The sequence below is a fragment of the Patella vulgata genome, chromosome 3 (genome assembly GCF_932274485.2).
Source record: "Patella vulgata chromosome 3, xgPatVulg1.2, whole genome shotgun sequence".
NCBI classification, from domain to species: domain Eukaryota; kingdom Metazoa; phylum Mollusca; class Gastropoda; family Patellidae; genus Patella; species Patella vulgata.
In genome coordinates this window covers 89,450,160-89,522,248 of record NC_065881.2, presented here as the reverse complement: position 1 = coordinate 89,522,248, position 72,089 = coordinate 89,450,160, and the positions used below count along the sequence as shown (strand labels likewise).

At 37.3% G+C, this 72,089-nt stretch overlaps 1 protein-coding gene and 2 long non-coding RNA genes across 4 annotated transcripts; 2 read left to right on the top strand and 1 right to left on the bottom strand.

The window, feature by feature from the left end:
• Positions 1-987: 987 nt before the first annotated feature.
• LOC126815455 (uncharacterized) lies at positions 988-11,219 on the bottom strand. The gene is made up of 5 exons (XR_007677921.2): positions 10,837-11,219; positions 6,780-6,977; positions 4,774-4,989; positions 3,014-3,067; positions 988-1,320 (listed from the first exon to the last, which is right to left on the bottom strand). It is a non-coding gene; the product is annotated as an uncharacterized LOC126815455 (long non-coding RNA).
• A 16,400-nt stretch (positions 11,220-27,619) lies between these two features.
• On the top strand, positions 27,620-57,696 carry LOC130012288 (uncharacterized). 2 transcript variants are annotated; one of them, XR_008787697.1, is made up of 4 exons: positions 27,620-27,713; positions 27,861-27,987; positions 55,395-55,655; positions 57,367-57,696. It is a non-coding gene; the product is annotated as an uncharacterized LOC130012288 (long non-coding RNA). The 2 variants fall into 2 exon arrangements; XR_008787698.1 differs by lacking the exons at positions 55,395-55,655; positions 57,367-57,696 and adding exons at positions 44,628-44,847; positions 46,864-47,572.
• Positions 57,697-58,248: 552 nt separating this feature from the next.
• Positions 58,249-65,843, top strand: LOC126815678 (uncharacterized). Its single transcript, XM_050541541.2, has 6 exons — positions 58,249-58,391; positions 59,029-59,183; positions 59,780-60,067; positions 60,957-61,277; positions 64,847-65,179; positions 65,629-65,843. The coding sequence occupies exons 3-6, from the start codon at positions 59,833-59,835 to the stop codon at positions 65,754-65,756; spliced, it is 1,017 nt and encodes a 338-aa protein (XP_050397498.2). The 5' UTR covers positions 58,249-58,391; positions 59,029-59,183; positions 59,780-59,832; the 3' UTR covers positions 65,757-65,843.
• The last annotated feature ends 6,246 nt before the right edge of the window (positions 65,844-72,089 follow it).

Sequence of the window (72,089 nt, the reverse complement as noted above, 5' to 3'; positions counted from 1 at the left end):
GATTAGGGTGGCCTGTCCAACCTCGTGGGTTTTCTCCGGGTCCCCCGGTTTCCTCCCACAGCAAAAGACCTCTACGTGCAAGTGTATTATTGAAATAAAATTGAACGATATGACCTAGTTTGTGTCGAGTGCACCTTACCCCATCTCTCTCTCTCTCTCTCTCTCTCTCTCTCTCTCTCTCGCTGATGTTTACATCACCTGAAAGCCGTGGTGGCTGGTCGAGTAAGTCGTTGGCTGGCTTTCCAAGAGGTCCCGTGTTTGATCTTTGTGTTGAAAAAGAAAATTCATCGGGTTTCTGGTGTAGTTCTCACATGTCAGTGGTGCAGATAGTCGTTCAAATTTGGACGAAAAGGGGAGGTCCAGTGTGCACATGGGCGTGTACATAAGAGAACCACTGGCAGTTGCAATTCGATATGACGTAACGCCGCTGTCCGGGCAAGATTTCCCTTATAGATCATTGTATGGTGTTTGTCAATCTTCATTTGGCAAGTTGGAGCAGAATAGTAGGACGTTAAACCCGATATTATTCCATGCCATTTATTTAGTTTATTAAACATTATGCAAGAGCTAAATCTGCCAATTGCAGGTCTTTCTTTATTAATTAGATATTAATTAACTTATCCAGACCATAATCAACTCTCGATGTCATCGCTAGCCCGCGATATTTTCTGGATTAGAATCCTATCTGCTGCGCAACGTTCATTGGTGATTAAATCACAAACTGGATAATCGAGACTTTGGTTTTTTCTTTTATCGTACCGACTTTAGTAACGATGATCGAGGCTATGCCTAAAATTCAAAAGCTAATAATTCGGTTCAGAGTGAATCAATTTGACTGAAATTTTTAGCAAATTCCGTCTACGTTATCTAGTTGTTAACTAATATAGTGAGAACTGCCAGCTCTTGATCTAATCTTTCATAATGTATCTCTAATCGAAAGTAGACAAGATATCATTTCAAAGAACAACTGACTGTAAAGACGCTGAAACCCTATATTTTAATTCTCATTAAAGTGAATATGTATGATCTATATACGATTGATATAGCATTTCAACAGCAACTCTTTAGCGTTCACTTAACTCTGTTTTTAAGAGATTTACTGTTTTATACCCGTCACCTCGACTTCACACATATTAAGAAATTCTGTTGGTTTGGTTATCCTGATGAACCTGCCGATTGTTTTCTCATCACACTCAAATGTTCTCACTGTACATCCAAACACTCCTGGTAGAAATGTTCACTTTGTTGATGGAGGATTACCGACAGATGGATCCGCTTCATACACCATTACACTCACATCGGCGAACCGTTCACCAACCACTGGAATAAATACAAACACGCCAACAGTGAGGCTGATGCCCCCCGCCGATATCCCCAAATAAATAGATGACACATATTAATTAATCACATATCTATTTTTTTCAAAAGCATCAAGCAATGAAACTGATTATCAAACTACACACTAAGTTTCATCACTCTCTATCAGATAGAATCAAAGTTATCTTGTCCCAAAGCATCGACCAAGGAAATTGCTTATCTCTGCTTAGCTTTAGCTCGATATTTTAATCAATGAACTCAGTCAAGACGAACATCTACATGAGGTTTAAACATTCTACCTCAGATAGAAGCAGAGTTGTTATGTTCCAAAGTCTTGACCAATCAAAATGCTTATTGCTCCTTAGCCGAAGCAGTAAATCCTCATCATCGAACTTAGTCAAGGTATTGATGTAATGAAACTATGCACCAAGTTTCACAACTCTCACTTAATTAGAACTAAAGTTATCGTGTCCCAAAGCATCAACCGATCAAACTGCTTATCTCTGCTTACCCTAAGCAGAAAATCCTCATCTTCAGATTCCATCAAGGCATTGATCTCATAAACATCTACACCAAGTTTGAACATTCTAGCTCAATTAGAAGGAGAGTTATTGTGTTCCAAAGTCTCGACCAATCAAATTGCTTATCGATCTGCTTACCCTCAGCAGAAAATGCTCAATATCGAACTTAGTCAAGGTATTGATGTAATGAAACTATACACCAAGTTTAATCACTCTCACTTAATTAGAACTAAAGTTATCGTGTCCCAAAGCATCAACCAATCAAATTGCTTATCTCGGCTTACCCTAAGCAGGAAATGCTCATCTTCGAACTCCATCAAGGCATTGACCTAATGAACACCTACACCAAGTTTGAACAGTCTAGGTTAATTACAAGGAGAGTTATTGTGTCCCAAAAGGTGTGACGGACAGACAGACGGACAGAAAGACAGACAGACGGACGAACCCATTTTAATAGTCCCCTGCTTTCTTCGAAAGGCGGGGGACAAAAATACATCGATAGAGAGAGAGAGTGTGTGTGTGTGTGAGAGAGAGAGAGAGAGAGAGAGAGAGAGGGGGGGGGGTAACGTCGACTACACAAACTAGGTCATTTCGGGACTAACATATGGTTCAATTGTATTTAAAAAATTCGCTTGAATTTATTGAAATAAAATTAAACCATATGTTAGTCCGGATATGTTAGTCCGGAAATGATCTAGTTTGTGTCGAGTGAACGTTAAACCCCTTTCTCTCCCCTTATTTACAGCTGAACATAGTGCTAGTCATTTAATGAGGGATTTGCTAACCGCAATTACATGTTCAAGTTCCGGTGAAGAGCAGACGCAGAATAACTTTGAAAAAAGAAAATTGACTAAAAAAGCGTAACAACTGGGCAGATAACAATGCCATGTTAAATTGACACGGCGTCTCGTATTTACCGGATGACCAATCCCAATAATTTTGACGCACATGTTTGGCGACAGGGGCAATCACTCTGCAAGAGACTGATTCGTCTTTAGAATTTCAACAGGATTCCTCCTTGGGACTAACCCAGCAATCCTAGCAATTTTTTAAAACAAAGTCTCAAAAACTATGCCCTATTCACTGCTTACAGGAATTGTACAGGACAGACAAGATGGGTGAACAGATTACATTCCCATTTCAAGTAAAATGTGTATTTAATATGGCTGTCTTACCTGGTAATTTCTTACATTCAGATCTTTGATTACAGGTGTCCCTCGTCTCATTCACTAATAGAAAGATTAAGTATGACGAATAAAAACATTGTTCATTAAGTAATTTCACTGGAGCAAAACTTGAGTATGAAGAAGGATATACATTGTTGATTAAAGCTTGAGTATACATTGTTGATTAAGTAATGGATTACAAAACATGACCAATAAAATTACAGATCGGAGAGTGTAATCATAGACATATATAATTGATACTGATGGTGGGATGTAACCATCGACATATATAATTGATACTGATGGTATATTGTAATCATTGGCAGAAATAAAGAAAATATACTGATATTGAAATGCAAATACCTATGCAGGTTGTGATATGATAAATAGTCATGGACACTTGACATGCTTTGAGAGTATGTTCACAGATGAAGAACTTTTCGCCCCAACAGAACCACTGAGCTGCACGTGCGACACGCAATAGCGACATACATGTGGCAGGGGTTCATTGTCAAATTTGACACTTCAAGGAAGGGTTGATGAAACTGCCGCGTGCTGGTTTATCTATCCATGTTTGCTTTCGTATCGGTTCTTGCATAAGATTTAGTGTTTAGCTTATCTTTGCTTTAGTGTGTTACGTTTAATTTGATCGGGAGACGTGTTCGTCGACGCCAACGTCAACCGACAACACCGCAAGAATTGGCTGCGGCACTGCAAGAGGAGTGGGTCAGATTTCCCCAAATCGCGATTAGACGTTTGATTAGGAGCATGCCACGACAAATTGCTGAATGTCTGAGGATTGGTGGAGCAACTACTCATTATTAAGACAAAAATCAAAAACGTCCATTTCGCACTTTGCGAGTGAAATGGGGCCGTCAGATAAGCCGTCCATGAAGAACTTTTTATGTTCGCGCGTAGGCAATTGGCCTGTTATTAACATACACTAGTTACCTCTAATAAAAACAGCAGTGCATCTCCGCAGTTTTATATTGTTTCTGAATATCCCCTACTTTTTTTGAAGAGTATATATCGCGAAGGGTAATCAAAGAAATACATACAGTATACGATTGATTGGAGAGGCTAATAATGGCAAAATCTATGTGCACAACAAAGCGATCCGGGCCTTCACCATTGAGATGGTTCTTCTTGGAACCTAGTTGGGAGTTCATATCCCTAAACGTACCACAGGCATATCAATTTAACACAATTGATCAGAAATAAAAAAAAAAATGGATTGGATATAAGTCACCCTATATACATTACTATCACATTAATGTTTTCGTTTAGAAGTATTTTCGTCCAGTTTATTAAGGTTCCAAAGAATTCACCCTTTAACAATACAAATATGATGAATTTCCTGTGTTTAACCAACTCCGCTCAAACACACCTCGAGAACCTAAACCCTTTATATATTCCATAGTAACACTCTTCTATGATAAAACAGGGTGGGGAGGATATTCGAATGGTTAGCGCTTGTGAGCTGTATCATAAGGCCTGTCATTGAGTCAATTGGCGTGGTTTCGATACCCAGGTTGTGACAAGGAGTAGGGTTGCCTGTCCAGCCTCGTGGGTTTTCCTGGGGTCCTCCGTTTTCCCCCAATGCTAAAGACCCCTACGCGCAAGCGAATTATTAAAATAAAATTGAACCATATGTTAGTCCCGAAATAACCTAGTTTGTGTCGAGTGGACGTTAAACCCCATGTCTCTCTCTATGCTAAAACAAAAATGTACACCTTATCAATACACAATCCCAAATACAGCGTACTTACAAGGGGTGCCATATATTTCCACTTCACAAAGAGTTAAGAAATTTGATTTTTCAATAGAAATCTTCACAAATCTTCCTTTGACTCCATCATTACACCTGATGATGTTTTTACCTGTATTGTAATCAGCCACTGAAGCACAACAATTACCTTCTGAAGAGTTGTTTATAGTTGGATCAGAATCATAGACTTCATAATTAACGTCATGGAGGCATTCAGCTGGAAATATAAGAAAATGCGATTTGTAAAATAAAATATATTCACCTTGCAAATAATACATTCTTTTGAATAAAACATTTAATGAGAGAGAGAGAGAGAGAGAGAGAGAAAGAGAGAGAGCTGTTCTGTGCCAACGACGTCATGTCGTTAAACGAACATACATCACTGGAAAATATAAACTATATATGTAACTAACGTCATATAGGCTTTCAGAGGGATATATTACACCCAGAGGGAAATATTACACCCAGAGGGAAATATTACACCCAGAGGGATATATTACACCCAGAGGGAAATATTACACCCAGAGGGATATATTACACCCAGAGGGAAATATAACACTCAGAGGGAAATATAACACTCGTGGATAAAAGTTTAAGACCAACCTGTAAACTTTATGCTTTTTACCATTTACCTATCAAGCTACGGAGCTTGCATCCGAAATATTAATGAATGCGACAGCCATTTGTTAGACAATTACATAAACTTTACAGTTGACCACCGATCCATAAAATCTCAACATTTTTATTATAGAACAGACAGGTTACAATTTTACCATTATTATTATAGAACAGACAGGTTATAATTCCAGCATTGTTATTACAGAGCAAACTATAGGTGGCTGGTTATAATAATCCCCACCTTTCGGATAAAGCAGGGGATTATTAAAATGGATCTGTCCGTCTGTCTGTCGGTCGGTCTGTCTGTCTGTCCGTCACATTTTTTGGGACACGATAACTCTCCTTCTATTTGGGCTAGAATGTTCAAACTTGGTGTAGGTGTTTATTGGGTCAATTCCTTGATGGAGTTCGAAGATGAGCATTTTCTGCTTAGGTAAGCGGAGATAAGTACTTTAATTGGTTGATGCTATGGTACACGATAACTTTAGTTCTAATTAAGTGAGAGTGATGAAACTTACTGTATAGTTTCATTACATCAATACCTTGACTAAGTGCGATAATGAGCATTTCCTGCTCAGGGAAAGCAGAACGATAAGCAATTTGATTAGTCGCGAATTTGGAACACAATAACTCTTTCTAATTGAGGTAGAATGTTCAAACTTGGTGTAGGCGTTCAGCCTTGTCCGAGTTCAGTGGTTAACATTTCCCACTACAACTTAGCAGAGCTAAGCAATTTCATTGGTTGATGATTTGGGACACGATAACTTTGATTCTAACTGATGGAGAGTGATGAAACGTAGTGTATAGTTTCACTACCAGGAACTACAAATTTGGGGATTTCGGCGGGGGGTATTAGCCTCCCTGTTGGCTTGTTCCATCATTGTTATTATTATAGAGCAGACTATAGATGGTAGGTTATAATTCCATCCCTCACAACACCTCTTACTGTTTTTATACAATAGACTCTATGTAACCTGTTCTAATTCCGCCCTCTCTATTCGCGTTAAATCGTCTTATGGACATCATTCACGTGCAACCACGCGCAACAAATTTTCGGTATGGATAATTGTAGAAATATTACGGAAAAGCTTACCACATAAGTCCACACGAACAGTTTAAAAAACTTTTAAACCTCGGCGATTTAGATATAAGTGAAAGAGGAAATTATATAGAGTTGGTGACTTAGGACTTGGGTCCTTTCACATGATTTGATATAGTATTAGTTTGTTGTATATTGTGTGGGTGTGTGTGTGTGTGTGTGTGTCTTGTCCATGGGTTTGTCTTATGGATTTTGTTTCTATGTGAGGTGTCTCTCGTGTAAGTACTATGAGAATATGATACACGTAAACTTTCGATAAACACTTATATTTAATAATATGCAGTACTTACGATACCCAGCCTCGTTGTCAACCACTATAAAACGAATTAGAAACGTGTCCACCACATCAATAAGAAACCAGGGTTGATAATCGTCTTTATCTGTTTGAAAACAGGTAGATGGGTCGCCATCTAAAGCTGCTGTAGTGGGTTGCAATGCACCAACGGAGCTTGTTGATTGTGTTTTTAAATTTGCCAAGTTACTTCCCTCTATAAGATAAGCAATATAAAGAAAGAAATAAAAGGGGGTTTAACGTCCTACTGTTCCGCTCCGAACTGGGCTTATGAAGACGGGTATACGCCTTACAGTGTGCTATGGGGGAAATTTTGCCCGGGCAGCGTCACAACAGCCTACTCTTATATCGAATTCAAATTGTCAAGGGGTCTTTTACGTGCACGCGAATGTGTACAAAGGACCTCGGGTTTTCGTCCCATCCGAACGACTAGACTGCTGTCTTTGTCAGGCCCTCCGTCCTGCATTACCGACAAGGGGGAATCACGCCCGAAAATCTGAATAAAGCCATATAACAAATATGCATTACTGCTCGGATAATAATTCAAGAGCTTTGGAATTGTTCGTTCTCTAGGCCAGCCTATTAAAGTTTTCATATTTAAATTAGAATTTATTGGAGTTATATCGTGATATTAAACTTGAAGAAGAGCCGGTCTCTTTGACTTCATTCCACAGTTGCTCCCTAAACAACAGTCTGTCATGGCAGTTTACCAGCTATATGAGGTCAGAATGTTTAAAGATACATTATGTTAGATTTAGATAAAGAGCTGGCCATTCTTACTATAATAAGCACAAAACTAGATAATGTAAAATGAAAATATTGAAAATTTCATTCAAATTACTTCATTCTGAGCCAAGCTATCACTGTTTGTAGTTTTGACAAGATGTGTGCACAGTGGTAACCAGGGCACTTGTACATTCGGGACTTAGCCTCGCTTTCCCATTTTTAAATTAAATTTTTAAATGGCGAACCATTTTAACCTAGTTCAATTGTTGAGTATCCGATGCCATCGAACGTTTGATTAATAAATGTCTAATTAATATACTCAGCCAAATTAAAAACTTGACACTCGGGATTTTTGGGACTAGATTTTTAATATTTGGTTTAAGGCAACTATTTTAGTGTTATGTTGTGCACAGACGACCTTGACATCAACAGAAAGCAAGAATACATCTCGCCGAAAGTCCTTGACATTGATAGCGTTCGTGATGTCACAGTACCCCCCAAAATGAAATTCACAGACTTGGAGAACAATCGGAATAAAGTGTTAAGTAACGGTTGTGGCCTCCTCTAGCGTCTCGTACTGCCACACAACGTCTTCTCAAGGATCTCAGAACATTAGTAAACACTACCCGAGGAAGACGTCGCCACTGCTCAGCAAGAGCATGTTGAACGTCCTGCAACGTCATTGGTGGATTCACTTGCTGACGAACACGTCGACCAAGTTCGTCCCAGATGTGTTCAATAGGATTAAGGTCGGAGCTAAGTGACGGCCAATCCAGGACTTGGACACCGGCATTTCTTAAAAAATTCTGTGTAGCAATTGCTGTATGGGGTCGAGCATTGTCTTGTTGAAACGTTAGTCCAGGTCCATGTCTCTGCATAAACGGAAGAAGAACAGGTTGCAAAATCTGATCCCTGTACTGGACAGCATTTAAGTACCCTTGGACAACAACAAGAAGAGAACGTCCATGTGCACAAAAAGAACCCCAAACCATGACGCTGCCGCCACCAAATCGGTCAACTTCTCTGACGCATACTTGAGCGTAACGTTCACCTCGTCTGCGGTACACTCGGACCCTGCCATCGGCAAATCTCAAAGTGAATCGAGATTCGTCACTAAAAACAACCGAATTCCACTGTCTTTGAGTTAATCTTGTGTGTCTTGTGGCCCACACAAGTCGGTTACGGCGATGAAGAGGTGTCAATATTGGTCCATTATAGCAGCCTGCAAGCGATTTCGAACAGTTTATGCAGTTACCCTTCCACCAAACATCTCTCTACTTGTGGAGGTTGCAGTGACAAATCTGTTTCTAAGATGACGTAATCATATTGCTTGATCTTCCTGGAGTGACGTCACACGTGGCGCTCCCGCCCTTGGACGGTCGGCAATAGTTCCAGTTTGAAGCAGTCTTATTCTAAGATTAATTATTGTCTGGCGTGAACAATTAAAGGCTCTTGCAACAGTGACCACAGACTGACCAGCATAGGGCCTACCTATAGCACGTAGACGTTCTACATTTGAAAGGCGCGGCATTTTCTAACAAAGATGAAAATAACAATTTTAATTTGTTTTTCCAGTTCAAGTTACGTGTGCGTGTTCAGTTTAAGCAAACTTGCATCGATTGACCTCACGAGTTTGTGTTTGCACGTGTTTTTCCGGTTTTTCATCTTTATATGCTCAAAAGTCACGTGATCCACGTGACTTTACAATTTTATGAAATTAAAGGCTTCTTACTACTTACTATCGTTAGAAACACTTTAAAATTTATTTGACTTACCAGAAAACAATTTTTGTTGAAATTCATCAGTGTCAAGTTTTTAATTTGGCTGAGTATAGTTAATATAACATTTCAGGTCTAAAGAAAGCCCTACAATGGACAGAGTTAATGTATGTTCAAAAATGTTTTTGCAATGACTTATAAACCTTTAAACCATAAACACCCATTGATATTACCAAGAAGGTTGAAACTTATCAAAAATACCACAAAATTTTTAGAATTTATTAATAAATAAGTACAAACACTTGGATATGTGTGACGGAAGTAAATCGGACAGAATCTGAATCTTGTTCGGGATTTGTTTCTGATTTACCATCTGTTTATATTAATTTCTACTCAAATTGAAAATCAATAGTGTAAAACACATCAGTAAGCAACCAGAACAGCATTCAATCTCATCAGTAATCAACCAGAACAGCATAAAATCTCACCAGTAATCAACCGGAACAGCATAAAATCTCACGGGTAATCAACCAGAACAGTATAAAAACTTACCAGTAATCAACCAGAACAGTATAAAATCTCACGAGTCATCAACCAGAACAGTATAAAATCTCACCGGTAATCAACCAGAACAGTATAAACACTTACCAGTAATCAACCAGAACAGTATAAAATCTCACCAGTCATCAACCAGAACAGTATAAAATATCACCGGTAATCAACCAGAACAGTATAAAAATTCACCACTAATCATCTAGAACAGTATAAAAACTTACCAGTCATCAACCAGAACAGTATAAAATATCACCAGTAATCAACTAGAACAGTATAAAATATCACCGGTAATCATCTAGAACAGTATAAAAACTTACCAGTCATCAACAATCTCACCAGTAATCATCTAGAACAGTATAAAATCTCACCAGTCATCAACCAGAACAGTATAAAATATCACCGGTAATCAACCAGAACAGTATAAAAATTCACCAGTAATCATCTAGAACAGTATAAAAACTTACCAGTCATCAACAATCTCACCAGTAATCATCTAGAACAGTATAAAAACTTACCAGTCATCAACAATCTCACCAGTAATCATCTAGAACAGTATAAAACTTACCAGTCATCAACAATCTCACCAGTAATCAACTAGAACAGTATAAAAACGTACCAGTCATCAACAATTTCACCAGTAATCAACTAGAACAGTATAAAAACTTACCAGTAATCAACAATTTCACCAGTAATCAACTAGAACAGTATAAAAACTTACCAGTAATCAACCAGAACAGTATAAAATCTCACCAGTCATCAACCAGAACAGTATAAAATATCACCGGTAATCAACCAGAACAGTATAAAAACTCACCAGTAATCAACTAGAACAGTATAAAAACTTACCAGTAATCAACCAGAACAGTATAAAATCTCACCAGTCATCAACCAGAACAGTATAAAATCTCACCGGTAATCAACCAGAACAGTATAAAAACTCACCAGTAATCATCTAGAACAGTATAAAAACTTACCAGTAATCATCTAGAACAGTATAAAACTTACCAGTCATCAACAATCTCACCAGTCATCAACAAGAACAGTATAAAAACTTACCAGTCATCAACAAGAAAACCGTCATGCCAGGATCTGGATCTCTTCCCAGTTCTTCCACATTCCTTGTATAAAGATGACATTCTCTTCTTTGTTGATGAAAGGCAAACGCCACACAATGGGCCTCATCTTTACAAGCAATTGCACATGCCATTTTCAAATGTTTTGACACCATTGTTATGGGTGAATTGGGTATCACGTCAATAGAAACATGAGTAAATTCCATCCAATAATCTTGACAACTAAAACTGAATTTGAACATCGGGTATAGAATGAGCAAAACTGTTAGGAGACCGGGGAAGAGTGTAAACATGTTGAGTCTCTTCAAGGCTTAAGCAACTACCTCAACAAAGTATGTGAACAGGCTACTCTTGAAAATTCCAATATCGCTCTGAAATATATAAAGTATTTTCGAGAATGTCAGACATTGGTTTCAACTTTTATTATTGAAAGTGTAGAACATATCCGCTCGGTCACCTGGGGATTTAACTGAGAGAGAGAGAGAGAGAGAGAGGGGGGGGTAACGCCCACTCGAAAAAAAAACTAGGTCATTTAGGAAGGAAACGGAGAAAACCCACGTTTAACAAAAACGCAACTAACTGAAATTTTACAAGGCAGATAGCCATACTTGTTTAAATTGATCTTGGATGTATCATAAAGTCTGTCATTGAGTCAACTGGCGTGGTTTCGAATCCCCGGTTGTACGTGTCAAGGAGTAGGGTCGCCTGTCCAAACTCGTGGGTTTGAAATAAAATTAAACCATATGTTAGTCTCGAAATGACCTAGTTTGTGTCGAGTGGACGTTAAACCCCACCCCCCCCTCCCCTCCCTTCCCTTTCCTTCTTTAAATAAATTCGAAAATATTTTAACGAACATCAACCGTAAATGTACTGAAATGAAATGGATGAAATGGGGTGTTATGGCACGTAAGCTCCAACCGGGCTATATTGCGCTAAACATATGGTGAATTTAACGAGACAAATTAAAACATTATCACATACATTTTTATATGTAAATAAAAACAAATATCACAGAAAAAATAACTTAAAACAAATATTAAATCCATTACATATATAAATATTTAAAAACATAATACGTGATAAAATATATACAATTAAAACGTATTATAAAACTTTGTCTCCTTTAAAAATGTTAGCAACTTAGTATATAGCTGGGGGGGGGGATGGCTGAATGGTTAGCGTGCGCGCGCTGTATCATAAAGTCTGTCATTGAGTCGACTGGCGTGGTTTCGAATCCCCGGTTGTACGTGGCAAGGAGTAGGGTCGCCCGTCCAACCTCGTGGGTTTTCTCCGGGTCCTCCGGTGTCCTCCCACTGCTAAAGACCCCTACGCGCAAGCGAATTATGTAAATAAAATTAAACCATATGTTAGTCCCGAAATGACCTAGTTTGTGTCGAGTGGACGTTAAACCCCATTTCTCTCTCTCTCTAGTATATAGCTCCGGTTGAGCAAATAGCTGATGTCCTGACTGGCAACGGTATTATCGTGATCTTGTATGCTTGCACTCAATTAAAATGTGCTTCACTACCAAAGGAACATGACAGCGTTCACATTCTGGTTGGGGCTCTCGCTTTAAGGGCAATTTAAAGTGACAAAAATTGTCACAACACTTAAAATGGGAGGTCATCAAAAATCATTCACAACACCTTTAGTGCCTTTATTTTGGTGTCTAAACGTGCCTGAGATGATAGTGAAAAAAAAATGGATGAAAATAAAACAAATGACTTTGGAATTTGTAATTTTGGAAAATATGAAACAAATATACCATTCAGCACTGCGCAGCCACATGGTAAATAACTCAACATGGGAAATCACAAAGTCTCAAAGAGATACCTGAATATATACACTACAACCATCAAGGCTTCAAATTTTGAAAAATATCTTTGTTTCAGCACACCACGTCAATATAATTAAACTTTTATTTTTCAAATATCCTCCATTTTTTTTCAAGGGACTACTTTCAGACTTTTTGTATGGAGTACCATCATAAACATCATTTGGATTAAATGTTTCGGGTCTGTATGGAATATTGTAAATACTGCATCACAATTTCCTTGAAACTGCTTTTGGTTTTCAGCAATTTTTTTTATAATGAATACACATTGTTATCATTTGTATTACTTCTTAATTCACCCCTTGAAACTTTGTGCCAGGAAGCATAAAGATGCACTGACAATTAAAGATTGAACATTTTTACCAAGTGTTACAGTAAAATAATTTGTTATAAATTTTATTCAATATTAAATTCACACTCAACACATTGTTTAATCTTAGATTGTACACTAATAGTTCACTATTCAATGTGGAAAATTCCAGCTGAATGGTTGATTGGAAAATATGATGTGTTTCAAATAGTACTCCATAGAAATGAATTTGCTCCACAAAAATGATGTCTAGGTAATATATTCTATATCAGACCCTCAAAATGATAATTATTCTAACATAAATGAATAATAATCTATCCAAAATTTAGAAACAAGCATTTTTGCTAACATTTACCAACACTTGACAACGGCAGTCACGATAGCTTAGATTTTGAAAGTTCTGTTTTCATCAATTTATAGAACGCTCTATTTGAATAATGTTGATATTAAAAGATGTGACAGTTCTTGTAAATGAAGCGCAATAGTCTATAATATTACGATTTACCTCCTGATGTAAGGACAATTGTGATAGTATAAGTCAAAAAGTATTTACTGCATTTTTATTTATCTTTCTGTGTCGAATTACCACTCAACGGAAATGTTGCTCGCATCAATGAGTTCATGCATGACTATTTTTATTAATATTATCATATCCCGTAAATAACACCTCATTTGCACTTTGATATAAATTAATCGTATTCCGCAGTTGTTTAAATTAAAAAAATCAAAAATTTGTATATAAAATTAACACTTTGCTTATTGATATTAGCATAAGGTCAAGGACATACCAGATATTCGGACACGAAAACTACCTACGAAACATTGTTTACATTTATACAACGGCGAAATGTGTTATTACTAAGGGGAATACGACATAATTTTCTGTATGGTGATGTAAATGAAACCTTTGCATATCGATACAATGTTCCGCTAAGCGTTGACAGTTTAACGATTATTCGCATCACTCGTCTAGAAAATGGCCGATCCCAACCTCGTAGTAGCAAGACGTGGAAATCTCACACTACAAGGAAATAGGAAAGCAACTCGAAAATCTAAGACTCGACTACTGTACTACATAGATCAGAGTATAAATAGAGAGATAATAGCTGCCCCCAAGTTTTGTCGTTTTGTCTGTAGGTGTAACCGCGATTGGGCAAAAAGTGATGAAACTGAAATTTTCGTTTACGTGATAACACGCGGATGTACGAATTAAAGGGGTATTGACTGTTGAATAGTGTATTGTTAGTAATAGAGTTTATTTTGGACGTTTGTATCCAAGGGCCACTATTCTGTTTTGGGAAATAATATCTTCAGCCTTGTTGGTGTTGAGACTACTATGCAACAATAGGTGCCACTTTACCTTGCCCTTAAGATGAAAATTAAAAAGTATGGCCTATACGAGAGCGACACAAGACAACTTTATCTCTCCTGCTCGTACAATAGGAGCTTGGCCAGTCTCTTAAGAGAGGCTTAATTTGATGAAGTTTGTTTGTGCCTGCTAGATCCCAAGACCGTTGCCAGCGGTCATAAAAAAAAAGATTTATACATGCTTTAAAATCTTTATATGGTATTAAAATATTTGATAGGAGAAGATCTAAAGCAGTAACCGTACATGTATAATGAATTTAGGAAAATATCTATACCATAGTATTACATTACGTAATCAAATATTAAACACCCAAAAATAAAACTAAACCACTTATTTGTATATACATCTTTGTATTACATATTGAAACGGCTTTATATACATGTATGTAATATATATCTATCATTCTAAAAATAACCACCCAGGTGCATCCACCCGTGCAACCTCAGGTCCCGTGTCGCTATATACCATCCAGATTACCCAGACCCTTAAATCTTATATAGTCAAGATACATGTAGTCTTGATTATCTGGACACTATATTACATCTTTATTTTTTTACAAAAGACGAAATACACGTAAACTCAATACATCACATTTCATAAATTGATATACAATATATTAATATTTAGTGTCTGTATATCGGTAGGGGTTTGACAACTAATCTACCACTAGAAGTTCGTACACCTTGTTCTCCACTTGTAGTTTGTGTATCTGCTACCGGTAATGGGTTTTTTTAATATCAGTTTAGTTTTAGCTTCATTTGAACCAGTATTAATAGACGGAACTGAACCCTTAGTTTTGAGAATATGTTGTCGAGTTCAACGATATATCTGACCATCATCATTTCTAACTATAAACGAACGCGGTGCTGGCGATTCTTTAATTACAGTTGCCGGTTCCCAACCGAATTTAGCTCTTAACCCGACATTTTCACCCGGTTTAATTTCTGGCAATATCCTCGATTGTCTATCATAATAATCTTTTTGTTTATTTTTTAAATCGCCAAGTCTATCGCGGACTCTATTAGGTTGGATTAAATTTGGCATTAACGTTTTTAATTCGTTTTAACCCATCAAAGAGTGCCGCGGTCGACTTTCCAAATTCTGGTGAGTCGGCGATATGGGAAGACCCTATGTTGGCTATATCAAGTGATTTGCTTTGCCTTGTAATAAAGTATAAAATATAATGTATTAACATCCAAAAAAAGAGTAAATCCGGATGATCCACACATAATGTTATATACAAAACACTGAATGCCTAACTCGTTTATTTTGTATTTAATGTCATATTGAAAAATAAGCAATGAATAATTTAACTGACAATCAAGTTACCGCTAGGTTATTTATATTATGATACATGTTACTATAAATTAAATTATTTATTAATTATCAAGTTATTTACAATCTACAACATAATATATCTCACATCTGAGCAACAAAATTAAACATTGATATCCTAAAATATTTACTGACGAATTAGCCGTCTTCATTAGCCCAGTCGGAGGTGAACCCCCATTTCATTTCATTTCGGGACAATTGGGATACATGATACTTTTGAATAGAACAAATTAACTGTTATAATTTAAAATTAACATTTATGATTTAATTTAACCTATCTCATGTTTCACCATATGTTTGGGTCAATATTGTCCGGTTGGAGCTGACGTGTCATAAAATTCGATTTCCTTTCATTTCATGTAGTCCCATCCGAACGATTTTCGGCCAAATTATGGCTTGGAGAAAGACAAATTTGATCAAACAACAACTATGTCTACTATGATATCACAATTGTTACTATGGAAGTAAAGGAATGCAAATGTGGACAAAACAATTTAGCACATATAGCCGAAAGTCACATGTTTTGAAATCTCCAACCCAGTGAAAATGAGGGAATCGGGGCTAATTACGATGCATATTATATGAGCATACGCCACAGAGCAAGAGAGAGAGAAATGGGGTTTAACGTCGACTCGACACAAACTAGGTCATTTCGGGAATAACATATGGTTTTAATTTTTTATTGCAATAATTTTCTTGCGCGTAGGGGCCTTTGGTAGTGGAAGGAAACCGGAGGACCCGGAGAAAACCCACGAGGTTGGACAGGCGACCCTACTCCTTGTCACGTACAACCGGGGATTCGAAACCACGCCAGTTGACTAAATGACAGGCCTCATGATACAGCACGCGCGTGCTAACCATTCGGCCATCCACCCCCACCCCCATCATACGCCCCAGACATACACTTTAACATTAAATTATTCATAGTATTAAAAGAATCTACGTTTAGTTATTTAGAAACCTACCTGTCCCCTGCTTACATAGAATCAACTACAGTTAAATACAATTCTCTTCTATACCGTTACAGTTAATCTGATCATTAACTGAGGGTTATATCATACTGGACTCATCATTCCTCAATCTTCACACATATAACTATTTACTTTAAGAGTAGGCGGAGCCTAAGTTTAGTGTGATCAATCTAATGACTGGTTGAACGAAATGAAGACATACAGCGTACGATTAGTAAGATCAATCTAATAGGTGGCTGAACGCCTATTTCGATAGAGCAATACGTATCGATTTGTGTGATATATTATAGCGACAATTCAATGCACTGTGATTCGTCGAGTTTGATCCAATAAATATGAAGCGTGTAGAATAAGGTGTTGGGGGTGGGTGGAAATTTCGAGGTTCCATGAGACAAAATGACCAGGTATAAATCTCACTGTAGGAGGTTTAAAGGGGAAATGAAATGAAATTAAATGGGGTTTAACAATCAACTGTTCTTCTCTAACTGGGCTAATGAAGACGGGCATATGCCAGACAGTGTGCTATGAGGGAAATTGTTCCCGGACAGCGGCACCACGGCCTACTCTTATATCGAATTCCAACTGTCAGGGGATCTTTTAGTGCGAGCCCGCCAATTTGTATACGGGACCCCAGTTTTTCGTCCCATACGAACGACTAGACAGCTGTCCTTGTCAGGCCCTCCGTCCAGCATCACTGACAAGGAGAAACCACGCAGGAAAATCTGGATTAACTTTCTCGGCCAATGCAGAGATCGAACATCCGACATTCAGACTAACGAGCCAACGTCTTAGCCACCGTGACCCCCTAACGGGAAAAGGCACCACTAGCAAAGTTAGCAATAATAATTAGAAGCAACGCGTCTTGTAAATAGCACTTACATACGGTCGCAAAAAAAATACCGAAACTTCAGGTGTTCCAAATTAAATATAAAAACAAAATATTCTAACAACTCTTCGCCAATTTGCGATTCCACAAAAGAAAAAGTTCGATAATTTTCAGGATAATGTCCTGTTACTGTCACAATAGTTCATAAGCAATTTAATTTTGGTTTCAGAATTAACTTATACCCTAGCTAATATTTTGGCAATGGAGAATAATTAATCAAAACCATAATATTATTTTATATAGATGTTCCTTAGCACAAATCCCTGTCCTCCATATTATACTACATCAGCCAATGAAACGGTCTGTTACGGCAAGTGACGTCATAGGTAAAAAACCACTCGTATGACCCCTGACGCGACCTAGTATACAACTGGTAAGATCTTCATGAAGTAGAAGCCATCGAAAGTATAAAAAACGAAACGAAATATAGATCTGGACCCTGTTTCACAAAATCTTAAATCGCCTTAAAATCGTCTTAAACTAAAATTCCATCCAAACTACGTTGGGAGATTTTTTGCGACATACAGATATATTTGGAATAATGATAATATTGCCAATGACCCGGGTTATATAATTTAAACATACTATCATTCACAAAAATAATTTTCATTCAATTTCCTTTCATTGCTTAGGAAATATAGCTCCGGCCCACCCGTTTATTTTATTGTAAGGCAATATAAGCAATTAGAAGACGCCCCAAATCAAAACCCCAAGAACAAAAAATCCCTCAAAACCCCAGTAAACAAAACACTTTGTTACTATTTTATATATTACCATAGGATTCAAGTATCAATTACACTATTTTCAAATAAAATAATTAATAGACCAAAAAAACCCTAAAAATAATCTAAACACACAACATATCTAATGTCTATATTGGGAAAAAATCATTTTAATTTAGTAAGATGGGTAGGCATTATCCAATAAGGCGTGTGGCCCTTTGGCATTTTCAAAGTATTATTGAAAGAGTCCATGGGACTGACATTTCAAATCTAGGCATCGGAACATTGGTTATTTCGTGTATTAGTTTAAATGTTGTTAAATACTTTTAAAATTCGACAATACTTTAGTCTAGATTAATCGTTTGAGTTAGAAATATCAGATGTTTATGGCAATTCTCAATAGTCTCCGTTATCCAAAACACCATAAAACTACGAAATTCGAGCGATTTAGTTTTTCGATACGCATTATTTCCATTGAAGCCTGCGAATAAATCAAATGCCAAGGTCACGAAAGCGACATGCCAGTTCTAGGCCAACCAACAGATACATTTCGAAACGAATAATACGCAATAAACTTATTTATTTTCATCTCTCTACGACTGCCTGACCATGTGCAGACATTGTGACAACGTATGAAACTCTCCTCATTGGTATTGTAACGGTTAATTCAACCTGGCAACAGTTTTCAGTTCCGAAGCGTTTATGCTTACACCCTAAGTGCCCTCGCCGGAATTGTGCACTGCGCGAGTGCAAGCAATTTTAAGTAAAGTCTATTAAAATTCCATTTTAAGTTACAATCGATCTTCGTGAAACGCATAAAATTTCATTTTGATTTTTGTTAAAATCTAGTTTAAAGTTTTTGTGAAACAGCAGATTGAGAAAACAAGTGAAAAATGTTTGACTAAATTCAACATGAGCTGAAGTGTCAACACGAGCTTACGTGTTAAAACTTATTTCAATGGTTTACATTATATTATATATAATTAACGTTTGCTATGAAAATCTTTATCTTTTAAAAAGTGTAGCGTTTAGCTTTCAATTATGTTTTGAAAACAATGAAAATCTGTTGTATAAAATCAATACGTCAATTGTGAAAATTAATCGCCTTAAAGTATTTCCAGGCCTGTTTTTTATTAGACAAGTAAAAATGTTTTATACTCTAAGCAAAGAATTGGTTTTGACAAAAACTATATGTATAGAAAAGACCTTTTTATTTATGAATAAAGCAATATTTGATACGTAGAATCATGGGTAGCTTAGAGTCTAATACCATCTATGGTCGTTGTATCTTCTGTTCTGCTAATTCTTTTTGTTAGATTATTATAAGAGAAAGATGATTTGTATTTTCGACGAAGCGTGATGTGCGAACATACCCCCACCCCACCCCCCACGCACATACCACACACACACGCAGAGACATCTTTGATTTTATTTATATAGATATGTACTGTAAATATTAATAAATGATTGGGTAGGTCATTGTTCTTTCCGTTATATTAGTTCATTGCGCAGGTTGAACTGTCCTACTGTCCTACAACAACAGTTATTTCCCGTGTAACTAGTTATGTAGTACCTATCCTTAATTGCTTCATTACTGCCCAACTTAATTACTTCATTCACGATGCAGCACGCTTTGAGCAGATTTCAAGCGTAGAATCCTATTTGCAATCCACATTTATCTGTGAGGCCCTTACTAGTCCATATCTGGTAATTTTATATTATTCTGTAGAGATTGTGGTGGATCTGGATAGGATCTCTACAATATCTGCACAGAAGGGAGTTTATCGTGTCGGGGGCGTGATTAGATCGAGTAGGTTTTATCAAGATATAGATCAACGCGACATTAACACGCTTCTCTTCATGCGCCGAACAAATCTGGCTTTCCAAGGCTCTAACGTTTCCCCAAATTTTCATTGGGTAAAACGCTGTCTACCACAGATGGAGCAACATGTGGCAATCTCTTGTCCAAAAGCATGCATGAGATTCATCATGAAAAACTTGAGATACACAAGCTGGAAGTAGAAACAAGTAAATATGAAAAAGTCAACAAAGATCGCCACGCAAAAGGAGGAAAAGAGAGAGAGAGAGAAATGGGGTTTAACGTCCACTCGACACAAACTAGGTCATTTCGGGACTAACATATGGTTTAATTTTATTTCAATAATTCGCTTGCGCGTAGGGGTCTTTAGCAGTGGGAGGAAACCGGAGGACCCGGAGAAAACCCACGAGGTTGGACAGGCGACCCTACTCCTTGTCACGTACAACCGGGGATTCGAAACCACGCCAGTCGACTCAATGACAGACTGTATGATACAGCGCGCGCACGCTAACCATTCAGCCATCCAACCCCCCAAAAAGGAGGAAAAGAGAAAGGGAGAGAAGGACTAATAATAGCTTTGGCCAGTGTTTCGTGGGTGACGGCACAGGAGTATTTGGTGAGCTGTGTCCAGTTGGTATACATTCACAAGTCAACGGTTATTGTGCCGTCTAATTCCTAGCTCATATATAGAGATGGTTTGATGAAATTTGAGTAAAATTTAGCCAATTGTTTTCACAATATTTACTTACAATATAAAAATTGTGTTTTTCAACACATTTTTGAACAGTTTAAAAATTATCAACCTCTATATTATTATCTAGAGACCTCATTCTACGTTTATAGATAGAATAAAAATATTAATAATAAAAATGTACATTTGTAATCGCGCTCACTCCATCCATAATGCATGCTCTAAGCACATGGAAGATAATAGCTAATCCTGATAATAAGTAACAAACAAATGAGATTTGAGTTTGGATTTAAACACGGCTAATGTTTGAGAACTCTGTATCTCCAATGGTAAGTTATTCTACAAACGCGGTCCACAGACACTGAAGGCTTTATCCCCATGGGACTTCAGTTTAGCTTACGGCACAACCAAGAAGGGCATATTTTTTGAGCGAAGTGGTCGATTTGGTCTATATGATGAAATGAGATGAGATCCACAATGGATTTATGCAGATATCACATTAAAAAGTTTCAATATATCCAAAACAAATCACACACTAGGCACAAAAAGTAGCTAAATCCAACCTCTATAATGTTATGCAGGTATCAGCCAAGTATTAATCCAAATTTTCATCCGGTTTATGAAATATTATCAAAAAACTTAGACAGCCATTTCATGTGCAGCCTGGTTGGGCGCCATCATAGTAATCTATGTCTAGCACCACTAAATATCAGATTACACAGGTCATTCGGATATCAATCGTTGTTAGACTGAAGTCCCAGTAAAAAGCAGGTGTTAAAATCAGGATCATATATATAACTTATATGGTACTAAATTATTAATAAATTCTTTAATTCTTGACTTAAAATAACGCAAGTCTAAACAATCAATAAATAAATGCTGTAAATCTTCAGTCTCAACCTTACATACTGGACACAATTCATCATCAGTTTTGCCAATTTTATTTTGAATGTCATATTGCGATCCTACAAGCTTTGCCTGTTCTTTAAATTCAATTCGGATAGTGTTTAATTCGAGTTTCATAGAGGGGTCCATTGTGTAAAAGTAGGCCATATCGCCGTTGTTCGTACAAAATATCTCTCACAGCACACTGTATGGCGTATGTCCGTCTTCGTTAGCAGGGCAGTGGGACGTTAAACCCAAATATCATTTCGTTTCCTACAGAAGAGCATATCTTGTGTTTTATTGTCGGATATTCGAAATCTCCAGTCATTAGAACATTTCAACAATTCAGTCAATCAATTTGTTAATGTAGTTATTGCATGATATTTAAAAGCGTCGGGTATAGAAAAGAGCCCAGTTGTTTTCCATCTACGGGTCCTTTTATCTGCCTATCTTTTAGAAAGTCCGCGACCCAGTGAAACATTCGTCCTGTTACGCCTAGTCCATGTACTTCTTTTAAGTAGGCCATCCACACAAACTAAATCAAATGACTTGGTCAAGTCGACGAATACTGAACATAGATAATTAGTCTTTTCGGAGAGTGAAGCAACTTTGATTTGTACTAATTATTCCATTACTTTCACAATAATATCTTGATATTATTTACCGTAGTCTCAGGTGTTTTGCACAAGGTAGGGGTCAAACTTATCGGCCTGTAAGAAACTGTAAAGGGTTCTTTTACGCGCACGTCAATGTGTACACGGGACTACTATAGGTGGAGACGCAAGGGTAAGATCAAGGCGGGTTGCAGCCAGTTTTTTGCCAGAAAAGACATAATTATTATGCTGGGTTACCGTCATTTAATACAACTAATGGTATTCTGAATAAAAATAAAATTATTCAGTTTATCTCCAGCATTAATATTAAAAGAGAAGCCCCAAGTGGAGTGGTGACAATTAAAATGTCCACATATAACAAAATATTATTTTTTTTATTTGATCAAATATAGTTTTGATACACTTGCTCAATGATATTACACGGATTATTACTTAGACGAAAATATCAGCCAAATAGCTCTTGGAATGGCTACAGCTGCAAGGAAATAACGGATAAAAAAACCCCTCTCAGCGGCGTGCCCCGTCTCCGCGGTCAGTGCCCCCCCTTTTCAAAATTCCTAGATCCGACCCTGTGCTCAATGATATTACACGGATTATAAATGTTAATTACAGTCATATTTTGTTTTTCTGTTGTAGCTAATTCTAATCTGATTACCAAACGTCACTAGTGTCTGTGCTTATAAACTTGTATGCGAGTTGTTCACTCACCTCTGAAACCCCCCTTTGTCAGATTAAGACGATCTTACCGCAAAAATGCGTACCCGGTCAGTTTTGGGTCATTCGGCTTAGAACCTCAATTTATTTCCCGTATGCATATTATGTTACTTTGGATTCTTAAACAAGGTGGTACAAATATGTCATGCGTGGTTTGATTTGCATGATATTTAATTGACTCGTTCAATAAATATACCGATGTAAGTTATTAGATTATTTTGAGTCGAGACATATAATTCGTATTAATGAATCCGTAAAATAATTTTTCGTATTAAATATTTTGTCATTAGCCTTAGAATTCTTCTTTATTTAAGGAAGCGAACTTTGCCCGATGCAACGACGGCATGAACAAGGGCGATCTTTGTCCGTTTCGGTAGTTTCCTTTTCTGACACAAGACAATGACAGACCTTATGATACAATCATTCGATCATTCACCCCCCCCCCCCCAACACACACACGGAGTAGGTGGAGCCTCAGATTAGTGTCATCATTCTAATGGTTGACTGAACGAAATGAAGACATACAGTGTAAGTTTATTTTGATCAATCTGATTAGAGAGAGAGAGAGAGAGATGGGGTTTAACGTCCACTCGACACAAACTAGGTCATTTCGGGACCAACATGGTTTAATTTTATTTCAATAATTCGCTTGCGCGTAGGGGTCTTTAGCAGTGGGAGGAAACCGGAGGACCAGGAGAAAACCCACGAGGTTGGACAGGCGACCCTACTCCTTGCCACGTACAACCGGGGATTCGAAACCACGACAGTCGACTCAATGGCAGACTTTATGATACAGCGCGCGCACGCTAACCATTCAGACATCCACCCCCCCCCCCCCCAATCTGATTAGCTGGCTGAACTAAACAAACCATTCCGTAGAGTAATGCATATCGATTTGTGATAGGAGAATTAAAACATTAATTCATTTTTGACGTTTATGTAACGAATTCATTTATATAATTTCTAATGTAGTTTTATGTTTAGCTCTCTCCTGCATAATCCGTATCCTAAATTTGTATATAACCATATGTTTAATTTAATTAGTGATGTATTTTAGTGTATAAATTATTGATGTATTTCATTGAGTACCAATATGCATGCCTTACTATTATTTTATTGTACTCAACTGTATATTAATTTTAATGTATATATATTTCAGGGTTTTTAATAAAGGTTTAAAAACTAACCACCTTAGTTTTTATTGAGAATTTACACCCCCGGTTACAATAGTTGTCAAGCATGGCGAAGCAAACTTTTCCCTGCCCTCCCACCCAGTAGCTATAGCTTTTACTGGTGTTGTTAGTTACTTTTATCCATTGAGGTGTTTTCCTTTTGTGTTTTCATTCAAACACCTCTACGGTGGTTATACTATTGCTAATTGTAACATCTATACTTTTCAAAAAAAGTAGGGGATATTTGATTTTTAAGTGTTATTAAAGTCACCTAATGAAACTGACGAAGAAACAAATGACAAAATGAAATGAAGTTCACATTCATCGATTTATTCCAAATGATCGTTAGACTAAGTAAGGCACAGACTGACCATTATAAGGGTAAAATGATATCCGGGGTCAAACAGCAAAGTTACCACAGCATCACAACCAAGTCAGTAACGGGTAAATCCTCCTCTGTTTGCCAAACAAGCATTGATTCGACGTGACATACTCCTAATGAGACGTCTAAGGTCATTTTGGTCCAGATTGTCCCATTCCTGTTGCAACGCAGCAGCAAGTTCTTGGACATTGGCAGGACGTTGTTGACGTTGACGTAACCTCTGTCCAAGCATGTCCCAGACATGCTCGATGGGGGAGAGGTCGGGACTCAGTGCTGGGCAAGGTAATGTGGTGATGTTCTGTTGTTGGAGGTAACCTGTAACGATCCTGGCCCTGTGACATCTTGCGTTGTCATCCTGGAAGATGAAACGGCGGCCATGACGTCGTGCGAACGGCACAACATGGACTGCCAAGATGTTGTCCCGGTAGTACTGGCCTGTAACACGCCCTGCAACAATATGTAAAGCCGTTCTTTCAGCAACAGTGATGCCTCCCCACACCATAACAGAACCACCCCCAAATCGATCATGTCTGATGACGTTAACGTCTTGGAAGCGCTCGTTTCGACGACGCCACACCCTCCTACGTCTGTCCAAAAAATCAACAGTGAACCTTGACTCATCTGAAAACATCACATTGCTCCAGCGTCGATTATCCCAGTGTTGACGACCCCTACACCAACGACGTCTTGCCTGAATGTGATGATCTCTCAAACAAGGGATCACGCGAGGACGTCGGGCGCAAAGGTGACCCCTATGCAGTCGATTCCGAATCGTCTGGCCACTCACGCTCACACCAGTGTCTGTTTGAAGACGAGCGCTGATCTGATTTGCTGTGATGACACGATTTCTCAAGGCCAAGGTACGGATAAATCGATCCTGGGCTTGAGTTGTCGCCCTTGGTCGACCTGAGCGTGGTCTGTCCTGTACAGATTGTGTATCACGGTATCTGGACCATAGCCTGCTTATGACAGACTGAGAAACATTCATCGTCCGCGCCACAACCGCCTGTGTTGTGCCGATCTGTAGCATGTCAAGGGCACGTAACCTTTCATTTTGGGTAAGCCGACGCATATCAAAATTTGTTTTCTGGTCACTAAAACAATTAAACTGATGTTTCCACCCTGGAATTCAATGCCACAATGACTGTAACATTCAAAGTCAGAGTCGTGCAAATCTTGGGTTGGACCCCCATGATGATCCCAAGCATCACCTGCATTCCATGCGGTAGCTATTGGTGCGTTTGGGCGTCACATGTAACTGGAAATGTTTCTTCTGTTAGGTTCTATAGTGACTTTTTTCGTAGTCATTTGCATATTTTAGTATTATGCCCCCAAAATCAAATATCCCCTACTTTTTTTGAATAGTATAGTTTATAGCTTCCCTACACTGTCCCTTTACAAGGGAGGTTACATTATTATCATAAGAAATTGAAATAATGCATCTTTTTATTCATATTCTCAATATTTTGTTATTGTTACCATATGATCTGAGTTTAGTAATTAAACTTGGAAGGCCAGCCAGTTGTTCTTTTGTCATTCCCAAAAGAATTGGGTGTGAGTTACTTTAAGGAAGTTAAAATATTATAGCGATAATTCGTCGAGTTTCGTCAAATAAATGTTCAGCATGTAAAATTAGAAAAAAGTGATAAGGTGGGTGAGGGCAGGTCATTTCGGGACTAACACATGGTTCAATATTATTTCAATAATTACCTTGCGCGTGGGGGTCTTTAGCAATGGGAGGCCGCCGGAGGACCCGGAGAAAACCCACGAGGTTGGACAGGCGACCCTATTCCTTGTCCCGTACAGCCGGGGAATCGAAACCATGAGTTGACTCAATGACAGACCTTCTGATAAAGCGCACACGTGCTGCCCCCCCCCCCCCGAGTCTCGAGACTCTTCACCGTTAGACCATGGTCAATCGTATCAATGCCGCAGATAAAGTAACACCAGAGACACCACTCTTCCACAATCTACAGCGCAACGTATATATATATATATAACACCATAAGTAATGACGTATCATAAATAATGCTGTTTCTGTAAATTCAAGAAGCTGTACACTGCAGAAGGTAGTGGTGTTATCGAAGGTAACTGCGGTAGAAATTTTAATTCAGATCGAATCTTTTTATCTTGTCAACAAAACATTTGTTAAATGAATCAGCCATGTCCTTAGAATTTTCAAATACTGGTAGCTTATACCTCCGTCAGACCAGGGTGGCGTCCTTACTGCGTTGCTACGGCGACGGCAAATGGTACCAGAACGTGGTAAAAGCGTGGCGGAAACGCTAGTTATCATGCTTTGATCGTCAATCATCGCCGAGTTGAAAACAAACGCCAGGGTTGTGCCATCTGACTTTTAAAGTACGCGTTTTTGTTTCAATTTTGTAATTTTTGGGGAGATTTCCTGCGTTATGTTCACGTTTGCCGGCGACCTTGTGCATTTTCTGGACGACGTATGGTCGCAGCAAGGACGCCAGCCCGATCTGACGGGGGCATTATATACATTCATGTCACATGTTTAGACCCATTTTCGTTTATTTTAATATTCCAATGAATAGAGCCACGCGCTCTTTAAATGAAAGCCTAACGGATATATACGTGCTCACCAACATGTATCCGATCCCGGTTGTTCGTATCCGACCACGGTTGTTCGTATCCGACCCCGGTTGTTCGTTCTATTTGAACGGGATAGACGCTATTCCTTAACAGGGTCACCCTCATAGCAGACTGCATGACCCGTGTCTATCTTAGTTACCCTGGTTTGTGTAGAAATACACAACGATAAGTGCAAATTGATCTATTCCCCGAAAACGTCTTATCAATCAATCCCTCGCTTGTTGCTTATTTACCAATTGGTAGGTGTTCCTAATTTGCAAGTTTTATATAAGGCATATGGTCTCTACCGCACATGCGTATTACCTAATTTTAAGCTTAGATCTGAAAACAGTGAAAATTTCGACTTGAAGCTTTCATATGGGTAGATGAAGCCAAATATGTCAAAAACAAAATTTCCGATTATCTCCCTTTTGATAACGAGGTCAGACTTTTAACTTCTGTGGTGGTAGAGCTGGAGCCCAGGAAGTCAACCTAGCTGTAAAGTGTACCAATTTTCTCCTATATGGTATCAATGCATGTATATCTGGTATCAGGCAGAATGTAAGTCTGCCTTGTTTCTGGTGGTGGGTGTGGTATTCCACGCCCAAAATGCCATGTCCCCCAACTAGGCTGGGTTGGAGCTAGGCTTGCTGCTTTACAACATTTTAAAAATATAATAAAGGTTATCTTTAATTTTTATAATAATAGGTCATTGGTACAACTCGGTTTTATACGGTAGGCTAGTTGTCGGTCGCATGTATTTCTGAGAGACTGGGTGATGTTGATGTTGTGTAACCGGAAGGTTTTTATAATTTCTCTGTTGAACAAATAAAGGGTAAGACAAATTTTCTTCTTTTTTTTGTATTTCTTATTTCGTTTCTAATTATAAAATACGTGTATATTAATTTCTCTATTGCATGCGTCTTTATTATTCAATAAGACCTGGTTGGCATTAGGTTAGTTGACACCTTCATTTGGCAAACCCTGTGTCCTATTTATTGTTATTGTAGTCTTATTGTATTATTATTGTTATCAATTACAAATGATAAATTAGTAAACTAAAAGATAATATTTATAGTCCTATAAAACGAAACCATAAGACCTATGTTGTTACAATACAGAGTGATTGGTTCAATTGGAAACATAAACAATTAGGGGATCACGTGGCTAAGTGGGTAAGACGGTGGCTCGCTAGCCTGGAGGTCGGGTGTTCGATCCCTGCATTGGCGGAGAAAGTTCATCCAGATTTTCCGGCGTGGTTTCCCCTTGTCAATGATGCAGGACGGAGGGCCTGACAAGGACAGCTGTCTAGTCCTTCGGATGAGATGAAAAACTGAGTTCCTGTGTATACATTGGAATGCACGTAAAAGATCCCTTGGCAGTTGGAATTCGATATAAGAGTAGGCGATAGTGCCGCTGCCCGGCAAAATTTCCCTCATAGCCCACTGTATGGCGTATGCCCGTCTTCATTAGCCCAGCATAGGAGCAGAACAGTAGGACGTTAAACCCCATTTCATTTAATTTCATTTCATTACATAAGCAATTAGTAGAGTAACTAATAGGGGGTTAACATATAAAGCCTGAGAAGTCGCCTGAAGCTAATTAAGCAATTAATGTATACAGTACTAAATTTTGAATGTTTGTGTTTGGTCTGGTTCACTGATTTTAATTGCTTGGTATGCTGATCTAAACAACATATCCATCTTGAGTAGCATTATTGTCCTAATATAAATTACATAAGCGTTGACAACTATGAACTGGCCATTGGGAGTATCAAATGACAACATTTTAATTTCTAAAATAAAAATTTCATTTTATATAAAGTCTTTGATATCATTTCTGGGAAATCAGTTGTTTAGTCTTCCAAAAACCCAGTTTTATCATGCTGTGCTATTTTTGTACGCCCACATTTTCAAGTGGACGTGTATTGAGTCGCCCCTGTCAGTCCACAATTTATTTGTGGACACGCGGTTCCTTTCGATATTGGCATTTTATCCAATATTAAAAGCTGTTCTAACATATCATGAATTCGAATTGCATGAAAAGCGGATTGAAACTGTCCGCTCCTCGTTCGCAAATAGTGTAAAAGTGTGTAATAACACTGTACAGGTCACAATGTTTTTATCCGATTTTGATCAAACTTAAAATATATGTCTATATTTCATGGAATTTGGTTTCTTTCCATATTCGCACATAATGGCCCGTAACCTCCTAAATTATGGACCCTGGTTGTACCAAAAATTTCGGGGTTTTTGGCTTGTGGACCCTCAAGTAATCACATTTTATATCCGATTTTAAAAACCGTTTAAATATATCATCATTACACCCTGGGTTCGAATTTCGTGATAATCGGATCGAAGGTGGTGGTCCCTCTAACGATTTGTATCCGATTTTGAAAAAAAACCTTAATATATATGTTTAGGTAGGCTATCAAAGATCTCGGTTTGATGTTCGCGCATATCGGGAATAACTTCTTGTCTTGTAGAAGTTACAACAAAATGTGGGGCCACAGCACGCTATACAAGCCAAAATGAACTCGAAAATAGGAAATAGCTCCTTTAAATAACAAATACATGTAAAAGATTTGGGTTGACCTTTTCCCTGTATGTAAATGTTCATAATTTTGCACCAACATAGATAATGTTGGATCAAATTTTCTTTTAATGATAATTGATAAGTTCTTAAATGGTATTGTACGATGGCTCAATATGCCATTGATATTTCGATATTGAACCCTTTCTATAGAAATCAATATATAATTGACAAGAGTTATATAATCGTAATGTGCTCAACAACCCTTGTTTTACTTATGAATATTAATCTCCACAGGAAAAAATTCCAAAATCATTTAATTGGTTAACATCAAAGTGGTCAATGACAAAGTATATGAGTAAAATAGTGTAAGATATTTTATACCCTGGCTTAGACAAGATGCTGTAGATATTACATCTAATTAATAAGCTTATTATTACATTATGTAATATTTGAATCAAATGTTTTTTTATTATATATTAAATTGTTATTAAATTTGTTTATTTCTATGTTTAATTTGATTAGTTTTTCTTATTCTCTTATTCAAATCTCGTCTAGCTTTAGTTATACATTCTAAATATAGAGCAGTGTAATATGACACCATCTGAATAGATAATAATTGGGCGACAATTTAATTTATTGTCTTTGAGAGCATAGGCGTACAGGCTCGATGACAGTTAGGGGGGCAGAACCCGAAATGCCCGAAATAATTTCGGGTTTACAGACAGTGGCGTCGGTCTTCCTCGAGAGGCGAAGAAGCAAAGCTTACCGTGCATGGACCCCCCCCCCCCAAAAAAAAATTTTGGAATATTTGATGGCTGCAAACACGTTTTCCTGCTATTTCAGTCCTTGAACAAAGTGGTCTATTATAGCCTAATTCCAATCAAAAGATCAATCGTTTACAGTCCACGAAGACGGGACCGTTAGCAGAAAATTTTGAAAATTTAACTGCCGCAAACGCGTTTTCCTGCTATTCCAGCCTGTGAATACAGCAACTTCAATTTGGTCCAATATAGCCCACCTGGCTGACCCGAATTCCAAACAACCAATCAAATGTCGCGGAGTATGGAGGCCCCACCCTGCCGGAGAAAATTTTGAAAATTTAACCACCACATATGCGTTTTCTGCTATTCTAGCCCGTGTAAGCAACTCCAACAGTATCCAATGGTTTTGTAACCTAAATCCCATTTTGAATTCAAACCATTCAATCAGACTGTTGCAGCTGAATTCACAAATAATAATCAATGCCCGAAAAATGTCGCACAAAGTAGAGTGGCTCCAGACAAAATGTTTTAATCCATAGTCTACTCAGTACAAATTCGTGGTATTCAATTAAAAGATAATTAAAATTAGTGTGTTATTAACGGTCGGTGACAGGGAAGCAAAACTACAAATGCCCGAAAAAATTTCAGGTTTACAGACAGCGGCGACGGTTTTCTTCGAGAGGCGAAGAAGCAGAGCTGACTTTGTAAGGACCCCCCAAGAAAAATTTTTGAATATTTGACGGCCTCAAACGCGTTTTACTGCTATTCCAGCCCGTAAAATTGGTGTTTTATTAGATTTCGGGCACTTTATTTTGACAAGTAGATGAAATAAAACTTTTTTTTCACTTTACCCGTCTGCCCGAAAAGTCAGCTTGCCCGAAAGTTAGGGGGGCAGCTGCCCCCCTGCCCCCTGGCTCGTACGCCTATGTTTGAGAGGTTGATGACAGGATTCCCTTCATCAAATCTTTGAGGTCACATTCCCAAACTTGAAGAAATCTGGCTGATTTCTAGTTGGTCTTAAGACTGTATACAATTGGTGAAGCCCTCTAAAGTAAGAAATAAATGTACATTTTAAACCTTTAGCTGTTGTTACTCTTACTGAAATGAAGTGTACACTTCCTCTGAAGTGTTCATTTCCAACACACTTCTATGGACACTTCAAACGAAGTGTTAAAAAAACTAGGACACTTCCAAAAAATGGCCTGTTTTCACAACATTTCAGCGTCACTTCTGAAAGATGGTCTATTTTTACAGAATGTCATTAACACTTTTGAAATATAGTCTATATACAACTACATCCCATTCAACTTCTGCATGCCATTCACACTTCATCCTCACTTCTGAAAGATAGTCTATATATAACTACATGCCATTCACACTTCAGCCTTATTTGACATTGTATTATTTCAAATTATACTGCCACCATGGGTCGTAGGCATTATAATATTATAGTGATTAGCGACGATTCCCGAATGAGATAACGGTCAGCATTTCTTTCATCAGGCTACCACTTCAAAATGTACACAAGTGAATGACGAGTCTTATGTAAAGCTCATCTTACAAATAAACTTGCTATTTCTATCAATGATTAAGGTACCTAAATATAATATCTGACCATCATGTGTAGGCTACACGGTAAAAGTAAATTTGCTGGAAATTCGGTAATCCTTGTGAGATTTGATGTGTTGTGTAGGCTGCACGGTACCGGTACATATTTAAAACATTTCATTCAATACGGTATTTTAAAAGACCAAAGTCATCAATAATACTCAATAGGCAATACATGTAGTTTTACACCTGACTGAAACAAAAGGGTTGGCTCTCATAAAATTTTGTAAATATTGCTGTGATATTTAACTGTGTAGTTTGTCAGAGAAGATTTTGTAAGCAAAACTTTATTAAAATAACCAATCCATTATCAAATTTGATGTCAATTACTTAACAAAAAATAAACTGGATCTTAGTAAAGCATCTAAAGAATGGGCTAATGTAAAGCAAAGTAAGATTTGGCAAATAAAAATTCCATTTGGCCATAAAATATATAAAGAATTTTGCATGTGAAAGTGATAGCTATTGCTATATCCTATGTTTACAATATTATGCTGCTGACATTTTATTGTTGTTGAAATGAGTTTAAGCGGTGGACACAGTAGCCGAATGATTCTGCCGAATGAATCCGCGCCGAAATTGGTCACTGTATTTTGGTTGAATGATTTGCGAATCAAACATGTTTGATATATTCGCCCGAATTATATTTAATCACCAATCATATTGAGAAGTCACGTGATTGTTTGAATACAGTCCCCTGCCATGTTTAATCATGCGACGTGAAAGGTGATGCAATCGACTAGTGAATGGGGCGGGAGTATGCCCACTTGTTTGGCCGTATGATTTGGTTAGTGTGTCCACGAGGTTCGACAGGTGACCCCACTCCTTGTCTTGTTCAATTAAGTCACTTGACTCAAGGACAGACCTTGTGATTTCACGTGCACACATTAACCACAAGACCATTCAACCCCACATTGAAAAGAAAAGATGCAAGCATAGAACTGAATGTTAGCCTGGAAGTTACCCGGTTTGTGTTGAGTGGACATTAAACCCCATTTTTCTCACTCTCTGTATACAGAAACACAAAATGTGCAGTGTGCTGAGGGAAATTTTACCTTGACAGCTGCCATATGACCTATTCTTATATCAAATTACAACTGCCATGGATTCTTTTACATACACACATGACACACACATGAGTACACAAAACCTTGGGCTCTTTTACGTGCACACCAATGTCCTAACTACTCCAAACAACTATGGATTCTTTCTTGACAGGCCCTCCGCCATACACCACTGACCATGAGAAACCTCTGGTCAGAAAATCCTAATGAACTGTCTAGGCCAACACTGGCAGCCTGGTTATTGAGCCTGCATTAAGCAACTGATATAAAATCAAATGGGGTTTAACGTCCTACTGTCCCTCTCTGACTGGACAAATGAAAACGGGAATACGCCATTCAGAGTTCTATAAGGGAAATTTTGCCCTGACACATTGAATTCCAACTGCCAAGGGTTCTTTATGTGCACTTCATTACGTTGTCTCTTGCTAGGCCTTCCATCCTGCACCGCTAACAATGGGGAACCACAGGGGAAAATCCTGATAAACTTGGGATTTCTAAGTTAGCGAGCCAATGTCTTACTCACAGAGCCAATATAGTTAGCAAAACAAACGTCTTACCCACCGAGCCACTGTGGCTCCCCAATATTAGCAAGTGACAAATTGAATGATTGGTTATAATGCCCTGTTTTTCTGCTAGATCTGATGAAACCAGGGAATAATATGTCAGACAATTTTGGAAATCCTGAGTAATTTTTTCGACACGCCGGGATCCAATCTGGGATAATGGAAGCATTTATTCTTTCAAAAAAGAATTACTCGTGCTCTCATTATCAAAAGACGTTAAAAAAACCCATTACATACGCCATATAGTGTGCAATGAGGCACTAAGGTCTTATCTTATTTCAAAATCCAACATTCCAACTTTTACATACACGCCAATGTGCATGTGCGATGTTGTTTTTTTTTGTTGTGCCATCCAGACGACTATACAACTGTTTCCTCCTGGTCCCCAGGTTTTCTCCCAGTGCAAAAGACCCCTACAGCCAAATAATTGAAATAAAATTGATCCATGTGTTTGTCCTGCTATGGCGTAGTTTGTGTTGAGTGGACATTAAACTCCATTTCTCTCTCCTTGCCAGGCCCTATGTCCTGCATCACTGGCAAGGGGGAACCATGGCATAAAATCTAGAAGAGCTTTCCTGGGCAATGACAGGATCGAACACGGGACGACTCGGCTAGTGTGCCAACGTCTCACTCAATGAGAGCCACAGTGTCTCCCGATATCAAGCCTGAATTTTTTTTGATCTGACAAGCTGGGTTTTATTCAATATACATGTAAGAACCAAAATTGTTTTAATTTGAGACAATTTTTTTAGATGTGATTTAAAATTATATTACATTTATTAAAGTGAAAAGAAATTGTACGACATGTAATTGTAAAGTTGTTTTATATATACAGTTTAAGAACAAATTTAGTTTTGTAAAATAGCCAGCGGCTGCCAGGCAGGATACGCCCACATTTTACAAGAGATGGATAGAGAACAAGCTACAAACAAACTGGATTTTTTGTACAATCAGGGGCAATAATCCAGAAAGTTATGGTCTGAAATGCGCAAATATCAAAAGGGGCTGAGATCTTTGGGATATAAAGATATGTTTTAATTTTTCATCAAAATCGGATAAAAATTGTGACCTCTTGAGGGTCCACAACCTTCGTATTGCCTATTTTTACACAATTTGCATACAAAGAGTGGACATTTTGTCGGGCAGTTTCATTTCGATTTTCCCGAAATTCGAATTCAACATTCATTATGGGGGAATGGTGATATATTTAAATGTTTTTTAAAATCCGAACTCAATCAAAATTACGGTGTAACAGTGATATATTCGGACGTTGTTTTAAATCGGATAATAATTGTGACCTTAAGAGGGATCACAAGCTAAAAACGTGATTTTTCGTACAATCAGGGGTCAAAATTAAGGAAGTTATGATCCGATACACGCGAATATAGAATGGAACCAATATCTTTGGGTTTTAAACTAACATTTCAAGTTCAGAAGAAAACTGTAACCTCTAGAGGATCAACAACGGGTGGGATGATTTACCCAATACTACCCAATACCACCCCAATACCATCTCAATATCATCACATACTACCCAATACTACAACTTAATGATGCAATATTGACATATCATTTGATTTTTTTCAAAAATAGAGAGTTATATCTCGGGAAATGTACTTCAAAAGCGATACCGATGTCTGGCTGTTCCATTTGACTCCCTATACCACCCCAAAAAAGCTAATAATAACCCGATACTACCAAATACTCATCAAATACTACCAAATATGATCAAATAACAACCTAATATTGTCAAATAACAGCACATTAAGATAATTACTGCAACGAATATTCGATATTTTGCAGAAAATTGAAATGTTTACAGTTATCTCCCTTTACAACCGGTAAATTGATTTTAGATTGCTACTCGGTTTAATCATCTTCTTTGGCTTTACAGTTGGTTTCCAAGCGACAAACTTAAAATAAGAAAAACAAGTATGACAATATACCATATTTTATTCCCAAAATGACCCATCTATCTGTTACCACTTGATAAGGTCGTCTGTCAAACAAGGTGGGTTTTCTTGGGTCCTCCGGTTTCATCTCACTGTTAAACACCCCTTCGCTCAAGCGAGTTAATGAAATAATATTGAACTATATGTTAGTCTCGAAATTACCTAGTTAGTGTCGATTGTTTGTATTTATTTTAAAATTAATGTTTTAACAAAACAATTGCATAATATTTATATTCATTTTTTCATGTCAACTATTAATTTATTGCGTGTTTACTTACTGCACGATGTTTTATTTTAAAATTAACGAAATTGCACGTTTCTTTCCAGTGTGTAATTCTTGACGCGACACTTCTCAGTTCATCAAAACTATCATTTGCGGCCTGTTACAGCTCTGTCGGTTTCTTTGATAATATAAATAAACCAGAACTTGATTACCCAATCAACAATCTTAACCCCATAGATTAATTGTTAAGTCGGGTGGAATGTATATACGAGTAGAGCATTAAACATTTGTAATAAACATGTACAATTTCGTTAATTTTAAACTAAAACATCGTCCATTAAACATGCATTATGCAAGAGCAAAATCTGCTTATTACAAGTCTTTCTTTAGGCCTGAAATGTTATCTAAATTATCAATTAGACATTAATTAACTTATCCAGACCATAATAAACCCTTGATGTCAAGGCTAGCCTTCGATGTTGGCTGGATTAGATTCCTATATGCCGCTAAAAGCTATTGATAATTAAATCAATAAAAGTGGATAATCGAGACTATGCTGTTTATATTAATGATTTTAGTAATGATGACCGAGACTATGCAAAAATTTCACCCGCTTCTTTCTCGGCTCATAGTGGATCAATTTGACTGAAATTTTCAGCAAATTACCTTTACACTATCTAGTTTTTTAACTATCATAGCGAGAACTGCCATCTCTTTATCATATCTCCCATAATGTATCTTTAAGTATATGCAATAACTTAATCGTTGACATGAAAAAACTAAACACCGTCCATTAAGTATATGCAATAACTTAATGGTTGACATGAAAAAACTAAACATCGTCCATTAAGTATATGCAATAACTTAATCGTTGACATGAAAAAACTAAACATCGTCCATTAAGTATATGCAATAACTTAATCGTTGACATGAAAAAATAAATATAAACATATGCATATGTGGGATGAAACTGGTGACCGTGTCTATTTATTTAGGTGGTAATGACATCGCCGCGACATCGTCACCTGTGGGTATATACCGTAGAATACTTAGAATTTGTTCAATAGTGTCGATATTCGAAGAATCGGTGAAAGTTTGACAAGAGGTTTTTTTTTTCAAAGGCGACTGGTTTGAAACCGGAATCATTTAAAAGACAAAGAAGACGCGTAAATAATCATTAAAAGACAGATATAAAGATAAATTCGTAGGCTTTCCTGACATATTATACCCAAATGATTTTTATACGCCCACATTTTCATGTGGACGTATATTGTCGTTGCCCCTGTCCGTCCGTCCACAATTTGTTTGTGGACTCTCTACAGGTCACAATTTTTGTCCGATTTTGACGAAACTTGAAATATAGCTTTATCCCAAAAACATCTCGGCTGCTTTCGTTATTGGCATGTATCGGATCGAAACTTCATGGATTATGGCCCCTGTTTGTACGAAAAGTCACGTTTTTAGCTTGTGGACCCTATAGAGGTCACAGTTTTTATCCGATTTTGTTGAAACTTGAAATGTAAGTTTATAACCCAAAGATCTCAGTTCCTTTCGATATTCTTGCATATCGGACTGTAACTTCCTGAATTATGGCCCCTGTTTGTACGAAAAATCGCGTTTTTAGCTTGTGGACCCTATAGAAGTCATAATTTTTATCCGATTTAAAAAAACGTATTATTATATCACCGTTACACCCTAAGGACGACTGAGATCTTATTTCGTGAAAATCGGCCCAAAATTGACAGACAAAATGGCCGCCGTTCGTTCTCAAATAGCGTAAAAATATGGTATATCAAGGTTGTGGACCCTATAGAGGTCACAATTTTTATTCGATTTTGTTGAAACTTGAAATGTAAGTTTATAACCCAAAGATCTCGGTTCCTTTCGATATTCGCGCATATCGGACTGTAACTTCCTGAATTATGGCCCCTGTTTGTACGAAAAATTGCGGTTTTAGCTTGTGGACCCTATAGAAGTCATAATTTTTATCCGATTTAAAAAAACGTATTATTATATCACCGTTACACCCTAAGGACGACTGAGTTCGAATTTCGTGAAAATCGGCCCAAAACTGACAGACAAAATGGCCGCCCTTCGTTCTCAAATAGCGTAAAAATATGGTATATCAAGGTTGTGGACACTATAGACGTCACAATTTAAATCCTATTTTGATGAAACTTGAAATGTAAGTTTATAACCCAAAGATCTCGGTTCCTTTCGATATTCGTGCATATCGGAAGGTAACTTCCTGAATTATGGCAACTGATTGTACGAAAAATCGCGTTTTTAGCTTGTAAACCCTGTAGAGGTCATAATTTTTATCCGATTTAAAAAAACGTTTGAATATATCACCATTACACCCTATGGGGGTTGAGTTCGAATTTCTGATTTTGATGAAACTTGAAATACATATTTATAACCCAAAGATCTTGGTTCCTTTCGATATTCGCACATATTGGATCATAACTTCCTGAATTATGGCCCTTGATTGTACGAAAAAATCACTTCTGTTTTTGAGTTTGTTCTCTGTCCATCTCTTGCAAAATGTGGGCGTATCTTGCATGGCAACCGCTTGTTACAGGACCGCGTGATCTTGTAGACAGCGCGTTGTCATACTAAAATCACCAGGATGAAGAAATAGTTATAGTATAAGAAGACTTTTGAGTAGGCCACAAGACCGTTAAATGAACATTTTCCTCTAAAATACTCTTTTATTTGGATGCTTGGCTGTTTATTTTATTAACTGACTTATTTTAATGCATTTTTAAATCTTTATTAACTTCTTTTAAAACTCTTTTTTTGTCTTGGAAACAAACTGCAAAGCCCAACAAGATTATTAATCTGAGTAGCAATCTAAAATCTATTTGTCGGTTTGTAAAGGGAGAGAATTGCGTAAATATTTTATTTTTCTGCAAATTATCGAATATTCGTTGCAATTATTATATTGATGTGCTGCTAATTGACGATATTAGGTTTGTATTTTTTAATATTGGGTAGAATTAAGTAGTATTTGGTAGTATTGGGTTATTATTTTCTTGATTTGGGTGATATAGGTATGCAAATGGAACAGCCAGACATAGTTAATCACATTTGAAGTACATTTCCCACGATATATCTCACTATTTTTGAAAAAAATCAAGTAAAATGCTCATCTGGCACCATTATGTTGTAGTATTGTGTAGTATGTGGTGATATTTGAGTGGTAATGGGTAAATCGTCCCGCCGGTCAACAACCTTGTTAACCATATTTTTACGCTATTTGTGAACGAGGGGCGGCCATTTTGTCTGTCAGTTTTGGTCTGATTTTCAGAAAATTCAAACTCAACCATCCTTAGGGTGTCACAGTCATATATTCAAACGTTTTTTTAAATCGGATAAAAATTATGACCTCTAAAGGGTTCACAAGCAAAAAACGCGATTTTTGGTACAATCAGGGGTCATAATATAGGAAGTTAAAGATTAAAATTGCGCAAATATCAAAAGGAACCGAGATTGTTTGGTTAAAAACTTACATTTCAAGTTTCATCAAAATCAGAAGAAAATTGTGACCTCTAGAGTGTCCACAACATTGATATATTATATGTATACGCTATTTGAGTACGAGGAGCGGACAGTTTGTCTGTCAGTTTTGGTCTGATTTTCAGAAAATTCAAACTCAACCATCCTTAGGGTGTCACAGTCATATATTCAAACGTTTTTTTAAATCAGATAAAAATTATGACCTCTACAGGGTTCACAAGCTAAAAACGCGATTTTTGGTACAATCAGGGGTCATAATTCAGGAAGTTAAAGTCTAAATTGCGCAAATATCAAAAGGAACCGAGATTGTTTGGTTAAAAACTTACATTTCAAGTTTCATCAAAATCAGAAGAAAATTGTGACCTCTAGAGTGAGCACAACATTGATATATTATATGTATACGCTATTTGAGTACGAGGAGCGGACATTTTGTCTGTCAGTTTTGGTCCGATTTTTATACGCCCACATTGAAATGTGGACGTATATTGCCGTCGCCCCCGTCCGTCCGTCCATCGTCCATATTTTGTTGTGAATGCTCTAACGCCAAAAGTTATCATCCAATTGTTTTCAAATTGATATATGTTGTTTACATTAGTGAAATGAAGAAGCCTATTTAATTTCAATAATTTCCGTTTACTACGTCTAGAGTTATGGCCCTTGTTTCACTTTGTTGAACCTTGTGAAGGCTCTAATGCCAAAAGTTAACATACGATCTTTGTGAAATTTATATGCAATATTTAAGTTAGCGAAACGAAGAAGCCTATTGAATTTCAACCATTTCTGTTTATTACGTTTAGAGTTATGGCCCTTGTTTCACTTTATTGAACCTTGTGAACGCTCTAACTCCAAAAGTTATCATCCGATCTTTCTGACATTTACATGCATTATTTAAATTAGTAAAACGAAGAAGCCTATTGAATTTCAGCAATTTCCGGTTATTACGTCTAGAGTTATGGCCCTTGTTTCACTTTATTGAACCTTGTGAACGCTCTAACGCCAAAAGTTATCATCCGATCTTTCTGAAATTTATATGCATTATTTCGGCAATTTCCGTTTTTACGTCTAGAATTATGGCCCTTGTTTCACTTTATTGATCCTTGTGAACGTTTCACTTTATTGATCATTGTGAACGCTCTAACGCAAAAAGTTATCACCCGATCTTTGTGAAATTTATATGCATGATTTAGATTAGTGATACGAAGAAGCCTATTGAATTTCAGCAATTCCCGTTTATTACGTCTAGAGTTATGGCCCTTGTTTCACTTTATTAATCCTTGTGAACGCTCTAACATCAAAAGTTATCATCCGATCTTTCTGAAACTTATATGCATAATTCAGATTACTGAAACGAAGAAGCCTATTGAATTTCAGCAATTTCCATTTATTACGTCTAGAGTTATGCCCCTTGTTTCACTTTATTGATCCTTGTGAACGAAAAAGCCTATTAAATTTCAGCAATTTACAGTAAGTACTTCTAGAGTTTTTGCCCTTGTTTTACTTTGTTAAACCTTGTTAATGCTCAATTGATGAAAGTTATCATTCGATATGTATGAAATTTTTATGCATCATTTAAATTTGTGAAAGTACAGGTCTATTGAATTTCAGCAATTTCCGTCAATAATTTCTAGAGTTATGGCGATTGGGAACGTTTGAATGGCAAAAGTGATCATGTGATCTGTATGAAATTTATATGCATTATTTAAATTAGTAAAACGAAAAAGCCTGTCAAATTTCAACAATTTCTGTAGATTACTTCCAGAGTTGAGACCCTTGTTTCAGTTTGTAGTTCGACAAAAGTGATCATATGATCTGTATGAAATTTATATGCATTATTTAAATTAGTAAAACGAAAAAGCCTGTCAAATTTCAACAATTTCTGTAGATTACTTCCAGAGTTGAGACCCTTGTTTAAGTTTGTAGAACCTTGTAAACCCTCAAACGACAAAATTTATAATCTGATCTGATTATTACCTACAAAGGAATAAATATGCGACAACCCTTGTCGACCGCTCGGACGATTTAGCTACTGTGGGTGAATGTTTTGTTGCCTGGCAATCTATCTTTACGAAACTGAACTGTGGACGTATATTGCCGTTGGTCCGTCCGTTGTCCACAATTTCTTGTGAACGCTCTAACGCCAAAAGTTATCATTCGATCTTTGTGAAATTTATATGCATTATTTAGATTACTGAAACAAAAAAGCCTATTGAATTTTGGCAATTTCCGTTTATTACGTCTAGAGTTATGGCCCTTGTTTCACTGTATTGATCCTTGTGAACGCTCTCACGTCAAAAGTTATCACCCGATCTTTGTGAAATTTATATGCATTATTTAGATTGCTGAAACGAAGAAGCCTATTGAATTTCAGCAATTCCCGTTTATTATGTCTAGAGTTATGGCCCTTGTTTCACTTTATTGATCCTTGTGAACGCTCTAACGTCAAAAGTTATCATCCGATCTTTCTGAAATTTATATGCATTTTTTAGGTTACTGAAACGAAGAAGCCTATCGAATTTTGGCAATTTCCGTTTATTACGTCTAGAGTTATGGCCCTTGTTTCACTTTATTGATCCTGTCAAATTTCAACAATTTCTGCAGATTAGTTCCAGAGTTGAGACCCTTGTTTCAGTTTGTAGAACCTTGTAAACCCTCAAATGCCAAAATTTATAATCTGATCTGTATGGAACTGTCTTGTAAAGGCTCCCAATTACCTACAAAGGAATAAATATGCGACAACCCTTGACGACCGCTCGGACGATTTAGCTGCTGTGGGCGTATGTTTTGTTGCCTGGCAATCGGATAAAAATTATGACCTCTATAAGGTCCACAAGCTAAAAACGTGATTTTTCGTACAATTAGGGGCCATAATCCATGAATTTTCGGTCTGATATGCCATTATCGAAAGCAACCGAGATCTTTTGGAGATAAACCTATATTTCAAGTTTCGTCAAAATCGGATAAGAATTGTGACCTGTAGAGTGTTCACAAACAATTGTGGACGGACGGACGGACAGGCGCGACGACAATATAAAAAGTTACTGTTGGCCCTATTGAAAATTTCTCTTTCAGTATTTGAACAGATTTATTATTGAATACCGAGAAACTTTGGTTTTGATACCATAAATTAACATTCCAATGCACCTATGTAAACTTTTGATAATACTGGGTTGTGGGGTGGGGGGCTGGATGGCTGAATGGTTAGCGTGTGCGTGCGTGTTGTATCATAAGGTCTGTTATTGAGTCAACTGGATTGGTTTCAATTTTCCACTTACATGACAATGAGTAGTCGCCTGTCCAACCTTGTAGGTTTTCTCTGGGTCTTCCGGTTTCCTCCCACTGTTAAAGACCCCTATGCGCATGTGCAAATTATTGAAATAAAATTGAACCATATGTTAGTCTCAAAAAGACATCAAGTAGGTCTATAGTCTATATTAAAATTACGAGAATCTATCATTTTAAAAAAAACCCAGTAGGCCCTACACCGTTATCATATTTTCAATGACATTGAAATTTCAGAAACTATAATTCATGACAAGTTAAAATATTGAAAAACAATGATTTGATACAATAATTAAAGTAGCTAAGTCACTAACTCAATATCATCAAAAATCTTCGACATTGAAAACACAAATTATTTGTCCATTCAAATAAACATTGGTGTTGTGATCTTACAGGGAAAAAATGAGCTCAAAGAACGAGGCTAGACATATTCCACAAGTCATATCAAATGGTGACGTAATCCAGCATGCACAATAAATACCATCGGTGTAGAATGGAATACCCAAACGCTAAAGATTGTCATTCAATTGAGATTTCTGGCGTATTCCGCCGAACATAACTGATTAGAAATTACAGTAAAAACAGAAACGATTAATGTAAATCAGTTTATATACATTCATGTTGCATTAATTATATGCGTTGCGACCCATTTGTGTCAATTTCTAGGTCCCAAATATTAGCGATTTAGCTCCTTTAACATTTGCTTTGGAAGAAATATAAAAAGATAACAAAAAATTTTGGCATTTAGACAATGCTAAAATTTGCTTATTATTATTATTTCTGTTTATTATTACAGTATATTTATATAGTGCTCAGGGGAACTTTACAGTGACAATACAAAAAAAACCCCAAACAATGTTAACAGTTGTATTATAAGGTCCATGGTATAGGCTACTATTTATACAGGGCCAGTAGAATCCTGTTTAAATATGTGCTTTTAAGTTGTTTTTTAAATGAATATAGAGATGTACAACATCTTAAACTAAATTTTTAATAGTAGGTCTGCTGTGAAGCAGTAAAGAGCTAGGATGTTCGAGACTAATTTGGGTTTTTTTATATTTACTAATACTATCATATTTCATTATTTGTTAGCGTAGGACATTGTCATTTATATATATATATATATATATATATATGGCCACAGATCACTAAACATTTGCCCATTGACTTTAATGTTAATTCTCGTCTCTTAGACCGGCTCTAACTTTTTCCCAAATTTTCGTTGGGTAGAACGCTTTCTACCACAGTTGGAGCAGCATGTGGCAACCTCTTGCCCAAAAGCACGTATGAGGTTCACCATGGAAAACTTGAGATACACAAGCTGGAAGTAGAGACAAGAAAACCTGCAATTTTGGACCCTACATTTCAACCTAACCAACCTCTCAACTCTTGTATCCTTCCGCCTCAAAATCATGAATAGTCACCAAAACCTGGTAGAAAATGTATTTTCAAACCCTTTTCTTCGATTCTACACCAAAAAGTCAACAAAAATCGCCACGCAAAAGGGGGAAAGGGAGAGAAAGACTAAAAATAACTTTTGCCCTACATTCGTGGGTGACGGCGTAGAAATATTTGGTGAGCTGTGTCCATATTAAACATGTATTATATGTTTTATCATAGAAGTCTATAGTGTTATGTTCACTCGTAACACTATAAATTTATATAACTCTATGGCTCGTAATCATTTCTTTAAATACCTTAATTGTCCATACCTTTCAAACCAGGGAAATTATTTTTAGATTAGGGTAAAAGATAACTCCTACCTGTTAAAATGATTTATATAATTAGTAAATAATTATTATCATCTAATGATTGATGTTTTATCATATATATATATAGTGTAACCAATATATACATTATTCTGTTATAATCAATATGATGCTGTGTATTAGTCTCGTTTATATTCTTATGATTTGAATTTTTGAATGCAATATTTGTAAACCGCCAGTAGGAATAAAATGTCTCTTACAGATACAGTACATTATGCTGGCTGGAACTTGCATTGAAGACTAATCTCTGGGACTGCGGTTGACGATCATAGCTGAACATGTTGATGCCAGCAAGCTGTGTTCCGATGGCATAGAGCCTCATCTCACGAAAGAGGTCCTTGCCCCTCTAGGATAGCAACAAGTTGCAGACTTAAAGATGGTTTCCCAGAAAAGGATTTATCAGGCGTTTATTTCCAATAAAAGTATGGCAATTTTGGTATATATGGAAAGTAGAGATATCCAATCTTACTAGAAAAATACTAAATTCCCCGAAAAACACTCATGGAGCGTATACAGGACAAAAATGTAAGGGTTCCCCTAATCAACAGCCCGACGATATTTGGAACTTCTGCACGCATGATGTCAAAGGACACAAGCGAACATTGAGCGCTTGATGTACAAGTTGATAAACTTTATGAAGAGTTAGACGTACAATACTTTCTGAGATAAAAATGACGGAAAAAGACGCGGGTAGTGGATAATCCGAGAATTTAATTAGGATTTGATATTTGTAATAAATAGTAAGCGATTAAAGACAACATCGTCTTATGTATGCAATGAATTCTCCTCTGACTCCCAAGACGGGACGTAAACATGACCTGGTTTGATCGAATTTTAATAGCAGGGCATTCCTTCGCAATTACAATGTTTGAGAAGGATTTGAAGCATAATTATGACAAATTAATTAATTTGAATATGTTTTTGGTCCATATATGCCATTAAATCACCCAGTTTGTACACGGGAACCCATCTTCAAGAGCAAGTACGGCGTATGATGTTAGCCCGAAAAAGTAGACACTTGCAGATTCAAGAACCAGTACGTATTCGGCTGAAAAAGTCAAGACACTTTTTGAGTACGGTAAACGCTGTTCGCCCGATAAAGGACAGTTAAACAGAAATAAACGCATTGAAGCTGTAAATACTGATCATATATATATATATATATATATATATATATATATATATATATATATTGAAAGTTTTTGTTACATAATTAAAGGTTTGAAAACTGAATGAGTCTTGTCTTATTCCTACTGTAGCGGGGTTCTTTTCACAAAGACGAAGAAAACACCAGGTCATCGGTTCAGGATTTTATTGTGGATCATCAATTTAGTATACAGATAAAAAAAACTCTGAAAGACATAAAGAAATGTATAAAAATCAAGAATAGTAATAGTTTACACTATATACATATATTTAAAATACTCAAGATACAGTAAATACAAATATACACAAATATACACTACCACACTACGGTGAAGCTTATCTTAATTTCAGCAAAACACCGTTACTGACCACTTTTTAGCTGGTCCTTACACACCCTTCCGAAGTTCCGTTTACCTGTGGCTCGTGATCAGCCAGGAATTGATCACTGTTGGCAAAGATACCAAGCTCCCCATACCCCAAACGTGGTTACCCCTTCAAGGAAACGTTACAGCTGTAATTAAAATCGCCTATTATTATTATCAAAATGGCTATAAAGGATTTAAAAACACTGTTGACCTATTTATTTTTTTGTGACGTTCAATAACGAATAGGCCTACAATAAATAACAAGTATTAGGTTATTCCAGAAATGTAAATAAAGAACAGTTATTTCACGACAAGCAAACTTTAAAAGTCTAAGAGAAAAACATTAATTATTTATATTTTGAAACATTCTAGGACAGTCATTACTGTGACCCAGATGTCAGATATACATGTCGTTCGTTGCTTCTAGGGGGCTTGGATGGCCGAATGATTAGCACGTGCTTGCTCTATCATAAGGCCTGTCATTGAGTCAACTGGCGTGGTTTCGAATCTTCGCTTGTACGTGACAAGTAGTAGGTCGCCTGTCTCAACCCCCGGTTTCCTCCCACTGCTAAAGACCCATACGCACAAGCGAATTATTGAAATAAAATTAAAACCATATGTTAGTCCCGAAATGACCTAGTTTGTGTCGAGTGGACGTTAAAGCCCCCCCTCTCTCTCTCTCTCTCTCTCTCTCGTTGCTTTGATCCAAGTCTCAAGGCAATGTATAATATGGACATTGCGAGGGAAAATTGTTAAGATATTGGAAAACAATGTTTTGATACATAATTCAACATTTTGTTTAGGAAATAAATTTATAACATAACTAGACTTTTGAATGATTAAAGTTGTTTTCGGTAAATTTAAACTGCGGTACGCTGTACCAGTACTTGAAAAAAAGGTGAATTTTTTTCGACTTTATTTTTTCAGGGGTTGTAAATTAATAATCCACTAGTGCCGGTGTGACAGTTTGAATTGACTCCCGGTGTGTGTTTGCTTCTGGGCACTTGCGCATGTCCGAAACTGATGTTAGCGTTTACAATGAAACTATATCTACTTCCGGTGTTGTGAGATGGTTCCTGATCAGTTGAGGAAAGAGTATTACGTATTTGGTTAAAGTTTTATCATGAATAAACGTACTTGTTACCGTGATTAGCTGTTGTTTTAGTGATCAGTAGTTACACGATCAACGGATCTAAGTTGATTGGCTTGAAACTAATACTTCTCTCGTTCGTTATTTGTTGCCGTTGTGGTTTTTTTTAAGTGATTACGTTGCACTTTTTGAGATTTAACTATGTTTAATTAAATAAAAAATTTGCAGATTGAATATTGCCCTTTATATGATTGGGGATTCTCTGTTATCTTAATTTTGTACTTCTTATCAAAATTTTTACAACTTCACAATATAGCCTACATGTATCTGTTTTATTACTCATATTAGGGGTTTCAGGTTACGTGACTTTAGCGTGAAATCTTACAGTCAGCGGCTGAAATATAGTCCACGTCAAAATACGATTCTAAATGACTATTTTATTTAAATATATTACTAGCAATTGTATTGTAATAGTTTAATATCAACCTCAATGTCTGCTAAGATTCGTCTAATATTAATCTTGCAAAATGTTGATGTATCTTAGATGGCAACCTCTTGTTAATTGTATCATTTGTGTTGTGATATTTTGAAAATAGTAGAAAATAATCAATGTCAAAGTGTTATTTTGTTTCATGTTTGCTGCTTTTCAGCATAGCTGGGATAATTGAGTGTGCCATGAGGGATGTGGCTTTTCTGAATTGTCCTCTTTTAATTACACAGGTTTTTTTTACGTGGACAACAATTTCTACAAAGAACTTTGGCTTTTCAGCCCAATCACTATCACAATCAAACACCGTCCTTTGCAAGGCCCTAGATCCACAGATCAGGCGAACGGTGCAGCAAATCCTGGTAGGTGGAGTAACCTTCATGACCAACACTGCAATCAAATACAGCGCCCCCCTCCTCTCCCCACCTGGTTTGTGATATAAGCCTCACACTGTTGAGTTCTGCAACCTTACTGGGTAGAAGTGATAACAACAACCGATAAGCACTGGGTTAAAGTGAGAAAAACACCCGAAAAGCACTGGTTGAAGTGAGAAAAGCACCTGATAAGCACTGGTTAAAGTGAGAAATGCCTCCGGCAAGCACTGGGTTGAAGTAAGCAAAACACTCGATAAGCACCGGGTTGAAGTGAGCAAAACACTCGATAAGCACTGGATTGAAGTGAGAAAACACTCCATAAGCACTGGGCTGAAGTGAGAAAAACACTCGATAAGCACGGGGGTTGAAGTGAGAAAAACACTCGGTAAGCACTGGATTGAAGTGAGAAAAACACTCGATAAGCACTAGGTTGAAGTGAGCAAAATACTCGGTAAGCACTTGATTGAAGTGAGCAAAACACTCGGTAAGCACTTGATTGAAGTGAGAAAAACACTCGATAAGGACTGGGTTGAAGTGAGAAAAACACTCGATAAGCACAAGGTTGAAGTAAGCAAAAAACCTTATCAGCACCCGGTCGAAGTGAAAAAAAACCCACCCTATAAGCACTCGGTTGAAGTGTAGATAACCCGTTGTTGAAGTGTTCACAAGTGAGTTAATAATTGAAATGTTCATGAAATGTACACCTAGTCGAAGCCTAATTTGCATATTTGATATGGTGTTATCGTCATTTCAACATCATTTCTGCCTTGAAGTGTGTTTTTTGAAGGGTGGTAAAAATGAACACTTCGGATATCAAATTTTTCACTTCAAACAGTCCAGTGTCATTCACACTTCATGTGGGTGGTGTCGTCACTTCATTTGCGTAAGGGAAGAGAAGACCTCAGGGTCAACAATTTATAAGCTGATTATAAGAGAGAATAGATTGGGGTTAACATAATTAGTGGTTATAGATAAATGGTAATCACTAAGTTAATTACATATTTACTGTACACAAATAATATAATTCTATTCATCCAGATTAAAGATGGGTTCCAGCGTACAAACTGGGTGATTTAATGGTATATATGGACCAAGACATATTCAAACTAATTAATTTGTCATATTTATGCTTCAAATCCCTCTCAAACATTGTCAGTATCCTATACATAAAAAACCTAGTTACTTTCATTATGGAAACCGTATGGAAAATATCATTCACTGTCAGTTAAGAAATAAATCTAGTAATCTCAATAATCATCTTTTCCACCACTACCTATCTGAATCAAAAAAATGTCCAAAATGCAATTCTTCGGATGAACATAATTTCCACTTTTTCTTCTCTTGTCCATCTTATTCAGCTATCAGAATCGAACTATTCAATTCATTAAATGTATTCACAGAAACTATTAATCTAGATCTAATTTTAAATGGCTCTACAAATCTTTCGAACACCTCCAATATCTTGATTATTGAAGCAGTCCATTATTTTATTAAAAGTACTCAAAGGTTTTGATTCGCTTTTACATAATATTGTTATATAATATCAAAAAATTGCATCGTATATATCATTTCCACATGAAACTGTATATATGTTCGGTTTTACAATTTATTATATTTAATTTTATTTTTATGTATATGTCATATTTATCGTTTATTATTTTCTGTATCCCTGGGAAAGAACTTATATAGGCTTTGCCTGTTGTTCAATCCTTTTCAAACGAATAAAATATTTTTTAAACTAAACATTGTAATTGCGACGGAATGCCCTGCTATTAAAATTCGAACAAACCAGGTCATGTTTACGTCACGTCTTGGGAGTAAGAGGAGAATTCATTGCATACATAAGACGATGTTGTCTTTAATCGCTTACTATTTATTACAAATATCGAATCCTGATTAAATTCTCGGATTATCCACTACCCGCGTCTTTTTTCGTCATTTTTATCTCAGAAAGTATTGTGCGTCCAACTCTTCATAAAGTTTATCAACTTGTACATCAAGCGCTCAATGTTCGCTTGTGACCTTTGACATCACGCGTGCAGAAGTTCCTAATCGTCGGGCTGTTGATTAGGGGAACCCTTACATTTTTGTCCTGTATACGCTCCATGAGTGTTTTTCGGGGAATCCAGTATTTTTCTAGTAAGATTGGATATCTCTACTTTCCATATATACCAAAATTGCCATACTTTTATTGGAAATAACCACCCGATGAATACTTTTCTGGGAACCCATCTTTAATAAACATTGTAATAATAATAATTGTTATACATTTGTGAACTGCGATATAGAAATAATGACAGAAATGTGTTTGAGTGGTAATCACTAAGTTAATTACACAATTACTATACACAACTAGTAAAATCCTATTCGGTATTTTTTAATGGTCGAGAGCGAGAATTTAAAGCTGAACTCCGATTACAAAACTACAGAAATAATCAAATAAAAAAAATTAACACCCTAAATTATCGCCATACTTGTTTTCAAGTTGTAGAAAGATCATGGCGATTGTACGGCGTACAAAAACAGGCAGGCCACGCCCACATCCAATTCACGCCTTGTCAACACACTATCCATATCCGGCTAGCAATGTCTTAAGCTCGAGACCATTAAACAACTTAAATGCTGTATTCGTTACCGCTTGGAAATATCGTGTTTCCCACTAAGAAGTAGTAAATACCACACTTGTCGTGTTCGGGTGCACAAGTTGGAAAATCAACATGGCTGTCATTATCAGGGGCGTAGCCGTAAAATATATATTGGGTGGGGGGGGGGATCCGCAAATGAAATTACATGTATATAAAATGTTGACAATCTGTGACGCCGGAGGCACGAGGCTACACAGCAGCTGATGTAGCGTGATAGGGAGAGAGTGGGAGGGTCACCCCCATAAAATTTGTTTAAGTTTCAGTCTTCTGTAAACACTGTTTTGGCATATTTTACGGGGTTAAACTAAAACATCAAACCAACATATTGGGATATGTACAGTAGGGTGTTTCATATTTGAACTTTTTTTCGCGATTGAACTCTACCATGTGCCATGCGTTTCCAATTGGGTCCAAACTCATCACCAGAGAATATTATAATTTTCCCAGAATTTTTCGACAAATATGAAATTTTTGAAAAAGTCAGAAAAATACTTCCCGTTACGGTAGAAAGATAAAACTTGGCACAATGCATCGAAAAGGCACAAAGATATGGAGGTCAATCGTATTCAGAATTAGATGTTATATACTTATGTCTAATACTGCTTTTGCAATACAAAATACCTCTATTACTTATGTCATGATACCGCTAATTCAAAATACAAATGTTACTTTACATAAAACAATCGACGCAATACCTAAAATGATACGTGCAATGTCTTTTCACTTTCGACATTGAACAAAGCATAATTGTCTTGGCATCTTCTACATTTCACTATCTACATTACATCTTCGTTTTAGTAACTTCTACATTGCATTAGCGAACGTGTTTTATCTCGACTGCATTATCTTTTTATGACATGTGGGCGGAGCCTAAAAGAGGTATGAAATCATCAACAATAACTTCTCCCAAGGAAAGACAACTCTGTTCTGCGTATGGGCTCAGACTAGCAATTATTTGCCCATTGACTTCAATGTTAAATGACTGTAACATCACAACTCAACTGCATCACACCAAATTTCCTGACTATATGAAACACACTTTGGCTCGTCTGGATTATTAAATGACTTTTGTGATTATTTGAATGGTTTCTGTCTCTCTTGTATGATCAAATATTCATCGAGGACAACCCGTATAACTAATTTAGTTCTTTATTAATCTCCACTTGCGTAGATAGGTTTGTTTATGACATTTTGGTAGAGTTTATTCATCATGGTCTTAACAAATTCTACAGAAAAAGATTTTTTTCTAAAAAATGCCAAATTGCAAACCTCCTGAATTTTGATGCTAAAATTCTGAAATAAATCGCAGAACATCTCTGTGCCTTTTCGATGCATTGTGCCACGTTTTATCTTTCTACTGTAACGGGCAGTATTTTTTCCGACTTTTTCAAGTTCAAATATGAAACACCCTAATGTACAGGTTTTATACAGATAGAATCTTAACTAATCCTAATAATTGTTGTAAATAAATAGGAGTTAGAGCCTACTAGGTATTTTTTTTAGGAGGGGGGGGGTCAAGTAGATTCAGACCCCCACCCCGAAAAACAGGGGGGGGGGACCCCCCCGGACCCCTCATGTGTGACGCCTTGGTCATTATTAAAATCCCTGTGAAATTTAAATCGGTTAAAGGAATATCAGTCCAAAAACGTTTCAGTTCGGTTCAGTATTTAAAAAGATATGGTGGATTGAAAATTTATCATCGTTCGGCATCTAATGCAAACGATATAAACACGCCAGTGTAAACCTTTAAATATTGGTCAATCTTTGGATGGGCCTCTTTTAAATCCAATTAAATTCAAGCTAGAAAATATCTACATATTCCGTTGATGGTCTATTTTGGTTTAGATTCTAGTTTTCTTAATTAAATGTTAAATAATCAATCTAAGAACAATTTATCGTACATTAAGCCGTGAAAAATTAGATAAAATCTATTGACGATTAGCGCACGATCAATTAGCTTAGCATATGCCTACTGGTAATATCTAATTAATTGTTACGGTATGTAGACATTTTAAATTCAAAGAAACGTATTCTAATCAAGATTAATAAAAATGTAATAACTGGAAGCGGATGTTAAAGGCTAAGAACAACAACATTACTAATTTATCATTTGTACTGGGTAACATAAGAGAATGCTTGTCGAAACGTCGTGCTATCTATATATATATTTGAGACTGTCGTTTGTCTGTCTGTCTGTCTGTCTGTTCGGGGCTGGCGGCTACACTAGGTCTGCCCCGAGTCTGAAATTAGGGGTATATGGGTAACTCGGATCGGGGAGTAACATTGGCCAGGTGGCGTTAGTCTACCACTTCCAGTTTCTGAGTTATGACCCCCGAGCGAAGTCTATCTGTTCGGGGTTAGCGGCTACACTAGGTCTGCCCCGAGTCTGAAATTTGGGGTATAGGGGTAGCTCGGACCGGGGAGTAACATAGGCCAGGTGGCGTTAGTCTACCACTTCCGGTTTCGGAGTTATGACCCCCGAGCGAAGCCGGTCTGTTCGGGGTTGGCGGCTACACTAGGTCTGCCCCAAGTCTGAAATTTGGGGTATATGGGTAACTCGGATCGGGGAGTAACATAGGCCAGGTGGCGTTAGTCTACCACTTCCGGTTTCGGAGTTATGACCCTCGAGCGAAGTCTGTCTGTTCGGGGTTAGCGGCTACACTAGGTCTGCCCCGAGTCTGAAATTTGGGGTATAGGGGTAGCTCGGACCGGGGAGTAACATAGGCTAGGTGGCGTTAGTCTACCACTTCCGGTTTCGGAGTTATGACCCCCGAGCGAAGCCGGTCTGTTCGGGGTTGGCTGCTACACTAGGTCTGCCCCGAGTCTGAAATTTGGGGTATAGGGGTAGCTCGGACTGGGGAGTAGCATAGGCCAGGTGGCGTTAGTCTACCACTTCCGGTTTTGAACTTCTGACCCCCGAGCGAAGCCGGGTATCCTGCTAGTATGTACATAAACTAGTGATTGTATTCCATATAAATTGTGTTGTATTTTTTAATGTGCTCAATCACTAAATGCCACTCAAGGATTATGACTCTTCAAAAAGAAATCAGGACAACAATATACACCAATCTACTAGATATTGTAATTAATGTATAAGTGATTGGGCTGTATAAAGTATCAAAGTTGTTTGATCACAAGTGTAGTTTTTTGTTAATGTTTATTTTAAGTTGATAACGATATCATCAACATTACGTTTAGTCACCGTGACCTAGAGTTGCGATTAAATAAGTTCAAATAAACTCCTCCGTACATTTTGTTACTCAAAGTTTCATTGTACTACAAGGTAAGCTATATCTGTTTTGATATATGTGTCTTGATCAGGTAACACAATTTTAGTTTGAGTAAAAGAGAAGCACGATCCTAATCAAGAGACAAAATTCAACGAACGAATGAGGTATTATCATGCTGTCGCCTAGGAAATGAAATGGGGTTTAACGTCCTACTGTTCTGCTGGGCTAATGAAGACGGGCACACGCCATACAGTGTGCTATGGGGGACATTTTGCCCGGACAGCCGCACTACGGCCTACTCTTATATCGAATTCCAACTGTCAAAGGATCTTTTATGTGTACGCCAATGTGTACACGGGACCTCGGTTTTTCGTCCCATCCTGCATCACTGACAAGGTAGAATCACGCCGGAAAATCTGGATGAACTGTCTCGGCCAATGCAGCGTGTTGCTTACGTAGAGTAGGTCTAGCTGCCCCAACACGTCAGGAATCTGAGACAGGAATAATATATATATATAGTTCACGGTTTTATTGGATTATAAATCTGGTTTCGTGGTCATATAATTAAATCTATATTATTTCGAGGGCAATACCAGAACATGAATACATAAAGCGTCGCTTTCATGGGCACACGTTCCATTGGCAAGCGGAAGGGGGGGGGGGCTAACTGTCGGACAATCTGACTTTTTGGGCAGGCGGATAAAATAAAAACAAAAATTATTTGATCTAGTTAGCAAAATAACGTGCCCGAAATCTGATAAAACACTAATATTAGTCTTCGTTTAAACATGCATTATGCAAGAGCAAAATCTGCTTATTGCAAGTCTTTCTTTAGGCCTGAAATGTTATCTAAATTATCAATTAGACATTAATTAACTTATCCAGACCATAATAAACTCTCGATATCAAGGCTAGCCTTCGATGTTGGCTGGATTAGATTCCTATATGCCGCTAACGGCCATTGATAATTAAATAAAAAAGGGTGGATAATCGAGACTATGCTCTTTATATTAATGATTTTAGTAATGATGACCGAGACTATGCAAAAATTTCACCCGCTTCTTTCTCGGCTCATAGTGGATCAATTTGACTGAAATTTTCAGCAAATTACCTTTACACTATCTAGTTTTTAACTATTATAGCGAGAACTGCCATCTCTGTATCTTATCTCCCATAATGTATCTTTAATTGAATCCCACGAATTTATACTGAATTGACTATGGATTAGAACATTTTGTCTGGAGCCACTCTACTTTGTGTGAGATTTTCCGGGTATAGATTATTATTTGTGAATGCAGTTGCAACAGTCTGATTGGATGGTTGGAATTCAGGTCGACGTACAGTATGATTTCGCGACGATTGATTAGTTGTTTGGGATTCAGGTAATTAAGTCGCCTAAGTGAGGCTATTGAAGTTGCTGTATTCATGGCATGGAATAACAGGAAAACGCGTTTGCGGCCGTCATATTTTCCAAATATTCTTGGGGGGGGGGGGCACCGCCGTATGTAACACGAATTTGTTTCGGGAATTACAAGTTCTGTCTCTTCATTGAGCCTGTACGCCTATGATCGCTTTAATTAGTCATGATCATTTGCTAATAACCTGTAAAACACATATTTGATTATATTCCAGAAGGACTACCCAACCTAACCGGCATGTTCATATGCCGAGGCCTGAAATAGATAAACTCTGACAAAACAATGGGCAATGTCAAGTCTAAAAATATCTCACGTGAGCTACCCAAAGTGCCGCCTCAACGACAACATAAATCGGTTGTTGGGAAACAAGAATTTAGCAGGTTAATAGATGAGAACAAACGTCTAAAAGAAGTTATTGAAGAATTTAATTCCAACAATTTACAGTTTAAAGAAGTGGGTCCTAATCAGCCAACTGGTGAGCTTATATGGTTGTCTGTTGCTTTAACAAATCTCGCAACCTTTTGTGCAACCAATTAATATTAAACCTTACTACCAACTTGTTGTCTTGTTTATTGGACAACTAATTGTTCCCCGCCTTTCGAAGAAACGAGCAGACTATTAAAATGGGTCTCTCTGCCGTCTGTCTGTCCTTCCGTCACATTTTTTGGGACACAATAACTCTCCTTCTAACTGAGTTACAATGTTGAAACTCGGTGTAGGTTTTTATTAGGTCAATGTCTTGATGGAATTCGAAGATGCGCATTTTCTGTTTAGAGTAAGCAGTAATACAACATTTGATTACCAGGGGCCTGTTTCACGAAATTTTATCTAAGATAAAATCCAAATTTTAGTAATTTGATTGGATAATATTAGATTGATTTTATTGCTTAGCCAATCAAAATTGAAGTATCTACTAAAGTTTGGATTTTATCTTTAGTTAAGATTTCGAGAAACAGGGCCCTGATGCTTTGGGACACGGTAACTGTAGTTCTAATTAAGTGAGGGTGGGGAAATTTAGTGTATAGTTTGATTACATCAATATCAATACCTTCACTAAGTTCGACAATGAGCATTATCGGCTTAGGGTAAGCAGAGTGGTAAGCAGTTTTGTTGTTCGAGACTTTAGAAGACAATAAATCTCCTAATTGAGCGATGATGAGAATTTTCTGCTTAGGCTAAGGAGTGATAAGCAATTGCTGAAGACTATGGAATTATTTTAAATCTGCTTTTAGTTGAGGTAGAATATTTAAATGTAAATGTTTATAAGGTGAATGTCTTGACTGAGTTCAATGATTAACATTTCCTGCTAAAACTAAACAGAGACAAGCAATTTCATTAGTCGATGCTTTGGGACAAGATCACCTTGATTCTAACTCATGGAGAGTGTTGAACTTAGTGTATAATTGTTAATTAGTTTGACTGCTCGATATGTTTAAAAGAGATAAACGTGCTATTAAATAGTATGTGTCATCTATTTATTTTGGGATTTCGGAGGGGGCATCAGCGTGTTAATATTAAAATCGAAATATCCACGTATAATCTTGTGTCTTGTACGATTACTAAAATATGAACCCCGACTACCCACCTAGCTAGGAAACCATGTGTAAATTTACTGTCGTACACCAGCTCTATGCGGAGTTACTGGCTCTGTTTTCCCCAAACTTGCTCTCCTGTAATACATTGCAAAGTTATCGACATTCGATTCACGTTTTATTATTTCAACCTTGTGTCAATGGGACATAGTAAGTATAAAAAAATAATTCCTTGAACTTCTCAAACTGCAATATCATTTTTAAAATTTATACAAGTGTCACCGTACTATAGATCAGGGCCCTTATTCGCGAAAACTTAAACTAAGTTACAACCGAAATTTTAAGAAATACTGCAACTTCATTGGATATATGCAAATTGATTTTACTGGTCAGCCAATCGAATTGCAGTATTTTGTAAAATTTCGATTGTATCTTAGTTTAAGTTTTCGTGAATAAGGGCCCTGGAACTGAGTATGACGCCATGGCCTTAGAATTGTGACGTCATGTCAACTCGAAGTCCCTCCATCGATCAGCAATTGTCCTATGAACAATCATGGTGAGTTTCATGCCGATACATCGTATTATTTTTCTTTGGCTACTCTCTTCTTTTTCGAAATGTAAAATAGTGTTTTTGAAAGAGTACATCGCTTACAGGTAGCCTTGATAAAGATGAATGTCAGATTTTGTACAAAATACCTCTGATTGAGGACAGAGGGACAATGGTACCAAGTGATCATTCAAAGATACGGAGTAATATGGAATACTTGATGGACAAATTAGACCCCAATGTTTTAAAAACGCCGCTGTATTCAAAGTATGTACTTGGAAATGAGGATGTTGAAATTTTAGATGCCATACCGAATAAGCACGAGAAGATAGAAAGGATGATCTATATGTTAATGAGAGGCGGACACCATGCGTATAAAATTCTGTTAAAGATTTTAGAAAAATATAATTATACAGATGTTATAAGACATCTTGAACCTGAGAGTGGTAAGTGTTCATTATGTTTTCAAAACCCATCGTCTTTGTTTCGCGAAACATTAATATCATCCAGTCAGTTGTTGGAGTGAAACGTTACTATCATCCAGTCAGTTGTTGGAGTGAAACCTTACTATTATCCAGTCGGTTTTTGAGGCGAAACATTATCACCCAATCAGTTATTGGAGAATATATTGTCGATCGGTCGATCGGGGCAATTCACAATACTTTAGTTATTTGTATTCACTGATCGTCATTTGCCTTTTTTAAAACATCAAATTGTCACCGCTTAATCCACGCTAAAATCATTTTATGAATAGTCCCAAGTACGGACAAGAAGTACTTTAAAATGTCAAAATGTTATTAAACCAGTGTTGAAATCAGTTTGTGTCGGCATACCATTTATCGTTTCATCGTTTACCGTGAAACAAAGTATACATCCATACAGTTGTGCTGAAATTTCCGGAAATCCCCAATACTCATCTACAACAAAAGCTAACTCAGTGAGAGTTTAGTGAAGTCAGAATTCTTGATTTTACAGAGCTCTATAGAGGCACCATAAAATACCCGGGACGTAAATTAATTGAAATTATCGATTGCAACAGTCCAAAACATAAAGAGTTTGTTGAACAAATTGAAGAAGATATTGAGATACTCTACAAGGAATCCACCGAAATAGTCATAATTAAACAACTAAAGTAAGTAGTCATCTTTTAATGTATACATACATGTCTGCCGATCACCTTCACACTTTTCTAAAATAAAAACATGTTTATATCATAGCCGTCATTATATGTTTTTGGATAAACTGCCATTAAACGATGTCCAATGACACGCATTTTATTCATGTCTGCAGAGCGGGTTGTGTTAATGTCACGTGACATGTATATGTATGTTGTTAGAAAGGGATGTGTTGAAGTCACGTGACATGTATATGTTTACAGAAAGGGACGTGTTGAAGTCACGTGACATATAATGTTTTATAGAAAGGGATGTGTTGAGGTCACGTGACACCTAGTTAGAGCTTTATAGAAAAGGGAGCGTTGAGTCACGTGACAAGTATTTAAAGTTTTTTTAGAAAGGGTGTGTTGAAGTCACGTGACATGTATATAGTATTTTATAGAAAGGGAAGCGTTGAAGTCACGTGACATGTATTTAAAGTTTTATAGAAAGGAATGTGTTGAAGTCACGTGACATGTATGGAATGTTTTATAGAAATGGATGTGTTGAAGTCACGTGACATGTTTGACAGAAATGGATGTGTTGACGTCACGTGACATGTTCGATAGAAATTGATGTATTGACGTCACGTGACATGTATATAATATTTTATAGAAAGGGATGCGTTGAGGTCACGTTTCATCTGGTATCAATTGGTAGAAAGAGTGAAAGTGAACTGCGTCAAGTTTTAGAAACAGCAGTGAAATCTGGAAACATCGGTGACCACACAGTATCCACTGAAGGATTTTCATTTGAAAATCTCAATAGAGGTAAAGGTTTTAAATCCGCGGAAATGAATAAATTTCAAAAGGATTAAAGAAATCCTAAATTATCCTTATATGAATATCCTTCACTGATGTCAAGACATTCTTAAGAGGCATGGGGATCACGTGGCTAAGTGGGTAAGACGCTAGCTCGCTAGCCTGGAGGTCGGGTGTTCGATCCCTGCATTGGCCGAGAAAGTTCACCCAGATTTTCCGGCGTGGTTCTCCCTTGTCAGTGATGCAGGACGGAGGGGCTGACAAGGAAAGCTGTCTAGTCGTTCGGATGGGACGAAAAACCGAGGTCCCGTGTACACATTGGCGTGCAAGTAAAAGACCCCTTGGCAGTTGGAATTCGATATAAGAGTAGGCCGTAGTGCCGCTGTCCGGGCAAAATTTCCCTCATAGCACACTGTATGGCGTATGCCCGTCTTCATTTGAGAGTACCAGCCATGCCGACTAAGTTTATTTGCAAGTAACCTATTTAGCAAACGTAAGACAGACCCGACAAGAGCAACTGTCAAATCCGAACATATCTTTGTGATTATTAGAAGAGCTAATTATCATTTACAGTTTTAAATAAGTACTAAGAACATATTTTGTAGATGAACAAATCACTACAGAAAATGACCCGGTGACAACAAAACAGATAAGTGACATGGCGAATAAAATCCAAACCTTGAAGATGAAAATAGATGATCTGGAGACTGACAACAAAAGACTCCAACAAGCTAAGGACAACCTCGAAATAGATTTTACCACCCTACAGGCAGATCATGAACTTCTTCAAAACGAACACCAATTGCTGCAGGAGAAGTATGATGAAATAACGAAGATTAATAAATCAACACAGCAACAAGAACCCGACTACCAAACATCTTCAGCAGAATCTGGTATGTTGTGGTGAATGTAAATGCCGACAAACAAACATGATAAATTAAAGTCAGAGAAAAGATCTGCAGTAGGCAGACTTGGCTCTTAAATGATGTATATTATAGTCAGAATATGAATATATACTTAAAGTGAGAGACAATTGATTACTAAGTTTAACCTTGAATACCACTCGTCCTTAACGCTCGGAAAGTTACTTATATTAGTATTGTATTAATGTGAAATAGATAGTTAAATGTTTATCTGAGACGAAGGCCTACACTTTCCTTTGAATAAAGGCCCAGATATGAGGCTTAACCAAATCGGCGAAATACTTTTAAATAAGCGAAATAACCTAGCTTGTGTCAAGTGCACGTTAAACTCCATCTGTCTGTCTGTCTCTCTCTGTCTCTCTCTGTCTGTCTCTGTCAGTCTCTCTCTCTGTCTCTGCAATCTGGTTAAAACACAGATCCTATTTCGTTTCGTTTTTATAGTTAAAAATTTCGTTTTTCTTGTCTTTACTACACTTGGATCTGGAAGAGTTGTTATTTAAGTCGTGTTCTGAATGGTGTCAGGGATAAGCCAATGAAATGATCTGTTACGGCGAGCTTTGGGCGTGTTTTGCACGGAACTGTGGGTAATCCACTAGTAACATCAATGCTGATTGGCTAATCAAATGTCTGACGTCATAGCGTCATAAGTCGGTCTTTTGACCCCTGACGTGACCTATCATTATAACTTGTCAGTGTAGGCCACCGAAAGTATAAAAAAACGAAACGAAATATAGATCTGTATTTTAATCAGATTGTCTGTCTGTCTCTCTCTCTCTCTCTCTCTCTCTCTCAAAGCTATAAGGAAATATAAGTTTACCACTATCCGATGTGTATCCTATGTGTTCTATATTTTATTTAGTGTCAAGAAAACAAAAGACAACAAATTGGGGTGAAAAGGTTTTTGAGGATCTGATGAAGATAAATCATAGCATGAATTGTATAGCCGAAAATATCCAATACAAGATGGGTGATTTAACATACTTGTTGAAGAAAGAGAATGCAATAAGTGATATCTATGATATCATGTATATTTACCGAAATAGATATGGTGATAACAAGATGACTACCTGGCTATTGTTTTATAGTTTAATATCTCACACTGGTTACCGTAGTTACGACGTTTTCAAGCACTCACTAGAACAGCTTGAGTTAAAACACGCTGTAGAGAAGTTAGAGGAAGGTAAATATTGTAATACCATCTTAGAAATAACAGTTTCGTACATATAGGGTTTATTAACATCAGAACAGAATATCTAAGAACTACATAAATACAACAGGAACAAAAACTACACTAGGAACATAAACGATAACTAACATGGTACATTAAGACAGCCATGCCGTCCTTCTGTCACGGCAGCGGCTGACCTCGGGTGAGTCCATATGCAGATCTCTCTGTCTACCATCTTCAATAGAAGGCTTAATCTCGCCTTAACTACGTACATCTTATCAAGCCCTTCACGTAATACCCCGCATATTTTGGCACTATTTTTGATTGGGTATAAGCCCAGCTTGTGATCCTATCAGATTCCTTCGTTAAAAATATCGTTACGATTATCAAGTCTCGCGCTTATAGCTAAAATGTCTACATGTGACAATCGAGTTGCAAAGTTCAAGGTTCGATCAATGTCAAGGTTGCTGGAAATCATACCTGATCAACAAAGAGTTTCTGTGGAGGTCGCCATATTTGTTTACAGTGTGTTATGTGCGACGACCCCTGATTGGACAATGCTAATTGATCACGTGTAAACAATTGCCTAGTTCTGAAGCAACGGTTAGATGTTGTAAAACTTGCGATCGTTGCTTCAGGAACATGTCTGTCTCCCGCCTCGTCTGTCTGTCAGAAAACTCCTGGTTATATAGCCTCCGACGATAGGGAAAATAGATAAGGCCTCATGATCATACATGCATTTGTCAATTTATCATGTCATGGTATGCTTACTAACCAGTGCGTATTCCTTTGAAGTCATGCGCAGCCTTTACACAGATCATATGTAGTTTGTAAATGGCATCTTTGATTAATTACATGTTTAATTAGATCATAGCCAGTCCGTGCCTTAACAGAAGTATAAAATGGCATATGGGATTAATTAGATCATAGCCAGTCCGTGCCTTAACAGAAGTATAATTATACAGAGCTGACAAGTCGATATCATCTATTATCAAAACCAGCTCGGGGCCAGTAAGTTCACAGAATCTAAATAATAATTCGCACTTTATAAAATAGAAAATAAAGCACTTTGTCACAATATCTGATACCAGAATCTAAATTATAGTTCGCATTTTATAAAATAGAAAATTAAGCACTTTGTCACAATATCTGATACCATGTTGATATTGTTCTATTCTCGTGATAATGGTTAAATTTGTAATATTATAAATTTGTCGAATTCGAACCACTAGTAAATCTTTCAAAGGTTCATCATTCAGGATACCATCTACAGCCACTTTCCAAGGCAATGTATGTCACCTACTCTATAAAAGTCCTAGTTGCCACGGTCAGGAAACTGTTTATAGAAATATATATTGTACCATGTGAATATATTAGGAATATACATAATAGTACGCAACATTTGTATGGGAAAAATTTTTTAATTTTATTTTTAGTAGATTTGAATCGGTGTAGTTAATGTTGGATAGTGTAAAACTCTATTTATCTTAGAAATGTATAACCAATAATACTAGGCGACTTTCTGCCGGAATCAATCGATACCAAAATGTAGCCGAATTCATTCAGCGGGCGCACTAGGCGATTCACCAGTCGATTACATTACCTTTCAATACATTAGCAGTGACTAAGCTGCAGTGGTAGTGTTTTTTGGCTTTACTCCTTGTGCATCGGTGTAGAAAGAAGTGTTAGAAAAGGAGCGGCGGAATCGATCGCCGAGACACACACGTTGGTGGGTTCTTTAAAAAAAAATCATGCGATATTCTCTACATCAGTGATTGTCTAAACTAGGTCCATTGACGCGAGGTGGATTTCCTCCTTTAAACTGTAGTCCCGAAATGACCTAGTTTGTGTCGAGTGGACGTTAAACCCCATTTCGCTCTCTTTCCTTTAAACTGGCCTTTGTTTACCAATTTAAGACTATAAATTATGGTCCATTAAAATTAAGGATGAATTCTGCACTAAATTTGACAACACTGACCCTTAAACGTTATGCAAGCGCTAAATCTGCCTATTCATTTACAGGTCTTTCTTTAGGCCTGAAATGTTATCTTAATTATTAATTAGACATTAAAGATAGATTATGGGAGATTACGTAACGAGCTGGAAGTTCTCACTATCATAGTTAAAAACTAAATAATGTAAAGGGAATTTACTGAAAAATTTAGTCAAATTGATCCACTCTGAACCGAGAATTTAGTTATTGAATTTTCGGCCTAGCCTCGATCATCAATACTAGAGTCGGTGCGATAAAAAAAAACCCATAAAAATGAATGAAAGTTGAGCAGCAAATTGGATCCTAATCCAGTAAATATCGCAGGCTAGCGATGACTTCGAGAGTTTATTATGGTCTGGATAAACGTAAAAAATGGATAATCGAGACTTTGTTTTTATGGTACCGACTTTAGTAATGATGATAGAACTATTATGGCGAGAACTGTCAACTACTTATCTAATCACCAATGATGCCCCTTAAACTAACGGGAAGTTAGGTATATTTGGTGGTTAAATGACTCTAGTGTTCTTAAATGACGATTATAGACTTTAAGCCGCCCCTCCTCCCCCGTTTTATATATTAAATTTTAGTGAATACATCGGGTAATTCTGTAAGGTTAAGTATATTTAAGTAAGTGTAACTTTCTGAATAACATTTTCCATTGATCTTTAGGTTTATTTGGAAAGTCGTTTCTCTCAGTCTGATTAAAATACAAACCCTATTTCGTTCCGTTTTTATAGTTCAAACCTTTATTTCACTTGTTTTTACTACACTAGGATCTGGAATGATGTGAGGGATTAGTCAATGAAACGTTCTGTTACGGGGAGGTTTGGCGTGAGTTGCACGGAACTGTGTGTAACTCACTAGAAACATCAACGCTGATTGGTTAATTAAATGTCTGACGTCATAGGGTCAAAAGCCGCCCGTATGTCCTCTGACGAGACCTTCCACCAATACTTGTTAGATCTTCCTGTAGTAGTAGAGGCCATCAAAAGTATAATAAAAACGAAACGAAATATAGATATGTATTTTAATCAGATTACGTTTTTCTACAGCATTTCAAAAATATTATACCGGAAATATTATGATACCGAAAATATTATGATACCGGAAATATTATGATACCGGAAATATTATGATACCGGAAAAATAGGACGTTAAACACCATTTCATTTCATTTTCTATGATACGTGTGTTACCTTTGGGGATCATGTGGCTAAGTGGGTAAGACGCTAGCTCGCTAGCCTGGAGGTCGGGTGTTCGATCCCTGCATTGGCCGAGAAAGTTCATCCAGATTTTCCGGGGTGGTTCTCCCTTGTCAGTGATGCAGGACGGAGGGGCTGACAAGGAAAACTGTCTAGTCGTTCGGATGGGACGAAAAACCGAGGTCCCGTGTACACATTGGCGTGCACGTAAAAGATCCCTTGGCAGTTGGAATTCGATATAAGAGTAGGCCGTAGGCAACATTTCCCTCATTGCACACTGTATGGCGTATGCCCGTCTTCATCAGCCCAGGTTAGGAGCAGAACAGTAGGACGTTAAACTCCATTTCATTTCATTTCATTTCTGTGTGTTGCCTTTTATTCAGTTATGACAATACCGGAAAACCCAGAACTAAATACACGGACATGGGGTGAAATGTTTTTAGACGAGATGATAAAGATGCATGTCCACATGAATTATGTAGCCGAGAATCTGAAATACCCCCTGATAGAACTGGTAGACCTGCTGGACAAGAAGCGTGCTATACGAGATAAACATATTATTGTCAGCCATATACGCCGAGATGATGACAACAAGAAGACGACCTGGATGTTATTACACAGTTTGGTCTCTACTACAGGGTCTAGTAGCTTCCGTGTATTTAAACATGCTCTTCAGGAACTGGGTTTAACTGATGTCGTGTCCATGTTAGAGACAGGTGAGTACACATAGTGTAGGTGGGGCGGGGCGGGGGTTTTAACGCGTGCGCGTAAGGTCACGTAGCGTAGTTTCGATTCCCCGCTACTACCTAACAAGGAGTATGGTCGCCTTATCTGGGTCCTCCGCTTTCCTCCCACAGCTAAACTCACTTCTCGCAAGCGAATTATTGAAGAAATAACCTAGTTTATGTTAAACCCCATTTCTCTCCGTCGTTCAAAACCAAGACAGTATAAACTGTTTATTTTAAGGCAGTGTATACGCGACAAACATACAGTAATTGTATTTCTATGGTAACATGTGCAATACGATCCGGGCAATCTTGCCATCCACGGACAGTCTACCCGTCTGCAAAATACCACTGTTAAGAGATCTTTTACCAACTATATACTACCGAAAAAAGACAAATGCAGTTCTGGATTAGGAATGTCTATAACGTTTTGCTTACAGGACAATGTACCGAACCAGTGGATACAGAGATCAATATTTCCTCAGAAGAACGACCCGAGGTTGCTGAAAACAGTGATAACGAATACACTTTAGATGTTTTAAAAGAAGATGAAATTGGAGGACAGTAAAACATCGTAGTCTGAATAAACATCCGGGTAGTAAACCAGAATTGATAGAAGCCTAATTCGTTTGTATAGGTCAGAATCCATTATTTTTATAGTGTTATATCCAAGTCCACATTTTAGATATGATTTTCCTGTCTTAATCTAAGACCAATGTTGTTAAAGTGGCACTGGACACTATAATTATACAATCCGGGACTGAGTCCAACTCAGGCAATAATATATCTATGATACCTTACTTTTACACATGTAGAAACACCTAGACCGTGACAATCTCGCACGGTGAATTTATAGTCCTTGTATACTCGGGAACTACGTCACAAGGTACATATAGTCCAGGACATCCAGCCGGTCCCCGGAATCGCCACATTGTTAATCTGATTTGTATTTTATGCAGCCATTTGCTTTTATTCATTTATCAACGTTTTATAATCATGTTGTAAACCAATCAGTTATCTTGCCAGTCGTAAGTACATATAATAGCAAGTCATAACTCAAATATATATTTGTACATGTAACCCGTCTTAAGAATAATTACGTACATGTATGAATTATTTTCACGTATATATTTTGTTTATTTGTAGAAAAAACATTCGACATTCCTCCCAATCTTATGTTTGAACAAACGGGTATTCTATACCCCCCTTTTTTCTGTACTTACATATAATTTTTTTTTTTACACGCATACTCTCAATCAACCAGATAGTGGTATACAAAGTTCACCGTACACTCACCCTTACACGCACTTACGGTCTTTTTTCTTTTTTTTTTTAATTGATTTCCACATCAACATCCTGGTTCCAGTTTTCAACTGGGGACTCCTGTTGATCCAGGACCGGTACTATTTCCGAATCGTCCCAATGTACACAGCGTCACCTAATTGATATTTGTTCACGTTACAACGTAAATCATAGTTTTTCTTCATTCGTTCCTGATTTGTATTTAATTTATCTCGAGTGATTTTATGTGGCTCGATTAACTTCTGTTCGAGTCTCCCGACAAAACTATCCGGGTCACCTGCGTTTAAAACGGGTGAACGAAACATTAAATCTGCTGGAAGATTTATTTCTCGACCAAACATTAATTTATTGGCCGTGAAACCAGTCTGCCGGTTGACACTGGACCTTAACGCGCTCGCGAGTTGTGGGAGATGAACATCCCAATTGTTCTGATAATCATCTATATAACACTTAACGGTTTCTACCAGGGTGCGATTGTAACGCTCTACTTATCCATACCACGACGGTCGATAGGATGTGGTACGACTTTCATGTATTTGTAACAGTTTACATAAAGAGACAAACACATAACTCTCGAAGTTTCGTCCCTGGTCCGTAAATAACTGGAATGGACATCCGAAACGCGAGAAAAACTCATTCCCCGTTGCCTTGGCGATAATTTCTGCCGTCTGTGACGGTAATGGTACGCATTCAACCCACTTGGTGAATTGGTCGACCATCATCAGAATGTCTAAACATTTATCAATCAATGGCATAGGGAATACATCCTTAGATGTCACCGCATTCAACTTCCTATAGTCTATGCACCAACGTACGGTTCTGATTTGTATTTTATGCAGCCATTTGCTTTTATTAATTTATCAACGTTTTATAATCATGTTGTAAACCAATCAGTTATCTTGCCAGTCGTAAGTACATATAATAGCAAGTCATAACTGCAATATATATTTGTACGTGTAAACCGTCTTAAGAATAATTACGTACATGTATGTATGCATTATTTTCACGTTATTTTTTTTGTTTATTTGTAGAAAAAACATTCAACATTTATCATTCCATTCTTTCTGCATTATATTTTATTTCAAGGTATCAACGTGTGTAAATACTTGTACTAGTAATGAATAACGAAAATAATAAACGCTTAAACATACATTATGACGTCACATTAATAATGATGTCATTGTAATAATCATATTAAACATACATTATGCAAGAGCTAAATCTGCCATTGGAGGTCTTTCTTTGGGCCTGAAATGTTATCTAAATTATTAATTAGGCATTAATTATTATCAAGACGATGTTTACTGGATTAGGTTCCGATTTGCTGTTCGACTTCCATTCATAATTAAATCATGAAATGGGTAATCGAGACTGTTTTTTTTTATCCTACGACTTTAGTAAAGATGATTGAGGCCAGGCGGAAAATTTCAATCACTAAAATCTCTGTTCATAGTGGATCAATTTGACTGAAATGTTTTAGCAAATTCCCTTTACAGTATCTAGTTTTTATATGCCCACATTTTCATGTGGACGTATATTGTCGTCGCCCCTGTCCGTCCGTCCGTCCACAATTATTTGTGAACAGTCTACAGGTCACAATTTTTATCCGATTGTATATCAAGGTTGTGGACCTTGATCTCGGTTCCTTTCGATATTTGCGCATATCGAATTGTCATTTTCTGAATTATGACCCTTGATTGTAGGAAAAATAACTTTCTTTTTAGCTTGTTCTCTATCCATCTCTCGAAAATGGGGGCGTATCCTGCCTGGCAGCCGCTAGTTAACTATTATAGAGATAACTACCAGCCCTTCATCTATTCTCCCATAATGTATCTTTAATAAAGCGAAATAATTAGTTTTAAACACATTGTTCTAAAAGAGCCCCCCCCCCCCCTAGTTTTGCAGCTATAGCAAATCTCTCTATATATACTAAATAAGGCGAAATAATTAGTTTTAAACCCATTGTTCTAAAAGAGCCCCCCCCCCCCAAAAAAAAAAAGTTTTGCAGCTATAGAAAATCTCTCTCTATATATACTAATATTTGTGACTGTCGTTTGTTTGTCTGCCCAGGGTTGGCGGTTAAGGGTTGTCCCGAGTCTAAAATTTGGTGTATAGCGGTAGCTCGGACCGCGGTGTTTCATGGCGTTGGCCTACAGTTTTCGGTTTCGGGTCATCAGCTAGTATAATATCAGATTGTCAAAATTAGTACTTTTAAATAAAATAAAATATTACATCGCCAAACTTTGTACTATTAGATAAACAAGCTGACATTTAGCTAGATAAATTGCCAAGATCAGTATTTATGATTAATATGTCACCACATATTTTTTAAATATGTTTTTTAAATAATATATTGTATATATCATTAAACATATGTTTTTTGTTTTTACTAATTCTATATTGTGTATATCACAAATTAAATTATCTATGATTATGATCGTTATATCACGTTTTATTTCCATGTGGACGTATATTGTCGTCGCCCCTGTCCATCCGTTCACGGGTGGTGGGTGCAGGGTGTGGGGGTGGTGTGTGTGGGTGGGTAGATGGCCGAATGGTTAGCACGTGCATTCTGTATCATAAGGTCTTTCATTAAGTCAACTAGAGTGGTTTCGATTCCCTAGTTGTACGGGACAAGGAGTAGGGTTGCCTGTCCAACCTCGTGGGTTTTCTCCGGTTTCCTCCCACTACTAAAACCCCCTTACGCGCAATCGAATTGGTGAAATAAACATTGAACAATGTGTTAGTCCCGAAATGACCTAGTTTGTGTCGAGTGGGCGTTAAACCCCATCTCTCCCCCCTCTCTCTCTCTCTCTCTCTGCACCCTTACCCATTTGTGGACACTCGGACACTCTACAGGTCACAATTGTTAGACGAAACTTTAAATATAGGTTTAGCTTGTGGACCCTATCTTTATATCCCAACCATATTGAGCATGTCGGACCATAGCGTCCTGGATTAAGACCCCTGATTGTACAACAAAAACGGTTATAATTCGTGGATCCTTTAGGGGTCACATTTATGGATGAATACACAGGGGTGACGACGTAACATGTGGACGTATACAAATTCTACAAGTCATTCTTACCTAGAACAAATCCACAAACTATGTGCAATTAAAAGCAAGTAAATGTTTCCCTTCTTTCTTTTTAAAGATGTTTTATTTTGCTCCACGGCAATCTCATTCTCAAACAAAGTCACTTTTACAAAACATTATCCAAAAAATAATCTGTCACTACCACAAATCTGTTTCTTGATTGGTCAAAATCACGTCACTTAAAGAAATGAAATGAAATGGGGTTTAACGTCCTACTGTTCTGCTCCTATGCTGGGCTAATGAAGACGGGCATACGCCATACAGTGTGCTATGAGGGAAATTTTGCCCGGGCAGCGGCACTGTCGCCTAATCTTATATCGAATTCCAACTGCCAAGGGATCTTTTACGTGCATTCCAATATATACACGGGACTTCGGTTTTTCGTCTCATCCGAAGGACTAGACAGCTGTCCTTGTCAGGCCCTCCGCCCTGCACCACTGACAAAGGGAAACCACGTCGGGAAATCTGCATGAACATTCTCGCCCAATGCAGGGATCGAACACGCGGCCACTTAACCACCGTGGCTCCCACCCGAAATGACCTAGTTTGTTATCATAATACATAGACACGTGACAAAAGTATGATAACAGTAGGATGACCCGTGCACTTTACAAAAAGTTGGTCTCGACACGGCTAAATGTGCACGCTTCAGTTGCGTGTCTCGAACTGATTTCTGACTACCCCGCACTCGCTTTGAGTCGATAAATAGCCATGGCACGTGCAATTCTCTACAAATATATCAACTATTACAGCCGTAAAAAATCTATTGTTGACGATTTTGAATAGCAGTAAAATTTAGCTTCTTGGTTATTACAGCAGCTTTAGTAATTACGTTTGTTTTATTTTTTAAATTGCTTTATCATTAACTGTACCGTTAAGAGCGGCATCTTTTGGTTTAGTACAAATACTATCTCTGAATCACTTTCTTTAGCAGGAACATGATACTAGCAGTAGTTTCATTTTACTTTTACAAGTTTCTTAAAACAATTGTTGAGTTGTCTAAAGTGCTTATTTCTAAATTCAATTTCTTGTTCTAGCTTTCTGTTATGTTTCGTAAAAAAGTAGTCTTGATTATCCCGACCTGTCAATCAGACGTAGAATGGTCGATAGACTGGTTAAGCGAGACTAATTTCAAAACAAGGGCACGTAACCTATCTTTTACTCAAAAGTGTCTGGATGTTATGGACGCAACTTGGAACCAGTTTTCAGTCTATTATTTATAGATGATTAATGGTCATAGCTTATTAAGTACAACATGATCGTTTATTTAGTGACTATAATTGTGTGAAACTGATTTGAGGCTTGGCATATATATAACTATTGTGGCGTAATTGTCGAGATATTTGGAGATATTTATTTATGGTGGGTCACCCTAACAACAGTCATATGCATCTTATCCCGCTGTCACGTGTCATCTATCTATTGATAACTACCTGCAGCAGATTACCGTTCGGTAATGCACACCTTACTAGATAGCGAGGACGACAGGTGTGGGAGATTAAACCAGTTGAACTGTTACATATATAAAGGTAAGTTACATGTATAAGATAGCAGGATTACCTTATTAGATGTAAGGCCTGTCATTGTCGTTTCGAATACCCGGTTGTACAGGAGTAGGGTCGCCTGTCCAATCTCTCTCTCTCTCGCTCGCTCTCTCTCTCTCGGTCTCTCTCTCTATATATATAAGCTAAAGAAAGAGGGTTTCGTTCACTTGCTTCCTTCATTTTTGAACTCGGCATAGACACACTAAATATTCTACTTAAACGTCAGTTTTTGCCATTCTTGATGTAGCACTATTCGGCTCTATGCAGGTGCAGTGATCTGCAGTGAGTGGCTAGTTAGATACGGGAAGACACGCTACCAACAACTCACCATATCCAACATGTGACGCATACTTTCGGCTCTGCCACATATTTTAATAGCCTTTGTGGTCGTTTAGTAACAACTTACCACGCATACTTTCTGCTCTGCCACATATTTTAATAGCCTTTGTGGCCGGCTAGTATTGGTTATTTTTGTAATTCTTTTCTCTGGGACTCCACTTTAAACATTGTTTGTCTCAGCCGTTAAATCGTCTCTTAAAATGTCACTCTGACTGTTCAAGTTGGGAATTTGCATCTTGCTCTAGAAATAACAATACCACAATTCGTTTCTACATTTGTATGTCAAGTACTGGCTACAACGGTTACAAGCATAGATTACGTCATCCTCTTTATCTCCTGACCCCAGCCAACTTGCTAGAGCGAGTCTACTGATGGAACTGACTACATCTTCCCCACACTGATCAGCAGTGAATTTTCGCCAGGCCGCTACAATCTCTGATAAGGATGACATCGATGCGACTTAATGAGTCCCAAATATTACCTTTTTTCTTCAGTCAAATTAAATTCTAAAACATTTTTTTCATTGATTATAAAAATAAATGAAGACGTTTGAATTGTTTGTAGGTAAAAATCATTTCCTATTTAGTGTAAATGGGTATTAAAATAAGTAAAATTCACC

Bases quoted from the DNA above. Each gene is read 5' to 3' on its own strand.
- LOC126815678 (XM_050541541.2), top strand. From the start codon at position 59,833: ATGGCGAATAAAATCCAAACCTTGAAGATGAAAATAGATGATCTGGAG. The intron at 61,278-64,846 runs GTAAATATTGTA...CCTTTTATTCAG, and splicing joins TGTAGAGAAGTTAGAGGAAG to TTATGACAATACCGGAAAAC. The intron at 65,180-65,628 runs GTGAGTACACAT...TTTTGCTTACAG, and splicing joins CGTGTCCATGTTAGAGACAG to GACAATGTACCGAACCAGTG.